Here is a 66,498-nt window from a genome sequence, read left to right as displayed (position 1 = left end):
TTTTGAATAATTTAGAATAGCCCTAGGGACCCTTATTTATAGTTTTAGGAAACTCCCTTACGCATCCTTATTGCGAAAGGACTTAAATTCGCAATCCGCACAAAATCGCGGAACGAAGCTGCATAACCACTACTAGTCAAGCCGAGGCTACGATTGGTCATAGGTAGAGCTGTTCACGAGTCGAGCTAGCTCGAATAACTCAGTATCTCGAACACCAAAATACATAGCCGCTGGACTTTGAGTCGAGCGGGTTACGACCAGTCAAGCCGCTCTCTACGACCAGTCGTGTCTAAGACACGACCAGTCGACCAATGCCAAAAAAATTAATTTAAGGCATCTGACAACAATCTCCACCATGCCTTCAATCTTCAACCGTGTAGCTCCTTGATCTCTTCTTTTATTTCTTCATTACATCATAGCTTCTCGTGCACACTCGGTCCTTTTTTGCTATCGTAAAGCCCAAAGAAGTTTCACAGACCTTGAACTTCTCTATAGGAACGATCTAGGAGAGCAAGTTCGTCGGATCAGAATCCACGTACTCAACCATCTTTACTACTGTCTTCTCAAAAGGAAAGACGTAGTCTTTTTACCATCTCACCGCTACCCAATATTGCTTGTCGGGGTACTTTTTCACAACACTGATAGCCTGTGAAATAACTGGTCTAATCATCACCATGGCATACACTGCCAACTGCATTTGAATAAGGCTTATGAGATATCCTGCTTTTCCTCATCTATTTTGAGACATGTCCTGAGGAAAACTTGAGGAGAGATACGTAAGGAATGCTCTCCGGCTTTACATGGTCCATCACCTCCTTGATCAATACCTACACACACAATATTCCTCCTGTGATCACCAAAGCCTACTCCTTCTTCAGTCCCAACGCCGAGAACTATCTCTGTAGCCCCTCGATCCTTCATCCTGAATGTCCCACTTAACCGAGTCTTCAGTGCATTGATTTCAGACATGTCATAATTGGCGATCTACATGTCATCAATTTCTGACCCACCATAAAAGTTGCTTCATGTAGATCTGTTCTTCACTTTCCCTTGCAAAAGTGTAAACTCCACAACCTCCTTTCAACTCAAGATCACATTGGCCAACCAGCGCCAATCACAGATCTAATAGACACCTGTTATACCGTCGGCATGAATATCTCTGAAAAGTCGATCCCTTCTCTCTAAGCATAACCCTTCGCTACCAACCTCACCCTGTATATATGTTGTATCCTCCTGAAGATTCACCTGCATCCAACCGCTCTCTGGCCCATTAGAAGCTCCACCAGCTCTCATATGTCAGTCTGGTATAACGAATTCATCATATCGCCCATAGTCACCTTACACTTCTCAGCACCAAGCTCACCTAAAGCCATCTGAATAAAAGGTGAATCTCTTACGATATTGAAGTCGTCCAAGTACCTTGTCAATATCTTGCGATCATGCCGTATGATCCTTCTCACAGGTGGCTGCTCTACCTACTCTGTATCCCTGTCCGCGCGTCTCAGCTTTCTTACCCTACCCGCTCATGTGGTCATGCCCAACATGCCACACACATGCAAAGGTGGAATCTACTACATCCACTACAGCTCCACCTGTTGAAGTGCTTCCAATCAACTTGTAAAAGTTATCGAGTCATTACGCTTTCATGATTACCTGTGCCCCCTTAGATACTTTAAGAGCACCATCAATACCTGTGTACTTGCATCCTTTTACCTCAAGTACACCAAGAGAAATCAGATTCTGCTTCAAATCAGGAACGTGCCTGACATCAGTCAAGGTACGCTCCACCCCATCAAGCATCCTGATGCGCATAGAACCAACAGCCACAACATTACAAGCAATGTCATTGCCCATAAATACCTGTCCACCATCACACTCCCTGTAGCTGGTGAACCAATTCTGATGAGGAGTAATGTGAAAAGATGCTCATGTGTCTAGCATTCACTCATCCTTATGATCATCATATGACCATCTGAGCGAAGACACAGACAAAACATCATCATCACATCTACTCGATCCATCTGACGTGGCAGTATTAGCCTCTCTGTACGAAGCCTTAGAATCTTCTCTTCGATTTAGGATTTTCACAATCCTTCTTCACATGTCCTTCCTTTCCACAATTCTAGCACTTTACATTTCCTTTGCCCTTGCCCTTGGATTTGAATCTATAACTTAAAGAACCCGTACCTTGTTCAAAATTTTTACCCATTGTAAACAGTGCATCAGAAGATGTCCCCATGTCACCGTTTAACTTTCTCATAACCTTCCCTTGAAAGCATGAGATAACGGTGTCGACACTTAAGGTTTTATTCGCGGTGCACATCGTGTCCCGGTAGACACATATGATGAAGGAAGAGAATTCAACAATATTCATGCTTGTTCCTCATCTTTGATCACTTCCTCCATATCTAGCAATTTGCACATCAATTTATTAAAGTTGTTGATATGGGCTTCTAGATCTCCACCCTCTGCCATCTTGAAGAAATAACACTGTAGCTTCAAGTGTAGGTAATTTTCAGAGGACTTCTTTGCATAGATGTTCTCTAACTTTGCCCACAAACCAGCCTCAGTTTTCTTCCTCAAAATATTATAGAGAACCTCATCCATGAGACATAAACAGATAGAGGCTAAAGCATTGCTATCAAGGTTGTTTCATTCATCATCTTTCATGGTAGATTTTCACTCCTCAAGAGCCTTAATCTCGCCTTACTTGGTTAACAGGCTAATCATCTTAACCTTCCATAACTCAAAATTATTTTTGCCCGAGTACTTCTCAATATCAAACTTGTCGTTTCTCATTATTACTAATCCTGCAGATTCAGATCTGTGCCCCAACGATTGCTCTGATACCACTTGTTGGGGATTTGTGATGCAAAACCACACAGATCTAGATCTAGGATAGCAATTCAATAGTAACAAGCAATCACAGAAGAACACAATGTTTTTAACATGGAAAACCCTTGCGGAAAAAAATCACAGCACAAAGCGACAGAAATCCACTATGAAATAGAAATTACAAGAGAAAGGACTTACCCGATTCAAACAACCTCGAATCTTATCCTTGCTACACCCTTTGATAACTCCAGAACCCTTTAAAAAGCTTTTGAATTATTTAGAATAGCCCTAGGGACCCTTATTTATAGTTTTAGGAAATTTCCTTCCTCATCCTTGTTGCAAAAGGACTCAAATTCGCAATCCGTACAAAATCGCGAAACGAATCTATATAACCACGACTGGTCGAGCCGAGGCTACGACTGGTCGTAGGACCCCTACGACTAGTCGAGCCATTCCTTCGACCAGTCGAGTATCTCGGACACCAAAATACATAGCCGCTGGACTTTGAGTTAAGCGGGCTACGACCAGTCTAGCCGCTCTCTACTACCAGTCGTGTCTAAGCCACGACCGGTCGACCAATGCCAAAAAAATTGATTTAAGGCATCTGACAACAGAGCCTTGTTCGAATATGGCAGCTCTGTCCAAGAACCTGATCAGGGATGGGTAGTCATTCAAAACTACTTGTGTGTAAACATGAACGTGTGCATGTGTATGTGTGTATGGTTCATTTGTGCTTATATGTATTTGCCTTCTTCTGATGGAGAATGGGCAGAAACTCCATACGTCATATCAAAGGTTAAAGACAATCCAATATCCTTTCTTTCTGGGACACGTCTTATCCAGGTGGTGGCCCACCAGATCAAAAGTTCCTGATGATCCCACGTGCTTGGGAATTAATAGCATTTTGTGCATGCATGTTGCACAAACATGGCATGGAATGTCATTGAAGTATTTTTTTTTTTTTTTTTTTTTTTTTTGCGTTAGCTTGTTAGTACACACCCATGTCAGTACAGACACTCCATGTTAGCCACCCCCGCTAGGGATCGCTACCAAGACCTCAAGTGTTGAAACGCGGTATCTCCGCTCAGTCTGCCAGTTGAGCTATGTCATTGAAGCATTACCTGAACTGAGGCGTGTGTAAAATCTTTTGTTCATCAAGAGATGCTAATTCCTTGTCATGAATTTCATACAATTCATCAGTCCTCTGGCAGCGTCAAATTTCACCACTATAACCTGCAATACAATCACAAATTAACATATGCTTTTAAGCTGATGGCTAGTTCCCAGGTCCCATCTGCAATGGTCTAGTTTTAGATTTCAACTTTAGGCTAGTGAATGAGTCTGGTTTAATTGATAATGGGTCCCACCAGGCCGTCAACCAGGTTTGAAAACACTTTTAATTGAAGTGCTTGTTTGTACATGCATCATCATGTGCAACCGATCTTACAGCGTGTTTTTTTTTTTTTAATAATATTTCGAGAACTGTTGCCGCCACCATTTGAGTTATGGCAAGCAAATGAATCAGAGGGGAAGTGGTTTTTGCATAGTAGAGAATTCCAATGATTTGTCAATGAGGAGCAGAACACTACCAATCATTCCCCCAAAGATTTCTACATTCTTGTGGAGGCTGCTTCTGGAAGTTGTGCCTGTCGACATAGCTATCCAGAAAAAGGGGATCCATATCGCATCAAAGTGTGAGTGCTGTGGGGTCGATCGGGCTCCTTCTCCCAACCGGGAATCGTCGGCTCATCTCTTCTTATCCGGGACCCTGGCAGATCAATTGTGGAAAAATCTGGCAGCTTACTTCGGTGTATCCTTAGCTCCCCACCTCTCGGTCAGGGGCCGGTTAATCTGGTGGTGGCAGAGGGACCTCCCCCTCAGGCACACTCCCCCTGCTCTCCGTTTAGCTCCCGCTTTCCTGCTGTGGGAAATTTGGAAGACCAGGAACAAAGCGAGATTCGAAGGCCAAGGCTTCTCCATCCAAGGATTGTTCGCCAAAATAAAATGGTGGCCGAATGTGTGTTTCCCGCATGTTCAGCCTCCTCTCCAACGGTTGGAGTCCTTCCCCCAATCGTCTCATCTTCGTCATCGCAGTCGAGCTCCCCATCCTCAAGATTTCCTCATCGTCAATGGATCAGGCTGAAGCAAGGCTGGAACAAGTTAAACATTGATGGTTCAGTGCAATCTAATCCAGGTCCAGCGGGCGGGGGAGACACATGTAGGGACCACAACGGTAATATGATTTTTACATTTGTCAGCGGGTACAACAGTTCAACTAACAATGGGGCCGAAATTCGAGTAGTTTTTGATGGTATGCGATTCTGTTTGCAACGTGGAATGAGAAACATTCACATAGAATCCGATTCAAAGTGGGTTGTGGAATGCCTGAAGGGGAAGTCTACCGTTTCCTGGAAGTGGAAGTATTGGGTTTCCAGGATTTTGAGGCTTTGCTTCATAGGCTCTTTTCGTCTTTCCCTCATTCCAAGGGAAGCAAACGGGGTGGCAGATAGATTGACCAAAGAAGGCAGTAAAAATCAGGACGATAGAATTTTCAGTAATGTCTCAGCTCTCCCTCGTCATGTTAAAGGTGTTCTCCTTTTGGATAAAGCAAGATTATGTTCGCTCAGGAAAGTTTAGGATTCAATTTAAGGGATGGAAGCGCAGGGTATCAAATTGCAGCAAAGTCAGATTCCCCCTTTTTTAGGCAGGTGTCTAGCCGGTGTTTTCGTTTGGTCTAGCGGCAGATATATTTTTCTGTTTTCAGCCTCATATGATAGGCTTCCGTCCAGTCCTTTTTCTCTCCTAGGAAGCCCGAAGTACTGTAAATGTTGTAATGCTCGCTTTTGGTTGCAATGAAGAACTTATTATATATATATATATATATATATATATATATATATAGTTTCAAGTATTTGCACATGTCATCTTGCCACGGGGAGAAAAGTAATGTGCTGGCTGATGAGAAGAGATTCACATTTCTTGGGCATATCAGAAAGATCAAACCATCAAGGGGCAGCTCTTTCATGATTGCTTTGGTATGATCATGAGAGGGTCAATTTTGGATGATACATTCAGCCTTTGGTGTGATGGTCTGTGAAGCTAGTGACAGTCACGGGCAGCCACCCCACGCACCCATCCTCTCCCTATCCTAAACCATGGCGAGCTCGAGCTTGCCATTTTTTGCATGGATCGAGCTTAACCTGTGGTCCATCAGGTCTGATTCGAGCTTCAGGATCTAGCCTGTTTAACAATATGGCTGGACTTGGGAATACCTTGGCCCGGCCCATCCTCATCCTGAGGTCCACCAGCTTGTGCTTGGGCTTTAGCATTTAACCCGTTAATAACTGAGTCAAACTTAGCCTGCTATGTCGTCAACCAGATTCTGCTTCAGCAGACCAAAAGTTCATGCATGAAATCAACATGCGGCTGTTGTGTTCAATTTTCACCTTTAGGCAGGCACTAGCAAAGGTAAAGATTCATTGATGGTGGATGTATTTGCCCATTCCCTTGCAATGTGAAAAGCTTAGAGAACCTATCCCCTTTTCTTTCTTGTGGCTAGCAGAGGGATAGAGGGATGCTGCTTTCCTTCTTTCTGCCTCCAGGGGAGGCTTGCAGGCTGTATGCTGGGGTTACCCGCTTCTGCGGAGGTGTTGCTCCTTTGTTTCTGCTATTTCGGTTAGGATTCGAATGCGGAGGCCATGTTCAAGGTAGCAGCAACAGGTTTGGAAGGGAGGGCTGGGCTGCCTTGATAGGATGCTTGCAAAGGGCTAGCCAGCTTGTTATTTGTGGTTAGGTGGCTGCTTGCTGGTTGTTTTTTTAGGAAGAATCTTGCTCTTTCAAGTAGTGGTGGAGCCTGGAAGTCTCCTTGCTGCAGTGCTGGGCCTAGTTTGAGGAACCGTTGCAACCCTTCCGCCTCTGCTTCAGTTCAGCTATAGATTTTATAGCTCCATTCATCTAGTGGCTGCAGCCCAAGTTATGCTGTGGTGTGTCTTCCCTTGGAGGTGCTGATTCCCAGGTGATGATTTTGGGTTCTATTGTTTGGGATCATAGCAGCAGATTGTGTTCAAAGGTCAGAAGTTTTGGGTGGGATGGCTGGTAAGCTAAGGCCTTCTTGTTTCAGCGGAATAGGCCTCTGGTTGGTTTGTATAGGTGAAATATTGTCTGCAGGGAGGGTGGCCGTAGCTGACGGTGAAATTAAAAGAAGGTCGGGGAGTGAAGGAGTCGGAAATGTCTCCTTAGTCCTTACTGATGGTTCGCAAGGTGGCGTTGTCCTGGTAGTTATTTCATCCTATTGAGGGACTGTTTAGCATGTTTCCCATATATTTTTTCCTCCTTTTTACTCCTCCTTCCTCTTTTCTCCTTTTCTATTTCTAATTAGCTGACATGATAGGTGAGGCTCGATGTTTTGTGTGGAGCCCACCCGAAAGTGTTCCGTGTACATTGTCTGTTCTTTTAACAAAGATTCAGGCCTTTTCTTTTCTTTCTTTTTTTATTTTTTTAATTGTTGATGAGAAAGATTTGCTCTATGGCTACGGAATAGGGGAAGTCATAAGTTCATTGCTATGGATTTAATCCGTATCCATATCTTTAGGACTTATGGCTACGGTTGCCTATGGACTATAATGGTAGACATATTTAGCTACGGATTTTATCCGTAGCTTTTGACTATTTTTCTTGGCAATACAGCAAAAACTTACAATTTAGGGGCATCCCGCAAAAGTACCAAAAAAGGCTGCTAGCCACCGGTAAAACCTTTACCAACACCAACTTTACCGGCACTTACCTGACCACCAGTAAAGCCTTTGTCAGCGGTTTTAACTGCCGATAAAGGCCAGTATTCTTGTAGTGCTAGTCGGGAGGGACTGGATACCCACTGGTAGTTGATGGTGGACCATACTCAACACATTGACCATACACAAGGCTACACTGTTTGGAATTCAATATTCATGTGATATGGCACATGCATAGGCTTCCTACTTCTCAAATTTCTATCTTTTTGATCGGCACGGTTGACATGGTGAAATTTTTTCTGGATCAAGGTTTATTTGTACACCACTAATGAAGGGATATGTGTCCATAACACATTAAAAATAAAAAAAAATAAAAAACCCTTGACTCAACTCAATGCTTAGCCAGTCAAGTTGACTCAAAGACTTGACCCAACTTGGCTTGATATTTAATTATTACAAATTAAACATATTAAGAATTTTAATAAACATTTAAAATAATTAGATTTAATATGAGTAATATGTCTACTATATATAGTGCTGGGAGTCAAGGGATATTTTCCCTCTATAGTTTATTTAAGGAGAGTCGTAGCATTTAAGATTTTATGTGACATTAAATATGATTTTCAAGATAAATAAGAGCGTTTATAAAATTTTAAAAACTTGCAAACTGTTCACTTGGACTCATTCAAGTAAACAAACGGTTTGGATATTACCCACTTCTCCGAGCTCCCACGTTTCAAATCATTTCCCTCTGTTTTTCTCACGTACCAAAATCACTTCTGATTTTTCTTTCCCTTCCTCTCTCCACACATGCATTGTTTGAATCCTCCCTCTACTTATTTTGACCAGTTTGGATACCACCAAATAAGTTACTTTTTCTACTTACAACAGTAGATAAGTAACTTATTTGAAATTAGTAAGTTTGATTTATGATTAATTATAAGTAACTTTTTTATTTAAAATTACTTTGTCATTTTAGTTTAACAAGTAGAAATTAAGATAAGATAAGCTAAGGCATAAGTAGCTTATCTTAAGTGACTTACGATGGAAGCGCCCATTTAGTGAAATCCCACCCATTAAGGTGTGTGACTTGGTTCGAGTCAGTCCAATCAGACCAATACCAAGTAATAAAATTCCACCTCCTAAGGCAAGTGACTTGGTTCAAATCAAGTCAAGTGGACTGAGCCATCAAATCTCTCAAGCCCACGTGAGACAAACCCTTGGTAGACAGAATTCAAAATCTTAACAGTGGCTGAGTTTCGAGTCAAGCCAGCCAGTTTTAAAACTATGGTCCAATCTTAGAAAATTTCTACACATATAACGTAGCCATTTTACCACCATATATAGAGCAGTGTTAAGTCTTCGCCGTACGTTTTTAGTCTGTTCGATCCATGGCAGGGCAGGTGGGACCCAAATTGGGATGTCCCAAGTGGTAATGTGGGAGCCACATCCAACTCAGTTTAGTGACCATGCATGTCGGCTGTTTTGCCTCATGCGGAAAAAGAGTAGGGTGGCTTTTGGAAAAGCGGAGATAAGGATGATAAAATTCAAAGTCAAATGAATACAAGAGAACTGATGAATCAGTAGTGAATGAGTATGTCCTGATGTTCGAGCTTGAGCAAGTGGGACCCATAGTGAGATGTTCCAACGGCTAAGCTGATAGCACCCACGGTGGATCATGGATTCTACAAAAATCTCTGAAGTTATGTGATTTTAGTCTTTTGATAAGTGGCCGTGTATTGGACGGATAAGATCATCAAATCTGGAATATTTTAATGGTCTCCACCATCCGTTGGTGGGACCCATCAGTTCGATGATTCTAATCACCAAACAAGGGTCCCCGCATGTTGTTTTCACTTAAAATTTGGGCTCTACTCCTGACTCATCCTGATTAGCCGTTTTGGGTCACAAGCTCTAAGTTGGTGGGCTCTACTTTAAACGGCCTACCAATGAGGCAAGAATGGCCCCACCAGATGGACGGTTCGGATACATCTCGCTTTTGTAGCTGGGTAGATGTAGTCAGACTCTGACTACATCCAGATCTTCCAATGTGGATGAAGTCCTGAAAATCACTGGTGGGAGGATCTGACAGTTCAGCTCCTGAACATCCAATGAATTACGGCAAGCAATCTACAGCCATCCAATTACAACTCCAATGGGTTTTGTCCTCAGCAATGGTCCATCCACAATGGGGCCCACAATTTGGATGGTCCAAAAGTTTCTGTGCATGCAAGCTTAACTTACGTTCTCCCAAGTTTATAATGCACATGTAGCATATGTGTATGATGATCCATACCGTTCATTCATGATAAGGCCCTACGAACGGGCCATAGACACCATACCACAATCACGCTAATGGGTAGCTGTGACGCTTTGGCACCAACTACTCTTATCGTGATTCCATCGTGCCATTTTGTGTCCTTTGTGAAGGATGAGATGAATGTACGTTTCTCAAAAGGTACTTAAGTTATAGAAGAGATGATACAGTACAAACAGTGCAACCGCCAGATGGTGGTGTCATTGCAAGTACTCTTGAGAAGGTGGTGTATATGTCAATCTTAGCCATCTATCTCCTGGGCCCTATCATGGATGGCTCATCTGACAAAATTCACACCTAGAAGTCAAAAAATGCTGAAAATACACCGTGAGGCACCATTTGTTTTCTGCTGTCGCATTGAAGGCAACTGATCGGATGGCTAGGTTTATCCAATCAATGTGGGCTTTAAACCATTTTGTATCCAAAGTAAGGCCTACAAGATGAACAGTCCAGATTGACACATCATCCTTCCATGTGTGCTGTGGAGAGTTTGCTCTACCATCTGCCTAGATGGATTCGAGTTTGAGAAAAAAGCGAGTGTCTCTTAGAGATGAAGTCAACGGTCAACAAAGAGGGGATGGGGTCACAGTCAGCAGTCAATGCCAAACGCGTGCAAGAATGATAGACATGAGAAAATATTGTATGATATAGACTCGAATTTTTCATATTTACAATTGAAGCTTAGTTTTCATCTATAAATAGATTGTAAGACAATGGTTTTTTATCATCGGAATCCTTTGAACTATAGAAAGGGAGAAAAGATGGTGAGGAAGGAGAAGTTGGTTATTGTTCTCACCTGGGTCGTGATAGCCGCATTATTTTTGGTGAGCTCAAATGCTGCTAGCTCTCAGACCGCTGAGTACGTGGTCCATCCTCAAGGTGAGCTTCAACGAGTTCTAATTATTTTTAGTACATGTATGACATTTTTTTCTCAATTTCCTTGATTATCTTATTATAATGCTGATTATAACTCCAATGGCTTGTGTTCATTTATGATACGGAAGGTTGTCGTTGCTGTTTTTTTATTATGAAGCCATTAATCCGCTGTGGCAAGGTGTGCTGTGGCGACGGATGCTGTTAGCCATCACTCAGACTACTGTCATGTTCAGGAATTGAGAGGAGCTTTTCTTTTTCTTTTTTAACCCTGTTTTTGAAGACTTTATTCTTCAAGAGTAATAAGAACAGGCTAGCTTTTGTGATGTATTATGTAAGAATAATGTTGGAAGTTTGATGTCAGGTTTGGCTTCTTTTTTTTTCTTTTTTTCTTTAAAAAAAAAAAAATTTCTGCTCTACCATTTGAGCTACACATACCGTGTAAGGTTTCGATGTTGCCTCAATCGAAATTTCCTTAATAAAGAAGGGATCAAAACTAGTAATATGTACTAAGAAAGAGCCATATTTCCATAAGAGATTCTGATTATGTAGTGTAGAACAAAGCATTTACTGTATACATGGCAAAGCTACATGGGCCCTGCAGGCGGATAAAATTCTAAGTGGACCATACCACCGTGAAACAGTGAGAACAATGATAACCACCTTACTAGGGCCCACCATGACGGTTGTTTGCCATCCAACCTTATTCATAAGGTCATATAGACCTATTCTCAATGGTAGGTGTTCAATCTCCATTGTTTCTTGTGGTGTGGTCCACTTAAGCTTCGGATCTGCTTCATTTCTTGGATCATACCCCCTAAAATGATATGAAAATATGAATGGATGGCGTGTATAAAACACATACATTGTGATAGAGCCCAAAGGACTTTACCACGTATACACCACCACGATGTGTATGCTGTCTTCTCTCCTCCGCAAACCGTTTCTTTCCATGGCAGGAGGGACGCGGTTTAGCTACTGACGGGTTAAGTAGCCAGTTTGGCTACCGAAGTGACATCACCAAGTTCTCTAGGCTCCATCAGGATGTGTGTGTTGTATCCACACCGTCCATCCATTTGGAGAGATCATTTTAGCACATAAGCCAAAGAATGAGTTATATTCAAATCTCAAGTGGACCCCACAACAGTGGGGACAATGACATCCACCGTTGAAACCTTCCTAGGGCCCACCATGATGTTTTTTTAAGATATAACTAGTTCATAAGTTAACACAGACATGGATAAGGGAAAACACAAACATCAGCTTGATCGAAAACTTCTATAGCGTTTAATCCCCACTTGTTTTTTTTCTGGTGGGGTCCACTTGAGCTTTGGATCTACTTCATTCTTTGGCACATGATGCCCTAAAATGATCTCTCCAAATGGATGGACAGTGTGGACACTGTATAAAACATCATCTACATATGAGTAAATAGCGAAACAGAAGTGCACGGTCCACCAATCAATGGCTTTTGCATATGTATTTTTTCAAAAGAATGATGATTATGATGAGGCTAACCTAATGCAAGGAGTTCACTGCTTCAAACCATTCAGCCCTTTTTGTTCTCTATGCATTACATGCGCATACATGATGTTAATGCAAAGTTCTAAAACTTGGTGCCGGGACCCAAAACTCAGCTGAGTCAACTCAACTTGAGAAGATTTCAATCTGAGTCACCACAATACTCACGAGTCAACTCAACTTGAGAAGATTTCAATCTGACTCGGCTCATTGATAGAGTCAACTCAAAGCAACTCGGCAGACTCAAACCGACTCAATCAGTTGGTGATTACTTTTCCTGCTTCTATCAACAAACCATGAACTTGGTCCATGACCATGTATGCCAATTTTCATATTCATAAATGGCCATTATTACTTAATTATTCTTATTAATTTAACAACTAAATATCAAGCTGAGCCGAGCTGAGTCAAGTTGAGTCTTCGATCTGACCAGACATGGCCGGACATTGAGCCAAGTCATGCTTTTGGGTATTTGAACTCTAGAGAGATTATCAAGAAGGATGTTTTAAGAATACTCCATTCAAACATTCATCATCATAGAGCAAATACATAAACTGATATATATATATATATATATATATGAGCAGTCTTTTTTCCTCCTGCATGTATATATATATATATAACTTACAACAAGTTTCAAAGGGGCAGACACAAAAAACCCACATAAGAAACCATCTCCCCTGTTACATAGACCCCCAAATTCTCATTAGCAGAAACACCCACAAGCTCATAATACATGCCCCAAATAAGCTCCAACACCCCACAATGCTTGCCGAACTGTTTTCGCTGATCCCGACAAGAAATCGGCATTCCCCAATCGAAGGGTCGAGAAATGTGACCATCCCGAGGCCATCAAAATCACAACTCCGCGATTTCTGTTTCTGTAACTGGTAGTAACTGTTGAAAGCATATGAAATATTTCCCTTTGTCCCGATCGCATTGCACGACCCGCCATATGAGAGTGTGGTGCAATCTGCGACGCTACATGCCAGCCTCATGTGATTGGCTACACCTGAAAGATCCCGAGATGGGTCTGCAACACACCACCTTGATGGAAGGTATTGAACGTCTCTGGCATTCTTCAATATTCTATTGCCCAAGCCAAGGTTCAATGGGTACTTGGCCTGCCCATCGAAAGAGAAAATCCCCCAGTGTCTTTCGAAGTTCCCGGGCAGTATGCTCTTTTGCTCCTCGTCAAGTAGACTGAAAAGATAGATATCCATGGGCGGGATGCCCGGTCTCAACGGAGTTCCTTTGTTGCTCAGTACATGTTTTATCAGGCCTTGATTGAAGGCCCTTGCAGCACTGAGATTCGCACTTACTGCACCATCCGATGGCCAGCCCACCTCACCGATTACGATGGGCATCTGGCCATAACCAATTCTATTAAGGGCCGCGACCAAGGTGTCGAAATTGCCGTCAAATGCATTGGAATAAACATTCGGCCCATCTATAATGGCATGTGAAGTTCCATCAAAGAAGGCATAGTCTTGCGGGAAGTCGGTGCTCTGATACAGGCTTATGAAGGGGTAGATGTTGACAACAAAGGGGGAGCCGTTTGTGTTGAGAAAGGAGACAATCTGGGTCATTATCTGAGTCAGCTCAGGTCGGAATGAGCCCTGAGAAGGAAGTGAAGATTCATATGCATCAGCATTGCAAGGAACCACTAGCTTTACAAAGTTTGCAAGATTGGCTTTTGCCAAGGACTGCTGCAGGTTGAGGAGAGCAGGGACGATGACAGACTGATATTGGCCTTGGTAGTTTGAGAGGAAAGGCTCATTGCCGACCGCAACATACCTGCAATAATTTCGTAGGGGGCTGTCAAAAATCTCAAACTCTCAAGATTTACAGAACTAGTCTACAAAACATAGTTAAACAGTATTCTTTTTTGTCATTTTTCTTTCATTTGTTCACATCACCTATAAGATTTGCTCACATCATTGCAAAGTGGATATTATGTCTTCTGCAAGTTTTGCAGCATTCTCTAAGCTTTTCACATTGCAAGGGAATGCGCAAATACATCCACCATCAATAAATCTTTACCTCTGCTAGTGCCTGCCTAAAGATGAAAATTGGACACAACAGCCGCATGTTGATTTCATGCATGAACTTTTGGTCTGCTAAAGCAGAATCTGGTTGGCGACATGCCCGAGAGAACAAAGGGTTCTATTATGCTCAACCACCCACTGGGACTGCCAATGGACCAGCCTAAAACAGGCTAAGGCATTGCCAAGTCTGGCTCAGTTATTAACAGGTTAAATGCTCAAGCCCAAGCACAACCTGGTGGACCTCAGGATGAGGATGGGCCAGGCCAAGGAATTCCCAAGTCCGGCCTCATTGTTAAACAGGCTAGATCCTGAAGCTCGAATCAGACGTGATGGACCTCAGGTTAAGATCGATCCATGCAAAAAATGGCAAGCTCGAGCTCGCCATGGTTTAGGATAGGGAGAGAATGGGTGCGTGGGGCGGCTGGCAGTGACTGTCACTAACTTCCCATATCATCGCACCAAGGGCTGAATGTATCATCCGAAATTGACCCTCTCATGATCCATACCCAAAGCAATCATGAAAGTGCTGCCCCTTGACAGTTTGATCTCTCTGATATGCCCAAGAGATGTGAATCTCTCCTCGTCAGCCAGCACATTACTTTTCTCCCTGTGGCAAGATGACATATGCAAATACTTGAAACTATATGGGTAGTGTTCTGCTCCTCATTGACAAATCATTGGAATTCTCTACAAAGCAAAAACCACTTCCCCTGTCTTTGAGGAGTTCATTCAACATTGTTCTCTAGTAATCGATCACCAAAACATCTCTGGCTATATCTCCGATGTTCCCATTGCTACTCCCCCTTCCCCAACATCTTCATCACCAACCCCATCTAACCATGTGATGGATGCCCCACTCCCACTGTCTTTAAAGTTCTGCACATGTGCCATCTCCTCACCTGAAGGAACAGTCCATCACATGACTTCCCAATATTAATTCCAAAGGCAGCACCTTCCCTTTTCTTCCTCTCCTCCCCATTGCACCATCTGGCTGTTGGAACCTTTCTCCAGACTTCTATCTTCCCTCACACTGGTCCTACCTTCACCATGTCTATCCCAAAAACAGCTCTGAATGCCTGACCAGATAATGTTCTGCAAGAGCCTATGTCTGTAATCGATTATGTCCAATGCCATTGCCGTCACAATTTCTGATTCATATAGGTACAGAAGAAGACACATCTTCAATAGAAGAACGCAACTAGGAAGAAGTCGACTCATTGAGGAAAGGAAGGTTTCAACGTGTGATCATGATTCATGAATTCAAGTTTTTACCAACTAGGGCAGAATGGCGAAGTTGGTATGCAACAGTCCATGGATGGTCAGTCCAGTCAACCCATTGTCAATGCTCTTTCCAGGGCCTCAAGAGACAGAAAATGTTACAAGGATCTCACGTAACAATTGAAGCATTTAGACAGGGATCAACTCCGAAGTTTTGTGAGGGAAACTAGCTGGAATCAAGTTTTATCCTCAATCAAGGAAGCGTGATGCAAATAGGTACTTCAGTTTTTGCCACCGAGGCTATGACCAGTACTTTAGAGTCAAATGGTATGAAAACACAACAAAACAATTCTGTTGGAAAAGGGTATTCAATAACAATAATGGTGGCTTAACAGCCAGCCTTACGGCTGTTATGATACAGGCCATAAACACCATTACATCCCTGTAACATCAAAAAAAAAAAGGGACAAAAATGTGTCAGCCCCCTATTGGACAGTTGCGGGCATGTATCAGCTTCATATTGCCGTTACAGGCCCTTTTTATTTTTATTTTTATTTTTTCAGAACAGGCATTAGATGTATCGCATATCAGGGCCACCGTTACCATCACATTTCATAACTGTTTTTAAATACCATGGCTGGAAAGGTTCTCCAGTTCGCTAACTAGCAAAACGCAAGAGCATGTGATCTGACAAGTGGCGAGAAGCGAACTCCATTAGTTTGGACCTTTCTGGGACGTATTTGAAGTTAACAGTGTTAGATAGGAATAGTTTCTTAGAATTTCTCTTGGATTCAAAATTCTCGTTGTTTAGGTTTTTGAATAGCATTATGTTTTGATAGATGAAAATAAGTAGAAGTTTGGTTGAAATATGCCTACTTTCTACTAGGGTTCTTACCAAGGTGTTCTGTATCTGTTACAATATGTATAGGTAACAGCTATGACCGTTACGCGATACAGGGGTGAAACAGGGTAGTTAGTTTTTTGGGACCATATTGGTTTTCATAGGGGCTGTTACAGGACATAACAACCATTATCACCGTAACGGTTGAAAAACGGCCACTTCTTTTTTATGTAAATCCTTTTTTTCCCTCGTTTTTCCATTTTTCTCATTCCAAAAACTTTCCTACATCATTCTACAATAGATTTTCAACACTCATACTATAGTTTTTAGGATTAAAATAGTAGATTGAAGTGGTTCGGAGTCTTCAGACGAATATAAGCTCTAAGGGCCACTTTCTCAAAAAAAAAAAAAAAATCGAAAAAAGTGGTATATATGCATTTTCTTTCTGATTTCTAATTCTAATGCTTGATTGTATTGTGGAAACATTAGAGACACATAACCATGTTCAGAAATTCACCAGCCAACCCAATACAACACTCTCACCAAAAAGTGAACCATTACACTACCATAAACATGTTCAAAACAAAAAATGAATACAAAATTGGACTATTTACGATATTCTAAATTTTCTAGATATTTTTCAAGAAAAAAAAAAAAATTAACCGTTACGAAAGTCGTATCGGTCGTTACGTCCTCGTATTAGCCGTTACAACCGATACCCTTATTTGTAACTGATACAGAATGCTTTGGTTCTTATGGTAAAAAATAGGTTGTCATAGTTTGAGTTGGTTCCAGTTGAGTTTGAAGTCTATAAATATGTGAATTGCTTTGCAGAGAGAATTAGTTGGGTTATCTTATTTTAGAGAGATAGCATTAGCAGTTTTATTTTGAGAAGGCTAGCTTCCCAATCCTAGCTGGTTGCTCCCTCACTATCCCATCAATCCATTCATGTGGATTTTTGTGTGTGACCAACCCATGCCCAGTGACTTGGTCGACTCCTATGGTGCATTAATCGACAACAAATAATGTTTCTTCCTCGAGATTTTACAGATTTCAAAGTTGTGAGATCTTTGGATCATCTTTGAGAGTTGAGCGAATCCTTTCTTGTTGTTGGGTGAGTAAGTCCCCATGTCATACATTGTGTTGCTACCACCATTTTCAATCAAGCAATCATCTTTTTCTTTCCTCTCTACTATTTGCTTTAGTATTTTCTTCATCTTGCTTGTTGGATTAGCATCAATTGGTATTAGAGAAAGTCGATCTTCATGATGTGAGAACAGAGCCAATGCCACCTTACGGCTCCATTCGAAGATGTCCATCTACATGCCGAAGTAGAGGAATTGAAACAAGCCAAGAACTAGCTTCAATGTATGATGGAGGAAGTTTTGCATAGACTCCTGCTCAAAGCCCCACGAATGACCAAATGACTCAATGCTCCCGATGTGTTCAATGAAGAAGCATGCTCCAATTCTTTAAATTCTACTAGAGCTCCATCATGACAAGCTCCGCCATAACCAACTTGGGTGATGGTGCGACTCGCATGTGCTCTAGAAAACGTCGACAACAGCATCCAGATGGACGTGTCACTTTGATGGTAAACTTGACCCCGAATTTTATTGTAATTGGGTTACTTCTTTGGAAACTTTCTTTAGCTGAAAAGAATTATCAAAAGAGAGGAAACTTACTTCAACAATATGGGCTCCGCCGTGTAGGAGAAGAGATTGAAGAGTTTGTCAATCTTCTAGAATTTCTTTTCAAGGCGCAACCCGTGATTTCATATTAGGATTTGGTGATATGGTTAAAAGAAAAGATTCTCAGTTAAATCATTTTTCCATATGATCAGAGGCAAAGGGAGTAGTGAAGGAGTCAGTCGGACGGCTCATGTGTGGCGTTATGGTGCTCCTCCAAAGGTAGTTGCTTCAGCGTGGCTCATGTGTAAGAACAAGGCGTTAACAGCTAAGAATCTTCGCAAAAGGAAGATGGTTCTCCTGAATGTATGCGTATTATGCTATCTGGATGAGGTATCAGTGGACCATCTCTTTATTTACTGTTCATTTTGCAAAAAGGATGTGGGATTGTTTCTTCAATTTTTTCATAATAACATGGGTTTAAACGAGATCTATAGATTAGATTTTGTTGATTTGGCATGGCGGTGGCAAAGGAAAGATCGGGGAAAAAAAATTGACGTCTATGTCTATTAGCGCGTATCTGGTCCCTTTGGTTTGAAAGGAATAATCAATGTTTTAGGAATCGAAATGGGTGAGTATTAGAGGTCTTTGGAAGGACTAAAATGCATATGATGGAATGGGTAATTGCTTCAAAGGCAATTGTCCATTTCCCTGATAATTGGCTAATGTTGTAATTTTTCTTTTTCCTATTTTTGTTGTTTCTTTGTATTCTTTAGAATACAACCTCTTATCAATGAAATTATCAATGTTCAAAAAAAAATAATAATAAATAAATAAATCTATCCATGATGAGATGGTTTTACACCATTTAAGTAGTCTCCAAGAAGCCTATCAAATGACCTTAAAGGCGGAAGGCAAATTAAATAGGGCCTCTTTTAAGCGGTTTGAGAAAAACTTCTAATGTTAAAACTCCCCAAGATAAGAAGGTTGTTACACAGTCTAATGAACAACCCAATTCACGAAATAGGGTAGGAATTAAGGAATGTGTGGCTACCTCACAAGAGAGACATTGTAATGAAACCCAATTAAACACATGTTTTCGATATTATGAATACCCCAATTCATGGGAATGGGTAGGAACTAAGGAACATGTGGCCACCTCAAAAGAGAGACACTACAATGGAACCCAATCAAACACATGTTTTCAATGTGGAGAGAGATGACATTTAACTTAAGAGTATCCTCAAAAGAAAGTTAGCAACCGATTGAATTTAATAGATGAAAATGATGATGGGGTTGTCTATGACTTTGAGGATGACAATGAGCCCTACTAATAGGTGTGTGAGCCCGATGGTGGCTAAAAGTCTTGTGATAAGATGAGTCTTAACCACTCCTAAAAGTCAACAAAATGACAATTGGTTGTGAGGCAACATTTTTCACACTTTTCATACTGCTGATGGTCGAAAATGTTTGGTGTTGATTAATTTGGAAAGTTGTGAAAATAGTTGCCAAAGAAATTGTAAATAAGTTAAAATTAATATGGTTTCCAAAGAAATTGTAAATGAGTTAAAAATAAAATGTGGAAAGGCAATCCAGCCACTACAAAATTTCTTAGTTCAAAAAAGGAGGTGAAGTCCCAATTAATGAAAGGTGTTTGGTAAAATACTCCATTGGTAAGTATTGCGATGAACTTTGGTTGAATGTCCTACCTATGGATGCTTGCCACATATTACTTGGGCGACCATGGCAAAATGACCCGGATGTTCATCATGATGGAAAAAAAAATGTTTACCTCTCAATGAGGTAAAGTATGTATTAACTCTTTTAAAGGGAATATTTCCTTGTGCTCCTAAAGAGCAACAAATTAGTCTTTTGTCTCTAAAACATTTTGAAGTGACTTGTAGGAAAGGACCCTTGTCTATGCCCTTGTGGCCCAAGACATCCATAAATAAGAAACGAGAGAAATATCCCAACGCATGGTAGAACTCTTAAACGAGTTTTACTATGCTACATCCGAAGAGCTAACGAATGCATTAGCACCCATGCCTGACATCCAACACTGAATCAAATTGGTGTTGGGGGCCACATTACCGCACTTGCCCCCTATCGCATAAGCCCTACGGAGCATGCCGAAGTCCAAAGACAAATGGAAGAGTTGCTTCCCAATTCCCCTACTTAATGACATGTTAGATATATTACATGGTACAAAGGTCTTTACAAAAATGAACTTAGAAGTAGATACCACCAAATTTATATCCAACTGGGTAAAGAATGGAAAACCGCTTTTAAAACTTGGGATAGCCTTTATGAATGGCTTCTCATGCCATTTGGATTGTCGAATGCATTGAGTGCCTTCATGAGACTCATGAATCGAGTTTTGAGACCTTCTGTTGGAAAATTTGTGGTTGTTTACTTTAATGATATTCTTATATTTAGTTCTTCTCATCATGGGCATACTAATCAAGTGCGTCAAGTATTTTTATTTTTATTTTTTTTGAAGACACAGGGTGTCCCCACCTCTTTTTTGAAGTGAGACTAATCCCTGCGGATACATGCAATCACCCACAACCACATGTATCGGGTAAAGCCAAGGAGGGGAATCGAACCCTCACCTATAGGGAGCAAAACTATGGTGAAGACCATTTGCTCAAACCTCGCTGGGTAATCAAGTGCATCAAGTATTGCAAGAATTGCGAAGGGAAGAGCTTTATGTCAATCTCAAGAAGTGTGCGTTCATGACCGACAATATGGTCTTTTTTTCTTTTTTTTTTGAAAGATAACTGATTTAATTAAAGGAAGAAGAACACACACTACAAGAGGGCTAGAGACTGCTAAGAAAGCAGAAGCAAACTAGGCCCCTAAAAAAAGAAAATCAGGATCTTTAAGAACATCTATATGGGAGGCCCATTCTATGATCAGGCATTTAGCTTTGGAGGCAACTATATCAGGGGACTTTGATTCATTTCTAAAGCATCGGTTGTTCCATTCTGTCCACACGGACCACCATGTGGCAAGGATCGCCATCCGCCACAGCCGAGATTTCAGCTTGCTAATTCTGATGTCGTGCCAGGCTTTCAGCGGGAGATCCATGTCTCTTGGGAAGCACTAGCTGACCTTGAAACAAGAGAGGAGGTTTGCCTAGATAGTCGTAACGAACAGGCAGTGGATGAGCAGGTGCTCAACTGTTTCTTCAGCTTTCAAACAACAGATGCAGACATTTGTTAGGATCATCCCTTTTTTTCTAAGGTTGTCCACTGTGAGGATTTTCCTGTTACCAGCCAGCCAACCAAAGACCTGCAGCTTCGGAGGGACAGGATACTTCCATATGAAGTGGGGCCTGTGCGTGACAGAATTGGAGGGTTTGGAAAGAAGCAGCTTGTATAGCGATCTGACAGAGAACCTGGAAGAGCTGTTTGCTTTCTAGATGAGTTTTTCACCACTTGTGTGATTTGGGCTAGCATTTTGAATGAAATCAAGCAACTTCACAAACTCCTCAATTTCCCAATCCTCCAGATTTCTCCGACATTGCAGATTCCACACTACTTTGTCAGCTGCAATTGAGTAGCAATCAGCGATAGTGCTGTCTTTCTAAGCAATCATGGAGTTGCCAATTCTGAAATCGATCACAAAAGTGAGAAACTTCTACGGCTTAGCACATTTTACTAGACGTTTAGTAGCATTATTGACCCTATGACTGGTTGCATAAGGGTCAAAGACTTTATTTGGACTCAAGAAGCCCAAGAAAGCTTCAACATAGTCGAGGAATAGCTAATCGAAGCACCTATGCTTGCTTTGCCAAATTTTAGTGAAGTGTTTAAGGTAGAATGTGACGAATCTCACATAGGTATTAGGGTCTTTTTAAGCCAAAAAAGGACACGCAAGAGCCTTCTTTAGCAAGAAACTCAATGATGCTAAGAGACGTTACTCTACATATGGCAGTGAGTTTTATGCTATAGTTCAAACCCTACGCTTTTGGCATCACCACTTGATACATGAAGACTTTGTGTTATACTCCGATCATAAGGCCCTCCACTTTCTCAATACCCAAAAGAAGCCTAATGCAAGGCATGTTAAGTGGATATTTTACCTACCCGAGTACACATTTATGATCCACCACAAATCTGGTGCATGAATAAAGTGGCAGATGGACTTGGTTGTAAATCTTGTCTACACAAGACTTATATTTTGAGGTGATTAGATTTGATTCACTACCAAAAAACTATAAGACCAACCTATATTTTTGAAAATTTTGGAAATTTTACAAAATTTGGTAAAATGTCAACTTTAGCATTGTGAAAGATTATCTCTTCAAAGGGAACCAACTTTGCCCTCCTGAAGGATCCCTACGACTCCAAGTCATCAACAAGATACATGGTGATGACTTAGGGAGCTATTTTAATCGAGATAAGACCATTGCTATGGTTCATGATCATTACTATTGGTCTCAATTAAAATGCGATGTGGAACAGTTTGTTTAGAAATACATGACATGTCAAAGAGATAAGGGTAGGCAACAAAATTATGGCTTATGCCAGCCCTAGCTTATACCAACTCATTCATGGGAAAATATTAGTATGGATTTTATGCTCAAGTTGCCAAGAATACAACAAGGCTATGATTCTATCTTCATGGTAGTTGATCGCTTCTTTAAAATGTCACATTTTATCCCATACAAGGATGTGAACCAACGTTCAAACCGAAGTTGTTAACCGATCCCTTGGTGATCTACTCCGATGTTTAGCAAGTGATCACCCACAACAATGGCATCTCTTGTCTTGTCCCAAGCTGAACTTGCCTACAACAACTCTAAGTGACAATCTATTCAAAGGATTCCATTTGATGTAATTTATGAAAGGAAAACAAACCATATCTTGAACTGAGTATTCATTCCAAAGCTGGAAAAGAGTAGCATAAGAGCCGAAGAACTTCTCAACCACGTTCAAGAAATCCAAGAACAAGTTCGAGCCAACCTAAAAAGTGTTAATGATCGATACAAAGAAATCATCGATGTTCATCGCCGTCACTTAAGAGTTCAAAGAAGGTAATTTAGTTATGTCAGAGTTGCAAAAAAGAGTGATTTCCAACATGTACTTGTCACAAATTGAAGAATAAGAAAATTGGTCCATGCCATGTCTTTAAAAAGATCGAGCCAAACTCATGTTGGCTTGAACTACCCGAAGGAATGGGGATTAGTCCCATTTTCAACATTGATGACCTTTAGCCATATCATGGCAATCCAAATTAATCTCCACCGAGCCTTGAAAATTTAAGCATACATTTTTCAATTGGCTCATCCGAAATCATTGATAGACGGTTTATTAGTACAAGATGAGGTACCTACACTCCATATTTTATCCAATGGAAGAACATGACTAGATCCAAAGATACTTAGATCAATGAAAAGGAGTTGTGAACGAAATCTTACCAAAGAGCAATGAAAGAGGATCTCCAAGCTAAACTCGATGACAAGTTCTTTTATGAGGGGGAAACTGATGCAAAAATATACAGAGAGGGGTTGAGTACAAGATGAGGTACCTACACTCAATATCAAAACCAGATCCAAAGATACTTGGATCAATGAAAAAGAACTTTGAGCCAATGAACAAAATCTTAACGAAGAGTAATGGAGAGAATCTCCAAGCGAAACTCGATGACTCGTTCTTTCATGAGAGGGAAATTGATGGAAGAGGGAAATTGAATTGATGGAAAAGTCTCTCTCTCTCTCTCTCGTATTTTCTTCTCTTTTGCTTGTTGGATTGGCATCAAAATGCTTTTCTTCCTCCATCATGTACTTGAAACCTCATTTTTTTTCTTTTCAAAGCATAAAACTTACACTATGCCCAGCGTTCACTAATTAACAGACATCTACGCATCCAAATACCTTTTCGGGCTACTTCTCTTATTATTGCTCGGGTTATCTTATCTTGGAAATTTATATTATCAAAATATCCTCCTAATCTGCTCTATCTAAATCTCCCATAGTGCACAATAGAACCATGCCATAAAAAGGCATTCTACTCCTACAAAGATATATACAGATCATGCCCTATTCAGTATTTGGTAATCGGTTTCTGAAAATTTTCAAACCCCAGCAAGAACTCATCATCTATTTCAGTAATTTTGAGAAACAGTACCAGTTTTCACAGATCAAGAACATCAGTTTCATATGATTTCATTCCTCATCATCCATGATTTTTCTTTCCACTTTTTTAGCATTTTCATACAACCTCTTAGAATGAAACTAAACGATAAATTGTAGTTCTTGAGCAGGCGTATCTGGGCTTTTCAAAGGATCCTCTGAGGGTGGTTCCTTCTCAATCTCATGTATCCTTGTCCTAGGGCAATTCTATTGCGAAGCTATCTTATCTAGGAATGGCATAGGTCCAAATTCCTACACTAAATTCTAGTTCAGGAGACGGTTTTTGAAGAGTCAAGATTTATACTTAAGGATTCTCCATGGTTGAGCTAGAATAGAATCACAAGCCCTAACAACTTCAAACCCTTGTAATTGGTCCTAAAATTCAAGACCGCATATGAATGCAGACCGGTTCATCAGATAAACAATCAGTAAGTTGAGAATGTTCATCCCTCAATCCTCCCCAATGACCATTGTGGAATTTCAAGATGGGTATCTTTAATTTTCAGAATCCACAGTGATTGGGAATCAAAACCACAATAATGGTTTTCCAGAAACTCCATCACAAATGGATTATGTAAACAAACATGTCCATGGGATTCCCACTCTCCCGCCTGTATAGCTATTTCATCAAATAACTACTCAGTTATTCGCACAAGCAAGCAAGATCCATGATGCTCACCAGGCGGGCCACACCAAGGGATTGAACTAGCCCAACAATCTGAGCAATGAATATCGACTATTGGTCAAATTCGTTTGAACCTTTCATTTCTTTTTCCTAAAGCCAGAGGTTCAGATCATCTAACCCACCTGATTTTTTGGGCCAGGGTACACATCCATGGTAGTACCCACCTGACGATCGGTCTGGATGGACAGAAATGTACCACTTGTACAAGGGAGCAGTGACTAGGGGTGAGGATCAGCATTCATTTTTTAATTCACCCAAATTTCATTCTTTTTCTCAAAATCATCATCCAATTCCTTCTATTTCCTAATATTACGCAACAACATACCAAAACAATGCAGTAACAATCACAAACAGCTCGAATCCAAACACATCAAAAAGAAATCAATCAAACCAAGATGAGAAAATCCAACCACTCATCAAAACAGAACACACCCAAATGAAATTACGATGAAACTAATCAGAACCATCCAAATTACCTGATATCAGCGCCGTTTTTCCCCGCATAAATCGACACATTCTCCCTCACCCACAGATCAGCTGCGGCAGCCGAAGACGCCAACGCCGCCAGCATATCATTTGGGATCCCCACCATCACCTCAATACCACTTCCCATCAGGGCCTTCAGGCTGGTGGGGTCCGCGTCGAAGAGCTTCACCTTCGTGATTCTGTTCTGTTTCATGAGATCAACGACGACAGAGGGGGTGAGCCTGTGAGAAGAGATGGTGCCCCAGTTCACACCAATGGCTGTTTGGGCTGGGATGAGGGAGGAGAAGAGGAGGAGGAGAGAGAGGAGGGTGGAAGCTGATGAAAGGTGGGGCTTTTCTGCCATTGCTGCAAGATGGGTGGCTGAGATTAGAGGGTGGGAGATGGAGGAGTTTTGGAGGGTTTTGAGGGCATTTTGGGAAGGGAATGGTGTGAAGGAGGTTTGGAGGTCGGTTGGGTAGCTGTTGAGAGTGTCGGGAGATGTAGAGCCAGTTTAACTGCTGCTAAAAGGAAAGGAGGGTCGGGGTGATGACAGAAATGACCCTGGCTCTTATTGAAATTACGTAAATCGCATGTCCTTTTGTCTGTTTTATCGGTTTTGAGAAGAGGGTTTTGTGAATTCCACACGCGTGATAGGCCTGGCCATACCCACGTAGGCAAGCGTCCCAATATAGACACGTGTGAAACATCTGAGACTCCCATCTAGTTGGAAATAGTGTTCAGCTCTTCTGCCTAAAAAATCAGGCTGTTTGGCCTCAATGTAAAATCGATGGCTGGAATAATTTTTGCCAGCCATCCATTGTTTCGTATAATGTGGCCCACCTGAGTCGTGAAACGGCTTGATTTTTAGGCTTCGAACCGGACAGAATCAGTCCAGGTAGGGGTTATGTGGGGCCTCCACCTGAGATTTGGATCGTCTTAAGATTACATTGTGGCAAAACAGATGGACGCTGTGGATATACACAAAATTCATTAAGATGGGCCCTACACTAGGTTACTACCCAAAGTTGATGATACCCACCGTTGAGACCTTTTTCAGGGCACGCTGATGTTTATTTGTCATCCCATCCATTGTCAGAGGCCATATAAGTAGAGCCGGGCGGGCTGGCCCGACTTGATTGGGCTTTGAAATAGATTTAAGATGAGCTCGACTCACCGAGTTCAGCATGCCTAACCTGATCTGAATTCAGGTCTATCCTGGACTAATCTAGACCCAGTTGAGTTAAATGCTACTAGTATCCACCAGCTGAAGTCACAGCTCAGAACTTAGGTGTACTTGCTAGAATTGCAGTCTCTTCATCAATTACACGGCATCTCATATTTGAAACGCAAAATCTATGTGTGTATGAGTCGAGTTTCAAATTGAATTGAGTCAACACCGAATTGGATTTTGTGTTGAGTTGAGTTAATAGATAACCTGAACTTGACTCAGTTTGAGTTTGGATTTGACAATGTCCACTCAATTTGAATCGACTCATTCACTCGGTTTGTATCGGGTTGTGTTTGAACGAGTCAGATGAGTCAAGGTTACCGAGTCGAGTCATCAAGTGCCCTGCTTTACTTGAATTACCTCATGTTTGCACAATCCATCAATCTTGTTTTTTAATTCATGTTCTTTTAAAATAATCTATAAAAATAAATGAACAACATCAATAAAATGCATATATCATGGCAGCCTCATATAATTCTTCTTAGTCTAAATCTGACCAAGTATGCCTACACAAGAGGCAAGATTGATTGAGCGAGATTTAATTAGGTAACGTGCTGCTGTCAGATGACTGGGCAAAACATGTTTCAAAGTGCACTCAATAGTTGAAGTTACACGGGCATAACCAATCCAATCTGACCCTATCAGGGAATCGGATATATTGCAGGACCCAATCCGCCGCCTCAAACGTGGAGCCTAGATGGTGGAAAGACCTTATCGTTTACAGGTGGCCTGTTGAGGATTTGGCAATGTTCCCATGCGCGTGTGGAACTAGCAAAGCTTTAGGTTGGGCCGAAAGGATTACCGCTTCTGCCCCACCACATGATTATCCAGACCATTCATATAAAAGATACTGTAGCATATGGTGTTGCTGGGGTCAATTAAAAGCTGGTTTCGGTGGACCGTTGAGTTTAAGTCACTCATTGAGAACGATGAGATCCCTCGTGAGTAGAGTTGGGCAGGGACCACCTGACTCGCCTAACTCAACTCGTCCAACTCATTCGGACCCGGCTCAACCCGAGCTGAATGGGTGAGTCGGTCCGAACCGAGTAGGTTTCTCCCAATCTGAATTCAATCTAAGTTGAGTTTGAATTACCCAGTAACTTAACTAGAAACCCGATCTTGTTGGACTCAACTTGAATTCGGGTATATATATAATAAAAAATCCTGACCGATCCCAAACTCTAATTTCCTCCCTCATCCTCATCTTCTTCCAATACGGGCAACCACTTACCTCCATCACCTCTCTCTCTCTCTCTGAATCAGTGCCAACTCAAACCAAACCGACTTTGTACTTTTTACCGGGTCGGACTCAATCCGGATTAGTCCAAGTCAGACCCAAGTTCGGATTGGTTTAGGCATGCTGGACTCGAAACCGAGTCGAGTCGAGTTCGGGTCACCTATTTCAAAACTGGATCAAGCCGAGTCAACCCTAACTCGCCCAGCTATACTCGTGGGTGAGTTCTTTTTCTGCATATGGTGTGGAATTCTTTTCTTTAAATTTTTTTCTGGACTGGCGCGCGTACTATCTACGCGCGCGGGCATACGCGCTTACGCGCGGGCGTACGTGCGCGCGTACTATCTACGCGCGCGTACACGTGTGCGCGCGCGCGCGCGCGCGTGTAATTGGGAAGCGCCTTCGGCGGACTGAGCTACAGACCCTGCGGGGCCCGGAGGTTATTTAAACCCGGAGACTGATCGTATCGCTTCGCTCCCGCTTCGCTCCCGCTCGCTTGTTGGCGCTCGCTGCGGCTCGCTTGCACATTTGCGTTTTAGGCGCTGCGCTCGGGCTTCTCTCTCGGGGAAGCCCTACGCTTGCTTTTTCAACATAAATTTGTTCCACAAAAAGTTGTAACTTAAAAAATGCGCTGTTACGCGCGTGCGCACACGCGCAGAGAACTGTTATACGGGTATCCCGGAGGTGAACAGAGCTGGCAACCCGCCCTCCCCCTTAGGGGGTGTGTTGCCCTGCATCTAACATGTAGATGTGACTACAGAGAATCTTAAGATAAGATTCTCTGTAATACCATCTATCATATACAGATCTTAACTATTGATTTGATTAAAGAAAAGTGGCCTTTCTCCACCAGTACTGTTTCAACTTATGCCATGTAGCACATGTGTGGCAGATCCAGGCCGCTCCTTAGGCGGACGGCCATGTTGGTTTGCCGCGTGAAACATGTAAGGTCCGGTAATTAGGTGGGCCACACAGATCACACAAATATGTCAAACATGGAAAGTTGGTTACTTCCTTTTCAACAGACCAACCACTTTTCAGTACTCGTGTGGGCCACCTAATGATCACACCAGACATTTTTTCCCGTCCACTGGGGTCCATCTGCAAAATAATAAACTCCCCAAAAAATAAAAAGTTCGAGAATCATGCAATTGGAAGGAAAGTCAGTCCAGTGGACCAATTAGGTGACGTGCTAGATTTGAGATAGATTAATACAATCCGAACCGTTCATTCATCACATTGCCTCAGAATTAGATCACAGCAAAAAAAATCACAAAGATCAGAAAATCTAGACCACATAAATTTCTATTATAAAATATTTAAGTGATTTTTGTACACCCGTTTTTCAATGGTTGGGATTCTGATCACTCTCGATTTTTCGAAGTATGGCAATCGTCCATTCACGTCTAACATCAATCAATGAATGGTTCGGATCATAATGTGTATAAGCCGCGTGTACGGTGCAGAACGTAGAGGAGGTGGACTGGATCCTCCTCTCACGAAAACACCCAACTTTCTTGAAATTTACAGTCATTCATCGAGGGACGCGGATTGGGTACTACCCCACCTGTCCCAGCCCCGAAAAGGCAGGACTCTGAGGGGCCCACTGTGATTTATGGGTTTTATCCACACCGTCCATTAATTTTTTTTCGTACCATTTTAAGGGATGATCCCAAAAAATGATGAATATATAAGGCTCAAGTAGACCACACACTGTAGATTAAATTCTTACCATTAAAAAAAAAATTGGAGCCGTAGAAGTTTTAATCAACGGGAATATTTGTATTTTCCTTCCTTTCAGGTTTATATAACCTTATGAAGAGGTTGGATGGCAAATAAATGTCATGTTGGGACCTAGGAAGATTTTAACGGTGGACGTCATTATCCCTGCTGCTTCCTTTGGTGTGGTCCACTTTAGCTTTGGATCCGCCTCATTTTCTGAGAAAACCCATGTATCACGGTGGGCCCCTCAGATCCCTTCCTGTTCGTAGCTCGGCACAGGCGAAGGTAGTACCGAATCTGCGTCCTTTTCAAATAGTGTTGTTTTGTCTGGTAAAGCAAAGCATCTGGGACAGGACGGATTAGGTAATGAGGAGCTCACCACAGGATACTCTGTGGGCCCCACCATAATGTATGTATTTCATCCACGCCATCCTTCCGTTTTTTCAACTTATTTTAGTGCATGAGCCTAAAATTAAAGCATACTCAAAGCTTTGGCCGGGTGGATTGGCAGGGATTGGATGGTATTAGGGTGGATGGCATGGATTTCAAGGTAATGATGGTGTTGTCAGTGGATTGTATTAAAATCCATATGATTGTTATATACCGGGATTGCTATATGGAGTCTGTTTGGCACGCCCGGCCAATCCGGGGATTAAACCTTCCCATCCCTTCCAATCCCAAATCAAACACGTCCCAGGCAAATTGAATTAGGGTGAATTGAATGGGATTTAAAGGTACTGACGGTGTTGTCAGTGGATTGTCTTAAGATCCATGGGATTACTATATCCCGGGATCAGATCACCTAGTCTGTTTGGCACGCCCGGCCAATCCCGGGATTTAACTTCCAATCCCTTCCAATACCATCCAATCCCTTCCAATCCGCCCGGCCAAACGGGCCCTAAGTGGACTACACCACGGGAATCAGTGGCAATTAAACACCTACTGTTGGGACCTTATCAATAGGTTGGATGACAAATAAACATCATCCGTGGGCCGTAGGAAGGTTTCAACGGTGGATGACGTCGCTATCCCCACTGTTTTCTTTGGTGTGGTCCACTTGAGAGTTGGATGTGCTTCAATTTTAGGCTCATACCCTAAAATGTTAGGTACAAACGGATGGAAAGAATGGATAAAACGCGTACATCACGGTAGGCCCCACAGAGCATCCACACCACTCTATAGTCTGGTGAGCTCCTCACTACACAATCCGCCTCCAGCATGCATGAACTTGGACCGTTGAAATAAGTTGGACAGCGGACACAAAATTCACTGAGTGAAGTTAGATGATTAAGATCGTTAGATCAGTCTGAAGTATGGCCCACGATTTTGAATAGTCCTGATCACTTACACGTTTCCCACATATAGCGGATAATGAAACACCACAACTTAAAAAGAATCCATGGGGCATGTATTGTATTTTGTGCCGTCTGTTTGCAAGAGCGATGCCCATGGTACGGTGAAGTAGACCGTTGATCTGGCGGGTCCAATTGTGGATGGACCATCCAAAAATTGTACCCAGTGAGATAATCCTCCCCATTCCACGGTGGCTTACGTACAAGCATCTTAATTAAAACACATCAATGGTCTATATTTATCTAAATGACTATGATTTTGGAGGTAAAATGTGGCCCACTTGAAGTGTTTGTTGGGATGTGCTCAGAAATGTGAAAATAATTTTTAAAAATACGGAAATAGCAGGGTCCAATTTGTCGGGAGGATTACCGAGCGATCATCACCGTACATTTGCCTGTACTGTGGGAGACCTACTGTTGGTGGTCAATGATTTTTTTCTTTTTCTTTTTTTTTTTTTATTTTAAATGGCACCATACCCTGGCAATCCAATCAGATGGTTTCGATGAAACAAGAAAAAAAAAATTTCATTAAATCATTGACTATCTAGAGTCTTTATATCCATTTTTATCACACTTAGATGAACTAATGAGAGACTACCACATGTTAGCTGCTAAATATTAATTTGTATGAAATTCTACTGTCGTGGTGAGAATATAATTTAATTCTGGCCTTGCACATCCAGATCAAACGATTTAGAATGACACGTGGGAGGCAGGAAGGGCTTTGTGGAGCCCATCATGATGTATGGGTTTTACCTATGCTATCCATTTATTTTTTCAGACTATTTTAGGGTATAAACCTAAAAAAAATGAGGTAGATCCAAGGCTCAAGTGGGCAACACAGTTGAAATTAAACTCACTATTAAAAACTTCTTATGAGTAACAAAAGTTTTGGATCAATCTGATATTTGTGTTTTTCCTTCATGCAAGTCTACATGACCTTATGATGGCCCCTAAGAAGGTTTTAACAGTGAGTTTCATTATTGCGCACAACTTCCATCGGTGCAGTTTGCTTGAGCATCCGACCTCCCTAATATTTAGATTCATATCTTAAAATGATTTTTTTTTTTAAATGAATGAATAATATAGATAAAAATCATATATCACGAGGAACAGACGCAATCTATTTCAACCGATCGTTCAAATCTTTCATAATGTTGAAGACTACGCAAGGCTACCATCTCTTAAAAACCGATAAAAATAACAATGCTTCAGTTCTTACATCATTAGAACTAAACCTAGTTCTACATTATCCGTCCATCATGAATATTTATTTATTTTTATTTTATTTTACTTTTAGCCTCCATTGTTGTTCATGGCATGAGGCTTTAGTTTTTAATACTTGGTTTACTTCTCCACCCTTTATCCATAATATCTTGTTGAACGAAAGATTGTGAGGCTTTCTACTACATGCTAGGTGATTATTACATTGGGCATCTCGTCATGGTTTGGTTCACACTATACAATGAACAAAAGACAAATCATGCAATCGTGTGTGGTTCCCACCATGAATACGAACAAGTTGTCACTTCATAGCCAACATACATATACCGTCACCATCAAGCCAACTGTGAGTGCTAGTATTGTCAACATCATTAATAGAATAATACTTTCGGCTTTTATTTTATTTCTCTAATATTTTTAGAGTTGAACTATGATCGCTATCAAGTTAAAAGAAAAGTCATAATCATGAAGAAAAAAGAATTATAATCAATAGTTGAAAATGGTGGTTGGATATTCGGATTTAATCTTAACCTATCCATCTCAAAACAACGGTACCAACGTCCAATGTTACTCTATGATCACACTTTAAAACTAGATGCAGGCTTTCGTTGAAACGCATGGCATAGTGTTTGATTGAATTACATAAACATTGAGTAGGGTTTATCAAATGGACAACCGGGATGGATGAAAAGTACGACCACATGGACGTTAATGGCACCGAAAACTCGTGGGTTCATCGTGACCCTTCCGTACATGGAAATACAAGCACCCTAAATGTACCATGTAGCACGTGTGATAGATCCAGCCCGTTCATTTAAGAGGAGAGTCCGGAAAATGGACATCCCAAGATCCACGTTAAATATGCCGGCGTAGCCAATCTGATGACCCGTCCTGTACAGATTCTAGGCCAGTAGACATTCACATCTTCCGCACGTGTGATACATTGGCAGGTGTGACCATCTGATTTTGGTGCATCTTCGTGTACAGTGTTCACAGAGCTCTATTAAGCTGGAGAAGGACACCTGGACAGTTCAATCGATTGATCCTGTCCCTTATTTCATCACAAATTCCATTGCTACCTTGCAATAATCAAATTGATGATTGATCGGATGATCCTGAACATGGCAAGTTGGCTTTCTTTTTATGGCCATCCATTTTCCAAGCCATGGATGGGATTGTTAGGATTGCCTGATAAAAGCAATCAAATGGAGCTTCAAAAAATAGACGGTTCAAATCGTTGATTGGACCTATTGTCATATCAACGAATTTGGCCTTCCTTTTTTATATGCTCCTGATTAGACCGCTATAATCATCCGGATAATGTGAATTTGCATCATTCGCCATAAAACTGTATGCTGAACAGAATGGATGGTCCAGATCGATTGACTGGGCTATCGAAAATGTTCCGTTGCAACTTGGAGGGGTATAAAATCATGGTGGTCTGAGAGCACTGGACTATTTTTCCTCTAAACAAAAAAAAATATTAGTTGTCCACCTGATCATTTAAATTGGTGGCCCGCTTCCACATCATAAAACTACGCCGAGGTGCATCAAAATTACAACCACTTCATCTGCTAAAACACATGTTGAGGAGGGGCCCACAAGGAACCAACGGCATCGATGGTGCGTGTACGTGGCCCGCAACGTACGAACGGTAGAAAGGAGATCAAAGTTACGTTGGCCCCACGATGATGTATTTATTATATCCACACCGTCTATCCATTTGGCAAGATCATTTTAGAGCATGAGCCCAAAAGTTAGTGATATCTGAAGCTCAAGTGGACCACGCCACAAATAGCAGTGGGAAAATAATTTCTACCATTAAAGCATTGTAGGGCCCACCATGATGTTTATATTCCATCCAATCTGTTAATAAGGTCAAACAAACATGAATGAAGGGAAAAACCAAATATTAGATTGATCGAATACATCTGTCACCCATGAATGTTTCAATGGTAAACGGTCAATCTCCCACTGCTTTAAGCAGTGTGGTCCACTTGATATTTAGATCTGTCTTATTTTTGGGCTCAAGCCTTAAAACGATCTCTCCAAATGGATGAACGGTTTGGATATAACATATAACTTATGGTGGCGCCCACAGAACTTGATGACGTCAACACACCACCAATGTCAGTGGTGTGTGGTACACCAGCCAATCCGCTTTCCGCTAGCAATGGTTTCTAATTGCATCACTACACTTTTGACCATTGGATATGAATCATGAGTGATTTTTTAACCATTTGCTTGTGGCCCACCTATCACGCAACTAACACCCCTACTGTTGCATTTTCTTTTTGCACCACGGTCTTGTCATAGGGTCCTGTTTACCAAATGCATTTCTTTCATCTTCTTTCTTTCTCTATTTCTCTCTTCTTTGTGTGTATGTGTGCCGAGAGGAGTTTATCCAGGACCTCTAGAAGAATCTAGGCTGTTTATTTGGTGGGTCCAACAATGTCTGGTATATAGGCCAAAAGATCAAACTGCTTGTGCAATTCCAAACCCTTTTAACATGTTATCCATAAAGAACACTAAAGGAACCAAAATTTTCAGGTTAGAATACTAGGCTCTAAAATGGGTTAATGCAAGCTTAGGGAGTGTTTGGTGCATGGTGTTAGATGGGATTAGATTGGATGGAATTGCATATGCTAATGTGCAAATTCCATCCAGCGTTTGGGAAGGACAGGATGGGTTGGGATTAGGTGGGATGGAATTGCATTTGGTCTCATGCATAATTTCCATGAATTTTGAAATTCACTACACACGTGGGCCCCACATTGATGCGTATATTTTATTTATGTCGTTCATCCATATATACCCTTTACATATGTTATTCTAGTTATATACATGTACAAGTGACCGACATCTGTTGTAAATTTGGTTCGTTGATAACAAGTCCATAGTCCCCCAAACATGATTTTGCTTTAATCTCGTGTTTTTCCCATGGCAAGAATTTTATCCAAACATGGGATTGGATGACCCAAATATCATGGTATTTATGGACATGCAAACATTATGTAATAATGGTGTTAATCCTATCTAATACAATTCCATACCATTTAATCCCACAGACCAAACAGGCCCTTAGTGATTAGGAGTTCAATTACATCCTTACCCCCACAAGGCTCTCCAACCCACTGCATCTTATTCGGATCTCCGGCTCATTTGACTTGGCTTAAGGTGTGTTTGAATACATCAAATTCATGTAGAAATATAAATTGTATTCAGTAACAAAATACTTAGGCTGTTCGGACATGAATTGTAGAACACAAGTCTATGATTAGAATTATCTCAAACGATAAAAAAAATTGGTATATTTTTTTCATGGTCACCTATATTGCTACACACATATATACATACATACATGCATAAATTTTAAAAATAACATAAACTTCTAAGTTTCAAATCCTACTAATTTTATTTTTTATTTTTCAAAACAACTTCACATTAGGCTAATATGGGCCAGGAAGGAAAGGATATGCAAAACTTAGTTTCTTATGATGTGATAATTATCTAAGTCTATAAATAAGAGACATTTCACTCTCTTCATCTCGTGCTAAAGAATATATGGCCACTATTTATAGCACACACTTTTAAGGGTAACCGAGGAGAAGATTGTTGGAGTGATAAAGTCACTCAATATACATTGATACACTACACTCTAACAGCTTAAGCTTTTAGAGTATATAGTTGTTTGACATGGTATCAGACAGGAAAGATCCTGTGTTCGAATTCCGAGAGTAACAAATATGCCGGATAATATATTATTCTCCTTATTCTCCCATGGAGGGTCAGGAAAGTCCAATCCAGCCAAGCATGAATGAAGAAAATGAACAGTACTAAAGTTTAATATAAAATATCATTGTTGGTCAACATTTAAGCATGCTGCGACCCACTAATGATCGGAACAGCCCGATTTTCTGGGGCCACCAACATGCACAAAAAGCATATGGCATATCATACAAATTTCATTGAGAATGAAAAGAATTTATAAAAGAGATGTTCGGGGGAGGCATTACAGGTGGACCTCACGGGAAGGTTAAGCTGTGTGGGCCCCACTGTGATGTGGGACAAACATCCACCCCATTAATTAGATGTGGTCTTCCATGTGGGCCAGGGCCTAAAAATCAGGAAAATCCATCACTTAGGTGGGCCATACCACATACAACAGTTGAGAGTTAATATCCATCCACTGAAATCTTCATTATCGTTTATAAAGCCCACTTACATGTGTTTTGGAAATCCAAACCATACATTGCGTGTGTCCCGCTTGGATGAAGGGTCATACTAAGTTTCAGCCACATCCAAAATTTATGCCAGCCCCAACAAGAACTTTTAGGTGTTTTAGGCATGATTTCACACTATTTTAGACGGTGCAGCCCACCTAAGTTCCAGATACAGCTGATTTTTGGGATCTCTCATCACCTAGGGGGATCCATCAAATGCACGGCTTAGATGTCTGATACACTTCTCGATGGGCCCCGCACAGCTCGACATTATGGGATCGTTTGATCCACATGATTTTAGGATTATTCTCCATCTTCAAAATTAATGGTTGGATGTAAAGTACGTATGTGCTACGCAATTGATGAGTCAGCAACGTCTGGAAAAGTAGATACTCCCCAAAGCGGTGCACCCTAGTCTTGTCGTCTTCTGTAGAGGAGAAAAATGTTGGGGAATTCGTACGGTACAGCTAGAGACATTGAAATATGTTAGAGCATCTATACGTGTCAGGAGGATGCGCCAATCAGAACTGTCCATCTGGTGGTCCATGCAATCAATGGCCTACATACTCGATGAGCTTAGTCATATCTTCACGCTCCCATAATTCATATTCACCATTACCTATTTTTCTTCGCTACCGTGCGTTGATGGTCACGGATTAGAAGTCCCGGATTATCTGACGAATGTGTATTAATTAAAATCCTTTCATCCACGTTAAGGAAAATGAAATGGACGGTCCTGATTCATACCCCATCCAGCCATGTGTGCTGTGAAGAGATTGCTCCACCAGATTCCAGTTCCGTCGACCCTACCAAATGTGTTTTTGTGATGGCAGAGTGTTTTGCTTTTGCCGCAAGGAATATCATGCTGTGGAATCTCACTCGCCAACGGTACAAAAGCTCAGAGAGTTTTTACAAATGACCGCCTTTCCATTTTCCTATAAACCAAATAATGCTACTTTTTTAGTATTGTCAAATAACTCCTCCCTTGTATAGATTATCTGTACACAAGGTTATCTATCATCCATCAGAGTTAGCTGTTAAAGAAATTATTAACCGAAATAACATCTCTTTCCCTACTTTCACATAGAAGAAAATTTTCATTTTACTTGAGTCAGACATGAAAAGAATCAATGGTTTAGATTGCATGCTGTGTATGGTTCAGGATAGAATGGCCTAGATTACTTCACCATAGTGAGATACCACAATACGAGCCATGGGATCCCACACAAAACTATATAAAGTTTTTATACAAGGGCAAAAATGTAATTTCCATTAATGATGTATGTGGGTCCCACCATGACGTATGTGTTTTATCCACACCATCCGCATTGTTTATTCATTTTGTCAGTTCATTTTAAGGCATGTTGACGATTCAGTCGATCTATCTAAACCGTCTAACAGTTCTAGCCCGGAAAAAGATGGTTGAAACTATGGATCTGACCTATATTTCGTAAAAAGAACTTCGGCCATCCATTCTATAAGATACTGATCAAAATGTTAGAAACGTCCGATCAGTGTGATTTTTGCTGGGTGGGCCATGAGTGTGTGCTGGACCTGATAGATGCTTCAGATCAATCGTGTGGGTCGTCCGTGACCTGGTTTGTGTCAACGGCATACGGGTAGAGGTGCAAGAACAAAAATGTGGTAGACCCATCTCTCTACAACACACGTGGCACACCGATTTATCAATCAGGTCCATCCAGATACTGGGCCATATCATAGATAGCCTATTTGTTAAAAAAGGCAACACCTATCACACAATTCTATCCACCTGTAGAAAAGAGTACGTAGCAGATAATGGTAAATTGAAGACAATGAATATATAAGATTGTTTCCAACGTTTAATTTTTTGAAAGTTAGGCCACCAAACCCGAGGCCCACTAGATGGATGGACCCGATGGCCACAACAGCTCTACCATATACGTCACACAATGCAAAGGAGGGATATCTGAGATGGGTCCTATCATTTCTGAAATTTTAATGCACGGTGGAAAGTGCATATAGTTTATAGAAAAATGATAATTAGTAGTGTAAAGCCTATAGAGTAGTCTAATGGGTACGCGGATTGGCTGCTCTGTGGGCCCCATCATGATGTATGTGTTTCATCCATTCCGTTCATTCATTTTTAGAGATCATTTTATAATTTGATACCAAAAATGAGAGGGATATAAATCTCAGGTGGACCACACCAAATGAAAACAATAGATATCTACCGTTAAAATCCTCCTAAGGCCCACTGTACTGTTTACTTGACATCCAATATGTTGATTAGGTCATACAGGCCCAGATGAAGGGAAAAAACAAAAATCATCTTGATCCAAAATTTTTATGGCCCCCAAAATGTTTTTAATGGTCGACGCTCATTCAAAACTGTTTTCTGTAATGTGGTCCACTTGAGATTGGGATATACCTCATTTTTGGTCTCATATATAAAAATGATCTGTAAAAATAGATAGATGGCATAGATAAAACACATACATCATGGTGGGGCCCACAGAGCACCGACCACTAGCCATTGGCTGGTGTCAGGGGGAGTAGCCAATCCGTTTCCGTCTAATGGACGGTTGGAACGAGAATAAGTAATCAAACAGAATTCAAAACAGACTGTCCACTAAACAACGGTCAGGATCACCTAATAAATCTGATTTTGGGCGTGTGCCCCATCTAAGCTGGGTCCTACCACCTGGACGATTCAGCTTTAGGTATATACATACCTAGTGCCCAAACGGCAGAGTGCTTGTTACTCCAATAGTATCAAAAAACTCAATTTATAGCCTGATGTGACTTTATTTTTATTTTTTAATCAATGATATGCGATGGTCCTTTAACTAGATACTCGGAATCTTAAAAGATGGTTCGGTTCGCCCGAAAGTCACGGATTCTTTTATTGTTTTGATGAATTCCAAGCAATCATAGCCTTTTTCTTTCATGGAAGACCATGATAAAGTTATATATCCATGGAGATACTACGTACCTATGGGTAACATCAAGTTTACCAAATGGTGGATGTCTTATGTTTCAAAACTCCCACCCATTTGACAAGCCATGCATGAGAACTGATGACCTTCATGCACTGGCGGCACCACTAGGGGCTTTTCAGCCATTGGACATAGAGGTGGACTGCCTGTAGCAACAGGGCCAAAGATGACATACTGCGGTTGAAAAGCGCTACATACGCATGTCAGATGTGAAAGTAGAGAAATCTTTATTTTTAATTACAAGACTGAAATATGAAGAAGAGTGTGAAACAACAATGAAGAAAATCACTGTATTCCTCAAATGATCAAGGTCTTGAATAATGTGTGTATGATTTTCTTGATTATATTACTAATAAAAAAAAAATCAAAACATTAATTCGAAAATACTTAAAATAGTAAAATCTCTCTTCGATTCTTAATTTGCCAAAAATTAAGAATTAACACATTATTACAAGCAATTTCTAACAAAATGAAAATCTTAAAACTGCAAAATTAAAGAATTACAGTGAAAATGATTTTTTTCCTTTTAAGAAAAGTAAAATTTTCCTAAATTTGTAGTGTTGAACTACGGGCATGCATATTCAACTAGCATCAAGCATCGCTACATAAAGATTGATAGGTCATGCGTTTTATGATGACACCCAGATAAAAAATTATGGCTGATTTATTGTCGAACAGCAGTTCCTCTCGATCCAGAATGAATTTCTTTGAATCAGGGGGCTAGTTGCGTCATTCTTAAGTGGGACTGGGCCTATATATGATAAACTACTTTTGCTTCCGTTCAAGCTTCTTTTGATCCAACTGTGCTAAGAATGTATCGCGACCCACTCTACATCACATACATGCAGCATAATCTCATCCACAACATCTAATTGTTGGACTTGGCATGTACCATCCATTGGATATATTAAACTCAGAAGAATTAAAAATTAAAATTAAATTTAATTTAATTTAATTTAATTAATTAATTTATTTATTTATTTATTTTTTAAAAGGGTCTCAAGGCCAACCAGTTGGACCATAATCTACCATCTATGCAAGATATAACTTCCAACAGTACTTGTGTACGCTACATCTATCCTGTCCAATAGGTCAGCCCAAACACAATTATTACCTTGTGCTAATGTCAGCCATATCAGTGGACCACACTTTTATTTTGTTATCTATCAAAATGGTGACATTTTTATCTATGGTGTGGTCCGCTTAATGAGTGGATGGAGCTGGTCTTAAAACAAGGCGATCCTCACAGTGATCAGTTCTTTGTTTTCCCAAAGCCTGTGTATGATCCTCAGATATCTTCATTTCTATGAGGGCCGCAGTTCAAACAGACTGTCTTATCTATTTATCCAAATGATATGTGAAAAGGTTAGTGGAACCTTACCTCTGGTACTCTCACTTCTACAAAGAAATATCATTGAAAAAACTCCACTAACATGTAACTTTTCTTTTATGCTTCTATCTTCCTTGGCTTCTCCGCTAAGAAGGTATCATTTCCATCAATCATGTATTTTGAAAGTCCTTCCATTCTCATCTTTAGCCCTTTTCTTTTCTTCTTTTCCAAAGTCCCATCTATTGATGGCTGGGGATTGGGAGAGGACTAGAGTGGTCCCACCGATAGGGGTCGGACTACAATAAGCCTGTCTAGGATGAACTGGTTCTGGTTTTCTTTTCTTTTCTTTTTGTAAACACTAAAAAAAGGTTATGTACTTAATGTTTTAACTAGAAGACCCTTAAAAATGGCTAATTTCTAATATTGATTTTTCTTTATAACCACTTACACATCGCATCTCTTTCCTCTCACCTAAATACACAACCTGAATACGCAGCGGGCCACAATGGTTCAGGTTTTGGCCAGATCATGCTCGACAAGGACCCATGCTCGAACTTAATTAGCCGATGCCGATGACCGAGCCCAAAAAAATTGGTTGGACAAGAGCACGACCAAGCTTTGCATGAAAATGGATAATTAAATTCCCTATTTTCTCACATGAACGTTCCATATTAATGTACACGTTTACTACATAGGATTATAAATTTGACAACAGCTAGACTATTATAGTATTATTTTTAGTTCTGTTTTTTTTTTTTTTTTTAATAACCATGATAGAATCCAAACAGCCCCTATGTTTGGCCGACAAAAAAGCCAGGCCAAGACTTAAAAAGATAGGCATAATCTGAAATAGTTGGGAGTTCCCTAATTTTAAAGAAAGGGATTTTGGATGGCACCAAAGGTGTGGCTCACATAGAAGAGGATTGGCTGGTGACCCAACATAACCCAGCTAGCTGGTGGAAAAGCTCTGTCGGCCTCACCATGATGTATGTGATTTATCCATGCTGTCCATCCATTTTGCCAGCTAATTTTAGGGCATGAGCCCAAAAACTGAGGCACATCCAAAGCTCAAGTGGACCACACAACAGGAAACAGTGGGGATTGAACGCCTGCCGTTGAAAGCTTCTTGAGGGCCACAGAAGTTTTGGATCGAGCTGATAGTTGTGTTTTCCCATCATCTGGGGTTATGTGACTTTATGAATAGGTTTGATGGCAAACAAAGATTGTGGTTGGTCCCGAAGAAGTTTTCAAGCATTCAATCACCACTGTTCCTTGTGGTGTGACCCACTTGAGCTTTGGATCTGCCTCGTTTTTGGGCTCATACCCTAAAATGAGCTAGCAAAATGGATGGCCACTGGACAGCATGGATAAAACACCTACATCATGTTGGGGCCAAGTGTTGGAAGTTCAACCCTGTTAAAAGCCACACCCAAAGATGGCTACCTAATTAAAGTAGTCACTACCTGATAATGATAATGTGATAGTCTTAATTGAAAGGCATCTGCGGTGTGGGGACATGTGGGGTCTTAATGCAAAAGGGGGACAAAGCGCTGAATACATGGTTTGGCCTTCCGCCTCCGAAGAGCGACTCTAGCATGGACAGTCGAAAATTTCAAAGATCTAGCTATCACCTGCATATTGAGTCAATCAAACACAATCCCAAAAAGTGTAAGAGAAGGAGAATCTCTATCATGTGTGCTAATTTCTTTTATTTTATTTTTTTTCAATAAGAGGAAAAGGCAGAAAATAGAAAAAGATGGGGAGCGCATGACTCTTCTACCATACCACTTGATCCAGGACTACTTGCAGAAATGGCAGCAGAAAATCCATAGTGGAAATTACTTAAAATTAAAATAAACAATATCTTCTTAAAATTAAGAGATTGCATGAAAGAAGATACAGGTTCAATTACTTAATCATGTTGTAAATGTTTTGTATATATATAAAAAAGCATGATAACTCACTTAAATGGCATCGAAATTATGTGAACCTTGGCTTGAAGCTAACTCCATAAGCTTTCAAATGGACTAATTTCATGATCTTCTGACATCATTTACCTGATAAGGGACAGAAATGAGGAGAGACTGTAGTCCAAGATAAACAAACTAAACAATAAAATAAAAGAAATACTGATCTATGCATATTGATGTGGGGCCCAATGAGGCAAGACTGGTCTCATATGCTCATAATCATTGTCCTCCAGGTTCTTTCTTAAGGTGAAAGAACGAATCTCTGAATCTTGTATAGGGGGATACTAATATGCAGATCACGGCATTAAATTCCTATGCAGTTCCTCACTCACAGTACAGTATGGAAAACATGTGTGGTGATCAGGACTGTTGCTCTGGTGGGCCACAGTCACATCCCCAAAAGCAAGTGGGTTAAAACTGTCATAGCCATCAAAACAGTTACCTACAAAAGGAAAATCTAGTGCAACACGTGCACAATCAAACTAGCCATGCTCACAATTCAATTATCCAAGCTGTCCAAACCTTTCTGCTTATAGTGGTCCATGTAGTGGCCCGCCAAATCGAAGTTCCAATCATCAGACATGCTTGCCACATGTACCATGAGGAGGGAACTACATCGAACTACTCTCACAATATTCAAACCCTGTGAGAGTGCCGAACAATCATTCAACCCAAATCAAATTCAAGCGTTCTCAAGACCATCAATATCTAATAACAAAAGAAAAGATGAAAAGATTTTCATGGTGTCCAAGAAATTATTACAACTAATGCATACCTATATCAATCCTCATGAAATCCGGCTGGTTGGTCACTGATCTGACCCAAGCCCACTTATGATCCTTTATGTCCACCACATTCCTCGATTCAGCCACCTCGGCCACTGGAATATACACATAGTTACTGTTGATCGGAGCTGATACAAACCCAGTGTACCCTGCCATGACCCCGTGTATTGTCGAGTAGGCCAGGAGCGTACAATACAAGTTATCAGTAGCATTTGCGGGCAATGCCCGTATCATGTATGTAGGATCTATGTACTTCACTGTGAACAACTCCCCTGCATGATCTCTGGTCCACCATCGCTTCAATTCTGATTTCAGCCAAACACCGACGTCTAAGAATACCGGATTGCCCGACTCATCTCTCTCTTCTTTTTGGGCATCAGTTCTCGGTATCAAGTCCTGGCCAGCCCCCTCAGCCACTACTATCACAGCATGCCCTTGCTCCTTCAGGCATTGCCCGAGGAATTCAAATAGCCCACCCTTCCCTTCTAAGTAAAATTCCATTTCAGGTATTAAACAACAATCCACATCACGGCTACTTAAGGTTGCATGGAGAGCAATGTGGCCTGTGCTGCGGCCCATCAGCTTAACCAAGCCAATGCCGTTGACAGCGCTCTCTGCCTCCACATGGGCTGCGCTGATGGGTTGTTGGGCAGTCTCCACGGCTGTTTGAAAACCAAATGACCTGTCGATGATGCCAATGTCATTGTCAACAGTTTTAGGGATCCCGGCAATGGCAATGTTGAGTTTCCGGCGACAGATTTCTTTGAAGATCTTGACAACACCACGCATCGTTCCATCACCACCTATGATATATACCTGTTCATTTGTAATATTAGTGTTAGTCCTGATAAAATGACTGGAGATGGGAGGAATTATAGGGTCATTGTAAATCGGCGGATGAATAGTTTTGCAATATACCCATTTGTAAAAGTGGGGTCCACTATCTCGTGATCCACTGCTACCTACAATGGAGAGTTTTTCCTCTGCAAATAGTGTAAATTCTAATGAATGTCATCCACACACAAAAATAAAAAACTGATGAAAACTGAGTCATTCTGATAAAACAAGTAGAGCCATTCTACCAAGCCTGTTGCACAGTTGTTTTTGGGACTTTTGGGCTTGGACTGGCCACTTTTAAACTACCCAAGCACATCTTCCTCTTTTGAGGGCTTTGTGCAAAAAATCCATTACCTTGATCAAGATGCATGCTTCGTACCACATATGCATGGACCAAAATTCACAAGTGATACAACAGACCCCAATTCTTCACTACTATGCAAGATGGCACGCCTAAATGCAACTCGTCCACCTTAATACTCATCACCGTTTTGCAAGGACAAAAATCTAATGATGCATATTACTGCATGTTAGCTATGACTATGTATAATTTGGGTGGTCCCTGGTGAAGTATCAGTGAGATCTGAGTCTAAATTCCATGAAGCTTATACATTCTGGAATATTAATTAAGTGGTTTATCAAATTACACTGCAAACTATTGACTTACCTTTTTAATCAGTATACTCAATTGTAGCTATCCAGAGCTGAATAGCGCAGATGGTTGTGACGCCTACTGTTTGGAGGTAATGGCCTGGTTTCAAGTCCCACCGAGGGTGGGGTGCTGATATAGCACAGGTAATAGAATCATATTCCAAGTGAGTTCCAATGTGGGTCTAGTAAAAAAGTATATTGTATTTCAGAATTAGTGAGGAAGTTCACAAAAGATTTTGCGAACTATTTCATGGACACACTTTGGCCCTGTTTGGCAGATGCCTAAAATGAGTTGATCTCATTTTAGTTAACAGTAATTATGTATTACGAGATGAAATCATTTTTAGACGTCAGCCAAACAGGGTTGTAATTTGATTCTGTATTCGGAATGAGATCACTATTTAGACCTACTTTTAACTGCTAGTGGCACCCTTCACTCTATATTTTCGGTGAAATGATAGTACAATCATGTACTGTTGCATAACCGATAGTAGCAAGAGTGGGTATAGATGGTGGTCCCATTTAGAACTAATATATTTCTTAAGGATAGTGGGTATAGATGGTGGTTCCATTTAAAAATAATATACTTCTTAAGAAGAGCGGGTATAGATGGTGGTTCCATTTGGAACTAATATACTTAAGCTCTGTCTCATTCATGAAATCAATAAATGAACACTGATAAAAAAATTAGTAGAGAATGGAGTTTGGCCGATCCCAAAAGTTCAGACTCTGCTTACATTCATTACGGTTCGTAGATCTTGCACAAGAGTATGAAAATGGAAAGTCTTGCACCGTTTGATAGAGATTTGATTTGGCTCATTCACCAGTATGAAAGTAATGTGTAGGAAGAAGTCACGGAAACACAGAACATCAATTCCGAGTCATTTATTAGTTTTATTTATCAATTATTTAATCATAGGGATTTGTTAACCTTCACATCATGAGTGAAGTGTGTACCCGAGATCTGTCAGAATGACGCCCTGTTGTATAGGCCACTACACAAAAAGCTAGATCATTTGGATAACTGAACCATGAGGAAAATCTTCCGCTACATGGATGGTAGAGTTTTGGCAACATACAGATTTTGACTATCTAATGAATGGACACTGACAGTCACTTTTCACGTAGTTCGATCATCGATTTTGGTCAGTGAGTCATCCAAGAGGTGGTTCGTATTTGACAGGCAATGGCATGTTGGTATTAGATGAGTTTGAAACTCAACAGATACTCGTAACTTATTCTTGTAAAAAAAATAAGCCAGTTGAACATGCAAGTGACTCAGTCATAGTCACCATGGATCATGATGAGTCTCATTGACTAAAGACCAAGTCAAATTCACAATCGAGTTCCGTAGTAACTCAATTTGATGTTTCGTTGAGGCACCAAGTTGTAAAACCATATTGTGATTTGTAGTACATTAAAAATCTTTCATTTAAATGTATGAAGGTTGCATTCTTCCCCTTTGGTCAAAGTACACCTTGTTCAGGTCATCCTACCACTTTGTTTGCTTGAGATGCTGATTACTACCTACTTTTCCGTTGCAGTAAGCATCCGATATGGAAGAAATGGGTGTATGCACAGAAACATGTGTTGTAGATAACAATTTCCTTTCATCGACAAAGTTCCATGGACCAATGCAGTTCACTTTTATTCATGAAGTTCCCCTGATCTCAACGAAAGGTAAAATGGCTAGGAGGTTCCATAATCAATTGAGTTGCCATGTTCGATTCACATTAAGATTCAACTAATCGGTAATAATCCGCCCTACACCATAATTATGGTACATGGTGCTGCACGCTATCAAAACAAATAGTACACCAAAAATTGGCTATTGATGACAAGATCAATGAGATGGGTCCATTTGAAGCAATGTCCACAGTTTTGATGATGACATCGCTATTGTTGCTGATTCACCAAGGACATGTTTGGATGCACTATGGAGTTTCCTAATTTTGACTCACCATTTGACCAAAAGCACCAAAATCAGAACAATTTGTTCTGACTCAGTTAAAACTGTTCCAACTTGATCTCCTAATAGACATGTATCAGTGGAAAGACTCATCTTGTTCTCCACCAAAACTACGATAATTTGTAATCCATGAATTGAGTTGCAATTACTAGTTCGGGTGCACTCCAGTGGTACTGGTACTATCGTAAGCTTATGGTGATATAGGCAAATGTGGGGGCCACATAGTGTCCGTATCACATCTAATCTATCCATCGTATCACATCTAACCTGTCCATCAGATGCGTCCACTCAGGTTACCCCAGCCTCTGAAATCAGCTCAATCCAAAACTCTAGTGAGCAAGAGAATCGGGAACAAGGTGCGAGGGGACACCCTCTGTTGATTCTCACTTACCTCTTTTCCCTTTACCCCCTTCCATTGGTGAACCCCAGGACCATTTGAGGTTGTATCTGTGCCAGAGGACTGGATCCCCTGCGTGAATTCAGGTGCCCCATAAAGAATTGCATGTTCTTTGTACATAAACCCTTGTGCCAGTTTACAGCTGCCAGCATCATTTTAGACATTTTTACAGAACTTATCTTGGATTCTCAAGACTTGATTGTGAATTCACCATGGAGTATGGATCAGGAATCGGTTTCACAGTTTTGACTCATCATTTTGACTAAAACCACCAAAATCAGGGCAATTCGTTCAGAAACGGTTGGAATCATTCCGACATGGTTGGAATTGTTCCAACTTGGTCCTGTAAACAAGTGGAAGGGCTCATCTTGTTCTCCACCAAAACTAGGATCATTTTCAATCCATAAACAGAGTTGCGACCATTAATCAGATAACGTGGAAATGATCTTTACATGGTCACCTGTCACCTGTGCATTGCATCACTGTCAAGTTGATATCGAAAAGAATGTAACTGCAGTTTGGGCTCTTCCTCAATATGAATACAAGGAAACATCATCAGAATTTGCTTATTTCCTCATGTTTAACGGTCTGTTTGCATGGAAAATTTCTAAGCTGTTTCTCTGCAATTCAATTCACTTTACACCTTCATACAGCCTTAGGGCGCATTTGAATGACAATAAGAAACCATTCCAACTCAAGTGATGCGCGATTCAAATTGACTCTACTTCTATGGTTCCCCTGACCAATGAATGGGCAAGCCCAAGACTCTTGATTCATCAAGAGATTATCCAACTCAACAATGTCGGCAATGTGGCAATCAAGCACCTTTTTTCTTCTTCTTCTTTTTGGATAGCCATTGGTATCATTTAAGAGATAGTATTCTCTGATATTCACATTAATTAAAAGAACTTATACTCAAGATAATTAACATCAATCAAGAATTTAATTGATGCAAGACAAGTAACCACTTGCTCTAAAAGCTCGAACTGATAGAGAGTGGTGAATCAATCCCTTTATCTCATAGCCCAAGCCCCACATCGTATGGGTTAGGACCTCGGCCAAACCTCCTCGTGGGCCCCACTTTACATGGGTTCCGCTTCACATAGGCCACCCACCCTGAGTGTGTCCCCACATCCCACACGCTACCCCAATCGAGCCCGGTGTGAAAATGCTCCTCCATTATTAATTCTTTACATTATTCATAACGAGGGATTAGTTTCCAATGTTTTTAGACTCAAAAGATTCGTATCAACTCATTCAGTAACTGAGTCGAGTTGGGACTTGCTTGAGTTAGTGGGTGTATCGGCCTAACTCACCAAATTCCGCTAAAAATATCATCGCTATACAAAATCTTCGTCCCGCAGTGTAGAATAACTGAATACTAAATTACAAAGAAAACAAGAGAGAAAATTCAATTCACCACCAACCTGATTAAACCCACGTGCCTCAATGGCATTGACGATCTTCTCGAGATCAAACCCACCGCGTGACGTCTTGAGGGCGGACCCACCTTGCTTGTGCCAGTTATGCACTAGCTTCGGATCCAACTGTATCGGCTCCATCGTGTAGAAACCACGGTACCCCGACAACACCCCCGAGATCCGACGGACACCATAAAGCTCCCAAAGCCCCACCACAAGCTCTCTTATAACAGTATTCAGGCCAGGGCATAGCCCACCACAGGTCACGATCGCTGCATGCACTTGCGACGGGTTGAAGAAGATCTCCTTACGTGGGCCCGCAAGATGGTAGGCTGGGTTAGGCCTGGTGGCGGGAAAGGTGCTGGAGAGGTCGTAGATGGTCCGATGGAGGATGACGTCTGATGGGTTGATGTAGAAGCCATCGGTGGGGTGGTAGAATGGATTGTTGTCTAAAGGGTTGATGTAGGTTTGGATGGTTGGGATGTAGTCCGAGAGGTGGGGCAGCTTTTCGACGGTGATGGAAGAGATGGAGGAGGTTTGAGAGTGGTTTTGTGGTTTTTGAATACCAGCGGTATTTGCAGAGGTGGTTTTGGAGTGTTCTAGTTCCATGGTGAGAGAGAGAGAGAGAGGGTTTGGGAGGGATGAGAGGCGAGGGAGAATCTGAAGGGAACCGTTGTAGCGTGATGTCCGTGGAGGGATATAAGAGGACACGTGGATGGTTTGCACGGGGAACTGACGACACGTGGATGGATTTCAACCGTTGAAAAATTTCTAAGGTCCCCAGTGGATTGGCTACTCCCCCTGACACCAGCCAATGGCTGGTTATCGGTGCTTTGTGGCCCCAACATGATGTATGTGTTTCATCATGCTGTCCATCTATTTTTATAAATCATTTTATGTCATGAGAGAAAAAATGAGTTATATAGGTATCTCAAACGTAACACATTAAAGGAACCAGTGTTGAATGAACGGTGACCATTAAAAACATTTTGGGGGCCATAAAAGTTTTGGATCAAGCTGATAATTATTTTTTCCCTTAATCTGCGTCTTTATGACCCAATCAACAGATTGGATGTCAAATAAACAGTACAGTGAGCCTTAGGAGGATTTTAATGGTGGATATCTAATCATTATTGTTTTCCTGTGGTGTGGTCCACCTGAGATTTATATCCCCATTTTTTTTTTCATTGAGTTATAAAATAATTTGAAAAAATGGATGAACGGATTGGATGAAACAAATACATCATAGTAGGTCCCACAGAGCACCGACCTCCAGTCACGGGGCTGGTGTCAGGGAGTAGCCAATCCGTCTCCAACGCGGATTAGATACTGACAGGTCGAGTAGGGAGACTCTACTGAAGTGACGTCACCAAGTTCTATGGGCCCACCATAATGTATGTGTTATATCCCACCGCAGAAAACAACCGGAAGATTGATGCCTACCCTTGAAAACTTCCTAAAGCCCACCATGATGTAACCTTTTTAAAAGTTAACAAAGACATTAACGAATGGAAAACACAAATATCACCTTAATCGAAAACTTCTTTGACCTTTGGAAGTTTTTAATTGTGGTGTTACTCTCCCCACTATTTTCTGTGGTGGGGTCCACTTGAACTTTGGATGTGACTCGATCTTATCGTAAAATATCTCTCCGTATGCATGGATGGCGCGGATATAAAACATGCATCATGGTGGGGTCTAAAGAACTTGGTGACGTCGCTTCAGTAGCAGTCTCCCTACTCAACCTGTCAGCCAATCCACACCCGAGAAGAGGGGGAGGCGAGATCCATGAATTTGGAAGGGGCAGCTCAGGAAAGCGCGGGATTCCTGTCCTTCTATCGCCAAGCAGCCGTGGCCCACTTCTATACATGCATTGTATATCCACGCCGTTTATCTGTTTTCTCATCTTATTTCAAGGCCATGTTCCCAAAATTGAAGTAGATACAAATTTCACGTGGATCACACCGTAGGCAACAGTGATTATTGAAGCTGTTGAAACTCAAGACTCATCAGATCCGCACCTTTAGATATAGCAAAAATAATCTCTACCACTAACCGACAATAAGTTCCACGCCAAGCTGTATTGGAATATATATACTGAAAATAGAAGATAAAATTCAAAAAATAAAAAAGAAAATAATTATGACTAATATGTGGTTGAGTCACTCTGCTTAAACCAAATCTATTCTATTGGACTGCTAGGTTTTAATCCTTTTGTAAATCATAATTAGGTGCTTAAAGCACTGTTCGAAATGCTTCAACCTGGCATGGATGGGTGCACACGTGTGTTGTAAAGAGATGGTCCAACCAAGTGTCCATTCTTCCTTCACAACTTAAACCTTATACAATCCACATCTCGTGTATGCGTGATATTCTTTTTTGTCGCTTCCCATGTGAGACAAGAAAGTCATACGAAAAGACAAAAACCTTTTGGAAAGATGATAAGAAGGATGGAAGGGAAGAAAAATGACATTCATGCTTTGGGAAAGCTGATTCCCTAGACCCTGTAATCCCCAAGCCCGGCTTGGATGCACCGAGTTGGGTGGAACTTTGATTGTGGGGCCATTGTGATGTATTTATTTTAAATCCACGTCGTCCATCCATTTTGACAACTTATTTTAGGGCATGATCCCAAAAATTAGCCATATCCAAATTTTAGGCTGACCATACCACAAGAAACAGTGGTGATTAACTTCTCACCATTAAAAATTTATTGGGGCCACCAGAATGTTTATTTGTCATCCAACCTGTGAATAAGGTCAAAAGAACTGGATGAAGGGACCACACAAATATCAGCTTGATCCAAAATCTTTGTGACCCATAAGAAGTTTTAAATTGTCAATCACCATTGTTTCCTATGGAGTGGTGCAAGTTAGATTTGGATTTGAATCATGCCCCAAAATGAGCTTCCAAAATGGATGGACGGAACGGACATAAGGCACATGCATAGCAGTAGGCCCCACAGCCAGGGATCCACCCACCTCAGTGGACTTGGGGATCGACTAAAGCGGTACTCACCATTCGTGGTGGCAGGCATTGTGGGCGTACCATGATGTATGTGTTTTATATCCACACCCTCGGTTTGTTTTTCCATCTCATTTTAGAGCATGAGGCTAGAAATGTAGTCCCAAGCTCAAGTGGACCACACCATACGAAATAGTGGGAATAAATATCCCTACTGTTGAAACCTTCCAAGTGCCCACGGTGATGTTTGGTTGAAGATTAAATATAAACATACACTTGATAAAAAACTTTTGCAGCCCTGTAAGTTTTTAATAGTGGGCGTTTTATCACTCTTTCCTGTGGTGTTGTCCACTTGAACTTTTAATCTCTTTCATTTTTTAGCTCATTACCTAAAATGATCTGGCAAAATGGTGGATATCGTGGATAAAACACATAGATCATGGTGGGCCACACTACCCGCTAACCGGACATCACTAGGCAACACTTTCATATTTTGGTACTATGGAGTGCATTGATTTGTGTGCTCATTTGTTGTTTATTGCTAAGTAGGACTTCTTTTGGTGCTTCAAGTATATAGCAATTTTTATTCACATACGTGGTAAATTTTAATTGCGGAATTGCTGGATTGTCTATACATCAATAATGGAAATTCAATACTATAACCTGAAAGTGTACCTGATTCGAAAGACGTCCCCAATGCCTCGATGTCGCCAATATGAATTTTGCTCTTTTGCACCTCATACTTTTAGGAGAACCTCTCAATGGGACTCGCGTGCAACTGCCAATAAAAGATCGCGGGTCACCGAAATTCCACCGAGAGGACCACGGAAGCCTACGGGACGGTACGGGCTAGAATACGGGGCTTACAGCATAATAACCGTGTATAGGGACCGTGATTCAAGCGTCCCACCCAAAACCTATTTACAATTATCATAATTGTAGTGGGGCTCACTGAATCGCTCAATCTACATAATCTAACGGTCAGATTTAAACCAATGATCATGTGTGGCCCACCTAATAAGAGTCTTACATTTTCTTACTTGGGCTACACTGATATTTGAAAGAAAACAAAATATTTTATTTTAATTGTGAAAACAATTTTGAAAAATGCATTTACTTTTGAAAGTTCCTAATGGACACCCTACTGAATTTCAAAACAATACTATTGGATAATAATGAGCAACGCTTGTTAGATCCGGTCCATCAATACTACAAATATTGAATCGTGGTAATCAATACAACATTTATATATATCGAAGTACGACGAATCACAATCACGAATACCAATAGCCTTAATGACATGGATCAAGGATATGTGGTGCGGTATGAAGAATACATGTTTAATAAGAAACTCCTTGTTCTCTCTTATTTGGAAGTTGACGTTTACACGTTTACATGTTGAATGTGATCACACATGCCTATCTTTAAGTGGTCCATCTGAATGTGTTACCAAGACACAAACCAAACTCTTGCTTACTCAAAACTAAAAGTGCACACTGAAGGAGAAGCAATATATAAATTGAATGCCAAAATCATTAATGCAAATAAAGAGATCTCTGAAATGTTTGTACATAATCGGATCAAAACTGAAAAACTACCACTACTCAAATATATCCTTGGGATCTACAACTCCCATAAACGTCACAGGTTCCTTAAAAAACGTAATAAGAAGGCCTTTAGTGAGAGGATCCTCTATCATCTGCCTCGTGCCGATGAGTTCTACAGACACTTGATGATTCTGAACTCTCTCCTTCACAATAAGATACTTAATGTCAATATACTTTAACCTCGATGAATGCTTGTTGTTGTTGGAGAAGTTAACTGAAGTTGAACTATCACAATAGATTTTTAATGGTTTCGGGATCATTTGCACAACCTGTAAACCAGAGAAAAAACTCTTAAGCTAGATCGCCTGACTTGTAGCTTCATGAAAAGCTACATACTCTACTTCTATGGTAGAAGATGCCATAATTGACTGTTTTACGCTCTTCCATGATATAGCTCCACCACCCATCATGAATACATAGCCCGAGATGAACTTTTTGCTCTCAAGATATCCTACAAAATTTGCATATGTATATCCAACCAACTCCAAACGGTCTGATCTCATGTACGTGAGTGCGAAGTCTTTTGTCCTTTGCAGGTAGCATAATACTTTATTAACAATTATCCAATGAGTCATTCCTTGATTGCTAAGGTACCTGCCCAACATTTCAACTACAAAAGCAATATTCGGATGCGTACAAACTTGAGCATACATGATGCTTCATACTGTTGACGCATACGGAATATCTTTCATATTGTCATTTTTTAGGTGATTTTTAAGATACTGAAATTGGCCAATTAACTGTCACCTTTTACAACAGGCGCTTGGCTAGGAGCACAACCTTGCATGCTAAACCTTTCGAGAACCTTATCAATATAGGCCCTTTACAACATGCCAAACAATCCACATGATCTATCCCAGCTAATATGAATGTCGATGACAAATGATGCATCACCAAGATCTTTCATCTCAAAGTTTTGAGTTAGAGATTTCTTAGTCTCACGCAACAGTTCAATATCACTACTAACTAATAAAATGTCGTCGACATACAAGATTAAAATAATAAACTTACTCCCACTGACTTTCACATATATACACTCACATGTAGTGTTTTCAATGAAACCATATGAGGAAATAACTTCATGAAACTTGAGGTACCACTGTCATGATGCTTGTTTCAACCCATAAATAGACTTCTTAAGCTTGCAGATCAGATGTTCTGAGCCTTTAGCTTTGAAATCTTCCAGTTGCAACATATATACGTTCTCACTTAAATCTCCATTAAGAAACATAGTTTTTACATCCATTTGATATAAATCTAAATTCATATGAGCCACAATATCCATAATGATCCTAAATGAGTCTTTCTTGGGCACAGGTGAGAAAGTCTCCTTAAAATCGAATGCACTCACGTTGACTGAAACCCTTTGCAACTAGTCTTGTTTTAAACCTTTCGATATTGCCCTTAGAGTCCCGTTTGATTTTGAATACCCACATACAACTAATCGGCCTAATCCCTTTAGGTAATTCAAAAAGGTCCCAGACTTTGTTATCCTTCATGGATTTCAATTCATCTTTCATGACATCGAACCAATGAGAAGAATTTACACTTTGTTCAACTTGTGAAAAAGATACAGGATCTTTTTCAACCCCAATGTCAAAGTCATGCTCCTGCAGATAGACGATATAATCATTTACATTTGTAGATCTTCTCTCTCTATGTGATTGTCTTAAAAGCTCATTATTTTGAGTTGAGTTTTCTATTTCCTCATCAATAGGTTATATTCGAGGCTCTACATGGTCATCCATAGGGATCTCAGGGTCCGCTACTGGACAGACGACCACGCTACTCTGAATGATTGTGGTGGGAATCATAATTCGTTCATCCTTAAACACAATGTTTCTTAGGTTTGTGTTCATACTATCTTTAATATTCTTAATAAACCTAGCATTCGTAGTCTCGATGACTCTCATGGAATAGGATGAACAGTAGAATCTGAATCCTTTAAATCTTTCTAGGATCCAATAAAGAATCAACTAACCATTCTAGGGTCAAGCTTTCTTTCATGTGGATTTTACGGTTTGGCTTCTGTAGGACAACCTCATACGTGAAAGTATTGTAAACTAGGCTTTCTCCCTGTACATAATTCATATTGAGTTTTCATTACAATCGTACTAGGACTCTATTTAGGATATGCGCAATTATTTCCAACGCATCACCCCGTAAAGATTCTGGCAACGTTGAATTACTAATTATAGACCGCACCATGTCTTTTAGGGTGTGATTAAATGTATCTACGGCATCTTATTTGTCGTTAATAAGGTATAAGTATCCACAAAAGTCGTCTATGAAAGTGATAAAATATTTCTGCTTATTTCAAGATGTTGAAGGGAATAGTCTACAAATGTCTGTATGAATCACTTTTAAGAGTCCTACGCTCCTAGTAACACCATTTTTCCTGGTTCTAAGTTTTTTACCTTTAATGCAATTTATGCAGACCCTAAAGTCTGAAAAATCTAGAGAGTGAAGAATTTCTTTACGCACAAGCCTTTCCAATCTCTCACGAGAGATATGTCCTAATCGCTTATATTACAGCATGGAGGAATTTTCACAATCTAGCCTTCGCTTGATGTCTTTAGTGTTTTCATGTGATGAGTTAATACTGTATACATGTGAAACATTCAAATTTAACTGATAAAGGTTACTAACTAAAGTGTCAAAACCAATCATAATCGAATCATAGGAAATACTTAACTTTCAATTTCTAAATTTAAACTCATAACCAAATTCGTCTAAATGAGAAATGGAAATCAAATTGCGCCTTATAGAAGGCACACAAATAGTATCTATTAGATCAAGAAGGTGTCCTAACGATAACCTAAGCCTACAGACTCCAATCGCTTACACGTTTGCTTTAATGTCATTCTCCATATACACCGATCTTTCTGCATCAGTTGGTGTTCGACTTTGGAGCATATCTTGTATGGAATGACATATGTGAATAGTTGCATCAGAGTCTATCCACCAGGAGTATATGGACATATCAGTTAAAGTAATTTCAAAACGGACTAAAACTTGATTCTTACTCTTAAAAACAAGTCATTCTTTAAATTGTATGTAATCCTTCTTTTGATGACTAGGCTTCTTGCAAAAAAAATAGCCATCTTTAGGTCCCCGCTTTTTTTCATTACTTTTTTGTTAGAGTTATGTTGATTATCACTAGTACGACTTAAAGAACGATTTCCTAAATAGTGCTTCATTTTCTTATAATTGGACCCTATAAGCAAAAATATAGAATTGAACTGGTTTTGAGACATTAAAAATAGTCATAGCTGGACAAACAAAACATAACACTCACATTAATGAATAAACAAGTCCCATATAGTATTACATGAATATAAACCATAAACATTATGTATGTATTAACATTCGATTGATTTAAGCCTTTAATTAAATAACCCAGAATGATGATGGGCCATAATCATCAATTCTGGCAAGAGCCTAGCGTATCACCGCGACTTCTCCTTTGGGAAGAATTACAACATATAGGAGGCTCTAGTACTAAACATGAAGCTGACCAGTGCTAGTGAAATAAATCTAAGACGTCTATTACCTTTAGGCAAAATGAATATTTTAAAGTTATATCACCATCACCAATCACTTCACCCTGCTTATATCTTGCCAAGTGATGATACTTCTTTGTTTTGACCACTGCCTGCTATGGATACAAACACAACTAAACACAATCATATAATGGAAGGTCACCGAATTTCATATACTGAAGTTTGAAAGTAAAAATTTTCACCAATTGAGGTCGCTTTGGTGGCTAACACAACCAGCTTTAATTTCCACTATCAGACTCAAGAATTGCTATATGGTCTTGCCCATAATGGACCATTCCGTAATAATTCAGACTTGGCCCAAAATACAAATGATGTTGACTGCCCATAGGCTAAACGTATTCTAAAGTGATGGTTGGATTAAATTCCTGATGGTCAACAACTTAATATCAGCCTTAAACAGATGGGTAATGGCCCTATTTGGGTTAGATTAGAATTAAAAGATGTATGTAACCATATTAACTAAATTACCAGAGCCATTTAATAAGTGGAACCTATCAACCATTAATTACTTTATATATGTTTCATTTAATATGAAGTGGCCCAGGTAAAATATATTTATTGATTAGAATCGTCATCTTGGACAATGGGCCCAAGTGCCCAAGTAGGCCCCTAAAGGTCCAAAGAAAAGGTAATAAGACATTAGGACCCATAGGTTGGGTCTACAATGATCGTGAAAGAGACCCAAATTAGGGCCCCAAATGTGGCCTAAAACCTGCTGTTAATGGGCCTGGGATGGATTATAAATGGGCCCAAACTTGTCTACAAAGTGAGCCTTGGAGTAAGGCCCTGAATCTGCCCAAACGAACCCAAATTAGGCCTAGTCAGATTTAAACCAATGATCATGTGTGGCCCACCTGATAAGAGCCCTACAACACGCTCTATGAACAATTGTTATAATCTATTTGTCGTCAAGCACCATATCTATCGCTACCACGTCCATTACGTCCATTTACATTATTCTCGAGATGACATTTGAGCTTTTCTTTTTCATTCGTTGTTTCTTTTTTATTAGGTTATTGATTATATATTGTGAGTTTAGTTCACTCCTATGTTGAGCAAGTTTTGCATGTGTCTCTGCATGCTATTGTGGGTGTAGTTCCCCACTCTACTGCTATTATGCAGCATTGAAGGTGCCTTTGAGATAATTTTACATGTGAATGGCTGTTTCATGGCCCAAAGGTTGTTGAGATTGGATGATCAACTATTTGAAGAAATGATCCAATGAAGAGCAAAAGGTTAATCAACTGACAAACAACACTTGAAGATCTTGCATTCAAATATGTTATTTGTGAGTGGCCCATGTTGACCGTCATTGTCTAGTTTGCATATGTTATAAGATGAGCATGTTTGATATCCATACTCTTAACTCGATGGAGATTTATAAGGTGTAATACATGCAAGTATACATGTTATACATTATAGATAACTATAGGGAAGAATTCCTATATATCTAGGATCTACAAAATATCTTGATAAACATGATACAATTTTCGACAATATTATTTTCTATATTAATAAAAGTGGATTAATATAGTGGCAACATAACAAATTAATGAAAACTTATTGCCCATACCATTAAGATTTTTGTGGGACCAACATGATATATGCCCTGACATCCAAACCATGCCTCACATATGCACACACGCCTAAAATTAGCCTGGCTGAAAGCTTAAAGAAGCAACAACGTAGGAAACGATATAAGACCTTGCCCGAAACCTCTAAATCAAGTGGCATGCCCCCACCTAAGTTTTGGATAAGTTCGATCGATATTCTTTGGAGTCCCTTTATCCTGGCGAGGTGCACCTCACAAATGAATTAGGTATATACATACCATAGTGGGCCCCACATATTAGCTCATATGTTTCTTTGGTGGGTGTCCTTCCTCATTGTTGTTTGTGTTTTGATCCACCTCATTGGTTTAGATACGCATCTTGGTTAGCTTTCCACCACCTTCCTCTAGGTGAGTCATACAAGTCACGAGAAGCTATGCTTCCCACAACCTTCCTCTGGGTGAGTTGTACCGGAGGCGAGGTGACTCCGTATCACATCAGACTTCCTAAAGTTGACATGGATCAAGCAATACATACCACCATGCATGGACAATATATTTCAGAAATACATCACCTTGAGCACTACACATCCTCCCCTCCTATTCGTGTAAGGACGATCTAAGCTATATCATCTCAAGTTGGCCAAATAAGTTTGAAATCCCCTTGTTTAATGGATCAAAACACTTAACACCGAAATAATGATCCATACTAATTCTGACCGATGCTTTAACCATAATGGATGAATTTGTATGGTACATACTTAGCATGATATAAACATATTTTAATGTTTTGAACACTCAGGGTAAGAGAGTGCGTGTTGTATATGCATATATTCACGTGTTAGTTATGGGACCTATGGTAAAAAATATTATATGCGCATATTACACATAAGCCTTAAAAAATAACTATAAATACATTACATTAATCAAGTATAACGTACACATTATCTACCATATATATATTAGTGAAAAAATATCATATGCGCATGTTGGGCATAGACTCGTAATGAAAAATAACTATAGACCTCATACATAACAAGAATATATAACACCTTTTCAACAGTGCTAAACGGGTGCGTGTTGACACATATGAGACGAAGTCGACCATAGCAAGGTGCGTGAGCATTAATATCAAGCTCACCACATGAAATATTTCAAGTCCTGGGTGGGTCTTTCCGGAAGAAGCGTGTAAACTAACACATTCGTGAAATTTCCATGGAAATTCGGCACGATTTTGAAGCATGCTCTAGATTTCATGCAAGGTTGTTGACGAGTCTGGTGAAACTTAACGAGGCTAACGTGAGTTTGCTAATTCCACACGCATGCTGGAGCTCTGCCCATCCACACAAAAATTGAACACGTGCGTGAATATGAACGTTGCATCAGTTGACACGCTGTTTAGGTTAGGTCTCGTGCCTAAAAATGAGGCCTTTTTCATGCCTCGGGGAGCCACAATGTACAAAAAAAAAATAAAAAAATCAATGACTATAGAAAATCGTTTTTAACCGTTGGTTTTACTGTGTAGATTGTGGCCGACCTCAGTTGTGAAATTGCTTGATAATTGAGCAAGAAGATCTAAACATTATTTCCAACCAGATGTAAAGCACAGATTTCATACACGTGTTTAAATTTAACACCATCTGTCCTCCACACGCGTGTAGAACTAGCCCCGTTCTAAGACGACACGCGTGTACAAGTCAGCTAATACACACCCTAAATATTCCAGCACGGCACACATGTGAAATATCTAAGCCATCCATCACGAGGAACTCCTTGTGTACCATGATTCTACCTGATTTTCTCACAAGCCTCAACTGTACATTTGTTCAGTTAATTTGGTCCACCTGACTAATGAACAGACTTGATTCTTGTTACAGAGAATCTGCATAGATGTACCCTTCTGATGGGTGGTTTGGATATTACACCCGTCTGCCACGTTGGCATATGTGATGGGGTGTGCATGGAGGCGGTTTGGGTACTACCCCCGGGCAGGCTGGGGCTCCTAGGGGCTACCTTAATGTATGGCTTTTGTCCACACCGTCCGTCCATTTTTCCATGTAATCTTAGGTTATAATTCCTAAAATTAGACATATCTAAGGCTCAAGCAGACCACATAATCGCGATTAAACTCGTGACATTGAAAATTTCTTGGGGCCATTGAAGTTTTGGATTAAGATGATATTTTTGTTTTACCTTCATCCAATTCCATATGATCTTATGAACGGATTGGATGGAAAATAAAAATCACTGTGGGGCCTTAGGAAGGTTTCAACAGTGGACGTCATTAGTGCTGCTGATATCCGTACATGGTAATAAATATTTCCCTCCTTAACTATTGCACTCTTCCCCGTAATTGATTTGATGGCTTACTTTTTCGATGTAAAAACATCAAATAGTGTTAAATATTTGTGAGTCCCACCATGATGCATATCATATATTTACACCGTTCATCATTAGGTCAGATAGATTTATGATATAAGCAAAAAAATGAGGTATATCAAGCTCAAGTGACCACGCTATAGAAAAATGTGAATCAAATATTTGCCATTAAAAACTTTCGGCCATTGTTTCTTTTGGCATGGGCTACTTGTGTGTTAGACCTATCTTCCTTTTTTTTTTTTCTAATATCTTAAAATATTGTGATAAAATGGATGGACGGAACAAATATATCATTTACATCAAGATGAAAATCCTAAAATAATTATTACTACTTTTGATCCGGTTTTCAAAAATGAAATTTCCACGAATATACAAACAGGTAAAACGGTAATAACCACCCATTTCCATTTCCAAGGTATAAACCGTTTCCCGGTGAAACGATAAAATCAAACAGGCAGAAAAGCTCCTGTTTATAAATAAAAGCAGGTAGGGTATTCGCACGCGAGGAGAGATGCAACAGGTGATTTCCATTACACGTGCCAACTTGAGACACGTGTACTAATCGGTGTATGTCACCAAGTGGATTCCACTACGAACATGTCCTACGCTGGAAAACCAGCCGGTCCATTCAACAGGTGGGGGATACGGCCATGAGTAAACGGACGCTTGGAAAAGAAAATGACCAATCAGCTTACTTGGGTGGGCCCACCCTGTGGGTGGACGGATATTCACGGTGGGACCCACTTGATGATTTTCCACATTCTCACCTAGGATGTGATTCGGACTTCTGAACCGTGGGTTAGTTCGGATCAACCGTTTAGATCAATTGTCCAAGAGGTCAGCTCGTTCAATCCGGGACGTAGATCAGGTCCGACTATCTAAAACAATGGCAAGTTTATGTCTATGGTCCCGCCAAATAGACGATTCTGATGTCCTACATGTGTCAGATTGACACGTGTATTTGCGTGTGGAGGTGCACTTGGAGGGTACGTTGGGCGAAAGTTCGAAGGGTCGAACCATCCGCCAAGTCAATTGGCGGTGCACCGAAGAACGAGACTTGCCTACCGCTCTCCATCGATTTTTCTACCGATGAATTGCGTCATACTCTGGAAGAGAACGGTAGATCATACACCCGTACATATCCTGTACAGTTGTAAAATGAACGGCCTCAATCCAGTCCATCCAAATCATTGATCCTTTGGACATTCAAAAAAATCACTAAATGGATGGACCCCAGTCATCCGAACTTCAGTTTAGACCATTGACCACATTCATTTCAACCATCCATTCAATTTTAACTGATTGGATGGTGAAGATCATTGGAGTAGTGTATTTATGGGCCATGATTGCATCCACGATTCAGATGGCATGCAATGTACGTGGGGTAAGGACAATGATCTTACTTTTAGTGTCTGGCACGTTTTCTGTCTGGTCACAAATAATCAATAGACTCACCAAACATGGACTTGAACCGACCATCCAAACCGACTACTTGAAAAATATAACTAGTGACGTACAATAACCAATGTTGCTAGTGGACCGCATGGGTCGCTGGGCCCAGCCCACCAACGGTCAGATTTCATCCCCATGTTTAATCCCAGCCACCTGATTTACATTAGTGTTAATAAATAAATAAATCAATTAATCAATAAAAAGGAGTTCAGGGCTGAGACCATGTCAATGCCTTTCCCTGGTGGGGCCCACCTATTTTACAGCTTTCATGAACTAGACCCATGGACTTGCTGAGGCCCAAGCCCAACCGAAACATAGACCCAGTACTGGCTTGCTGAAATGTTATTATTGATCACCACTCCTAATGGTGGTGAGTCATTCTTCTCAGCCATCATTCAAGCTATGGGGCAGATCTGGAACATGTCTAAAATGATACTGATCAAGCAATCCTAGCCATCCGACTGATAGTTATTAAATTATTGTTAAAAATAAAATAGTGAGTGGTCCAAACCCCAATGAAAAAATCAGATGGTTGTATTATCTTCTTTGTTTAATGTTTGGGTTATGATCCGTCTACAACTGCATCATGTGGACGGTCTATATTTTGTTATAACTATGCGATGCACACAGGTGAAGAATGATCACCGTTTTCAGAATGGTGGTGAACTTTCATTAGAAGTCACGCTCGTTATTATTTCGTGTCAACCAATTCATGTATGGATGGCGGGTTTTAATACGGTAGGGTGCGACTGTACCAAAGTATTCGTACGGTGGCAGGTTTTCACCCCGGATTGCATCTTAAGTGATGATCTGCACCGTTCATGTTCTGGAATTTATGCTATCTGGCCATCGCAAGAAGAATTGTTTATAAAAATGAATGTTTAATGGATCATATTCAAATCCAAGATCCAAAGGTCATGATCATCAATGAATCATAATTACGATACCATAACTTCTATATGCAATTAACGAGAACATAAACGGCTCAGATCATTCTAAGGATGCAATCCAAGGGTGGAAACCTGCCACCATACTATATTGTGATGTGGGTGGCGCACACAGCATATCAAAACCCTATGGATGGTCCATCATGCAGTACAAGATGGTAACTATCATTTCCTACCTTTCATCTCCTATATAAAGAAGGGGGCTTTCTTCTCCTAATACACTTCATAGACGATCTCCAAATTAAACTGCATTTTGGCGGTGTTTGGAGATAGATTGAAGTTTCAAACGCTTGTGTACTAAAACAACCAAAGAATATGAAGGTACGTCCCTCCTCTGGAATTGTTTCCTCTGGCCTAATGATTCTTTCCAACCTTTATTTTCTTTTAATGGCGCTTTTATAAAATTAATTCACAATTTTTGGAACCCATTCTTAATAGAATTTTCAAAAATCAAGAAACGGCGGTGTGAAAAGAGAGAAGGAAAATGAATTCTTTATTGATATTTTATGCTAATTTTCTATTTGCAGAGGAAAACAGTTATAAAGGTGCACATGAAGTGCCAAAAATGCCGAACCAAGGCCTTGGAGATCGCTGCAACGGCGAAAGGTGCTCATCGTATATTTTATTTATGTATTTATTTATCAATGCCATCAAACACCCCACAAACACACACCACATACTTGCATAACAGTGAGATTTCACCACAATGGGTACTTGAATCCATGACCTTGTGTTGAAACTCTCCTGACCCTAATCTCTACCAATTCAAATTAGTTTAATCATGCTTATATATTTATGAGTTACTGGTGTGCATGCATGCTTATCCATCCAAGAACTATAGAAGATGGGCATTCTCCGGTGTGGAGTTTTTTAATACTCTTGTAAATCATGGCACATGATACACATGCGCTGACAAATAATATACATGGAATACATCAGCTTAGATTAACTGTGGGTCCTTGCTCTTGCTCCAGTGGTAGACTCTTAGGAGTTTCAACACCTAATCAAGGGTTTGAGTACCCATATGTGGTGAAATCCCACCATGGTGTGACTGTGTGGCCGTGTGTGTGCGTTTTATAAAAAGAAAAAAAAAGAAAAAAAGAAGCTTAGATTAACCGTGACCCACTGTCCCGAAGTCCCATTACAAAATTAGGATTTGCTAAGCAATCTTACCTCCTAATTCGTGATACTTACTCATGTTTACCAAGCGTCTTTAGGTTATTTTTGTGCGGGTGTATGTTTGGCCGGGCATGCATGGTCGTCCATCTGATTATTGAAGGCACACGTGTGGATGGGTATTATTCCGCATAGAGTTATTTGATACTCTCAGCAAAGTATGATACTTGATACACATGCGCACGGAAATAATACACACGTACCAAGGCCACTGTACCCAAGGGTAAAAGGCTCTGGACGTGCAAGCACCATATCTAGGTCTTCCTTCATGGCTAACCTAGTGATGAAGAAACTGCCACACATCTCGACTGTGGCCTTTCCTTTGCGGAGACGTAAAGAATGCTTCTCCAAGCTTTGAGGCTAGCCTGAGAAATTTCGTCATCAGGGCTCTTACATCTTACTTAAATAAAAATGACAGGACAGTGACCCACTCTAGTTGTGAAGTCGCATTCCCAAAATTGGATTGGTCGAGCAATCCTATCCTCTAATTCATTATGCTTATTTGGGGCGAGAAGGATCATTAGATATTTCTCATTTTTAACTGTCCAATAAATGTTCTCTACTTAGACTGTGGGAAAAGTAAATGCTGCTTCTAGTCTTTTGAATATGATACATCTGAAATGGGACCTTATCCTTCGGAGTTTAATTTAAATTACTTATATTCTACGCATGCAATTTCTAAGCAATTCCTCTATCAAGCCTGCACATAATCCATCACATTCTACCAAAGAATCAAAGTTTTTCTTACACGTCAGAGTTTGGCTCTTTTATTTATTTATTTTATTTGTTTTTTAAAAATAAAAAACAGGCAGTCCCACCCACTTACACCGCACTGAGATTTCTCCACAAAGTGTACTCAGAACTCATAACTTTGTGTTGAAACTCTTGTGAGTCTACTAGAAAGCATGAATAAGTAAGTGTCTGAGTTTGGCTGATGCTTTGCTAGATATGGCATTGGATGATCTCAACCATTCATATGATGTGGCCCACCACAGATGGTCCACCATTTTAGATAACATTAATTAGTTATACTCGCCACCTACTGATGGCATTCAAATGGAAGGTTGAAACAAATGGTAATTAGTGGTCCATTCATCTATGGAGATTTGTAGACTAATAAGTCAAATAGGTGGGTTTTTTTTTTTTTTTGCACAGTACCCTATCCACAGTAAAGCCCATATGTTGGACGGTTCAGATCACCTTACCATGCAGCCCTGTGGCATCCATGTAGTGACACAAGGTCCAAGAGTGCTCAGAGAGAGACTTGCGCACCAATAATTGATAGTTTGGGAAAGATGATTTTGTCCTTTCCAAAAATGGAAATTTTTTGTCAATTTCATCCTTCTTGGGCTTTCTACACATAATAAAAGCCAGTTTTCCCTGTGTAACATGTCCATTTAAACAACCAAAGAAGATCCACTCAACACCCATTTGGAGGATCCGCATAATAAGATAGGTGGACCCGATGAATATAGGTCCCTCCGTAGTGCAAGTGTTTTATATTCATGCCATCCATCCGTTTTTGCCAGCTCATCTTGCATCATCAGACCAAAAATGAAGTAAATCAAAACCTCCCATTGCCCACACCATAGGAAACAGTGGTTATGGAACTGCACACCATTAAAAACTTCCTGGAGACCACAAAAGTTTCGTATAAAGCTATTATTTGTTTTTGTTTTTTCTTCATGAAGGTCTGCATGACCTTATCAACATATTGGATAGCAGGGTGAAAAAAGTTTTTAATGGTGGGTGTTCAATCACCACTGATTCCTGCAGTGTGGGCCAACTGAGGTTTAGGGCATAAACCTAAAAAGGAGGTAGATGCAAACCTCTAACAAACCAGAAGGTTAATGTAGCGGGGATTGAACACCTAGAAAACTCCTTGAGGGCATATAAGTTTTTAATCTAGTTGATATTTGTATTTTACCTTCATCCATGTCTATGTGGCCTTCAAAGATCATGATGAGCCTGAGAAAGGTTTCAACATTGGGTGTCATTGTCCACACTACTCCATATGGTGTGGTCCACTTGAACTTAGGATTGCATTATTTTCCTTAGATATACACCCACGCCTTGCCCACTCATGCATGCATGCCTATTCTATATGGGCACTAGATCCCAGGATCTCAGTGTTGATAGTCTATTATTGAGCTATGGAGGTGGACCCAACTTATGATCTATCTCAATTTTGGCCCATGCCACAAAATAGATGGCCATTGAAGATATAATACATATATCAT

At 40.5% G+C, this 66,498-nt stretch overlaps 3 protein-coding genes and 1 long non-coding RNA gene across 6 annotated transcripts in view; 2 read left to right on the top strand and 2 right to left on the bottom strand.

Annotated features, from left to right (window-relative positions):
* Window positions 1-10,570: 10,570 nt before the first annotated feature.
* Window positions 10,571-11,081, top strand: LOC131257883 (uncharacterized). Its single transcript, XR_009177686.1, has 2 exons — window positions 10,571-10,761; window positions 10,887-11,081. It is a non-coding gene; the product is annotated as an uncharacterized LOC131257883 (long non-coding RNA).
* Window positions 11,082-12,813: 1,732 nt separating this feature from the next.
* LOC131257882 (glucan endo-1,3-beta-glucosidase 5-like) lies at window positions 12,814-25,827 on the bottom strand. The gene is made up of 2 exons (XM_058258811.1): window positions 25,312-25,827; window positions 12,814-14,073 (listed from the first exon to the last, which is right to left on the bottom strand). Exons 1-2 carry the CDS (start codon window positions 25,662-25,664, stop codon window positions 12,960-12,962), a joined length of 1,467 nt encoding a protein of 488 aa, XP_058114794.1. The 5' UTR covers window positions 25,665-25,827; the 3' UTR covers window positions 12,814-12,959.
* A 14,436-nt stretch (window positions 25,828-40,263) lies between these two features.
* LOC131257881 (ATP-dependent 6-phosphofructokinase 2) lies at window positions 40,264-49,292 on the bottom strand. Of its 3 annotated transcripts, none has more exons than XR_009177685.1 (4): window positions 48,628-49,292; window positions 43,337-44,162; window positions 42,556-42,648; window positions 40,264-40,599 (listed from the first exon to the last, which is right to left on the bottom strand). XR_009177685.1 is itself a non-coding variant. In XM_058258809.1 (3 exons), exons 1-3 carry the CDS (start codon window positions 49,228-49,230, stop codon window positions 42,641-42,643), a joined length of 1,437 nt encoding a protein of 478 aa, XP_058114792.1. In that variant the 5' UTR covers window positions 49,231-49,292; the 3' UTR covers window positions 42,408-42,640. The 3 variants fall into 3 exon arrangements, 1 of the variants encoding a protein (XP_058114792.1); XR_009177684.1 differs by lacking the exon at window positions 40,264-40,599 and adding an exon at window positions 41,432-42,222; XM_058258809.1 differs by lacking the exon at window positions 40,264-40,599 and having other exon boundaries at window positions 42,408-42,648.
* Window positions 49,293-63,274: 13,982 nt separating this feature from the next.
* LOC131257335 (heavy metal-associated isoprenylated plant protein 47-like) overlaps window positions 63,275-66,498 on the top strand; it is a 4,087-nt gene continuing 863 nt past the window's right edge. The window contains exons 1-2 of the mRNA XM_058258234.1: window positions 63,275-63,403; window positions 63,610-63,688. Of these exons, the coding sequence (XP_058114217.1) occupies window positions 63,398-63,403; window positions 63,610-63,688 (85 nt within the window). The 5' untranslated portion in view covers window positions 63,275-63,397. The remainder of the gene's footprint in view (window positions 63,404-63,609; window positions 63,689-66,498) is intronic.

This window comes from Magnolia sinica, chromosome 10 (assembly GCF_029962835.1).
Source record: "Magnolia sinica isolate HGM2019 chromosome 10, MsV1, whole genome shotgun sequence".
Taxonomy (NCBI): domain Eukaryota; kingdom Viridiplantae; phylum Streptophyta; class Magnoliopsida; order Magnoliales; family Magnoliaceae; genus Magnolia; species Magnolia sinica.
The sequence above is the reverse complement of the archived record's forward strand: the minus strand, read 5'-3'. Positions and strand labels throughout refer to the sequence as shown.

Coding starts and splice junctions, on each gene's coding strand:
- LOC131257882 (XM_058258811.1), bottom strand. CDS start 25,664: ATGGCAGAAAAGCCCCACCTTTCATCAGCTTCCACCCTCCTCTCTCTC. Junction 14,074..25,311: donor AAAAACGGCGCTGATATCAG/GTAATTTGGATG, acceptor AAATTATTGCAG/GTATGTTGCGGTCGGCAATG.
- LOC131257881 (XM_058258809.1), bottom strand. CDS start 49,230: ATGGAACTAGAACACTCCAAAACCACCTCTGCAAATACCGCTGGTATT. Junction 44,163..48,627: donor AGGCACGTGGGTTTAATCAG/GTTGGTGGTGAA, acceptor ACAAATGAACAG/GTATATATCATAGGTGGTGA.